Raw genomic sequence first — 72,089 nt, 5'->3', positions numbered from 1 at the left:
CCAGTAAAGAGTTTTTAAACCAGAATGTACACACTAACGAACAGATTAAACAACTAGCAAGTAAAGTAGATGCCCTGGATACCCATAACAAAATGCTGGAAACACAAATCTCGCAAGTAGCTTAACAACAAGCGCCTACTGCTGCCCCAACTGGTACATTTCCTGGACAGCCCCAACCTAACCCGAAAAGCCACGCTCATGCAATTATATTAAGAAGTGGAACAGAGGTAGAAGGACCATCTGACCAAAGGATTGAGAACCAAAACTCTAAAAAGACAACTGAGGAAGAAAGTAAACCTAAGGAAAAGGAAGAGTGTAATAAGGAAACCGTAGAAAAGAAAGAACCTTATGTACCTCCGCCACCTTACAAACCACCTATCCCTTATCCTCAAAGGCTTATTAAAACCAAAGACGCGAGCCAATTTAAAAAATTTGTTGACCTACTGAAACAATTAAACATCACCATTCCTTTTACAGAAGTTATTACACAGATACCCTCATATGCTAAGTTCTTAAAAGAAATTCTTTCTAATAAAAGGAAACTTGAAGATAGCGAAACCGTTACACTCACTGCTGAGTGCAGCGCGATAATCCAAAATATGCCTCCTAAACTTAAAGACCCTGGTAGTTTCTCTATACCCTGTCACATAGGAAAATTTGTCATAGACAAAGCTCTATGCGATTTAGGAGCCGGTATTAGTGTTATGCCCTTGTCCATATGCAAGAGACTGGAAATGGGAGAATTAAGACCAACTAAAATGTCTGTGCAATTAGCAGATCATTCCGTTAGATATCTTGTAGGAATTCTTGAAAACGTTCCCGTGCGCATAGGTCAATTCTACATCCCAACCGATTTTATAATTATGGACATAAGAGAAGATGAAGTTACCCCCATTATATTGGGAAGACCATTCTTAGCAACCGCCGGTGCCATCATAGACGTAAAACGAGGACGACTCACTTTCGAAGTAGGAGAAGAGAAAATTGAGTTTATTCTTTCTAAATTTTTGAAAGCACCTGCAATAGATGACACATGTTACTTCATGGATATCATTGATGAATGCATAAAAGAAACAGAATTAGAAAATGACAAATTGTCTGACTATCGTGTAGAAGACAGACTGAACCAATGTTTAGCAATAACATCGGATCCTACGCAATGCCTCAAGAAACCAACCCTCGACCTGAAAACACTTCCCAAAAATCTGAGATATGAATTCCTAGACTTAGAACTTGAACGACCAGTGATAGTCAATGCAGACCTAGGAAAACTCGAAACCGAAAAACTCCTACATATCTTAAGAAAATATTCAACCGCACTAGGATACAACATCACCGATCTTAAAGGGATAAGTCCTTCTATTTGTATGCACCGCATCATGCTAGAAGAAGACTGTAAAACTTCTAGGGAACATCAGAGGAGACTAAACCCGATCCTGAGTGAGGTAGTGAAGAAGGAAGTAACGAAGTTATTAGAGGCAGGTATCATGTATCCTATATCTGATAGCAAATGGGTTAGCTCTGTACACGTAGTACCAAAGAAAGGGGGTATAATCGTGATCGAAAATGAAAAAGGAGAAACTATAACCAAACAAATCAAATCGGGATGGAGAATATGCATTGACTATAGGAAGCTAAACAAAGCAACCCGAAAAGATCATTTTCCTTTACCATTCATAGACCAGATGTTAGAACGATTAGCCAAGCATTCTCATTTCTGCTATCTGGACGGTTACTCAGGCTTCTTTCAAATACCAATTCATCCTGATGACCAAGAAAAGACAACGTTCACATGTCCTTTTGGTACCTTCGCTTATCGACGAATGCCGTTTGGCTTGTGCAATGCTCCTGCAACCTTCCAAAGGTGCATGATGGCAATATTCGCCGATTTTCTCGAAAACATCATGGAAGTCTTTATGGATGACTTTTCCGTATGCGGGCAAAGTTTCGAAGAATGTCTTAAAAACCTAGAAAGAGTTCTAGAACGATGTGTAAAAGTAAACTTAGTATATAATTGGGAAAAATGTCACTTTATGGTACAAGAAGGAATTGTTTTAGGACACATCATATCAAATAGAGGAATTGAAGTAGACAAAACCAAAATAGAAGTAATCGAAAACCTTCAACCTTCAAAAACTGTGAGAGAAGTACGAAGCTTCTTAGGACATGCCGGTTTCTACCGACGATTCATTAAAGATTTCTCTAAAATAACTAAACCTTTAACCGGATTATTAATGAAAGACGCTGAATTCACCTTCGACAATAAATGTTTAGAAGCATTTCAAACACTTAAACAAGCATTGATCTCCGCGCCCATAATGCAGACTCTGGATTGGAATGAACCATTCGAAATAATGTGTGACGCAAGTGACTACGCCGTAGGCGCTGTTTTAGGACAAAGAAAGGATAAAAAACTTCACGTCATATATTATGCAAGTAGAACCCTAGATGAAGCGCAAATGAATTATGCCACGACCGAGAAAGAACTTTTAGCAGTAGTATTTGCACTAGATAAATTTCGTTCCTACTTGGTCGGAGCTAAAATAATCGTTTACACTGATCACGCTGCCATTAAGTACCTCTTAACAAAAAAGGACGCTAAACCTAGACTCCTAAGGTGGATCTTGTTGCTACAAGAATTTGATTTGGAAATCAAAGATAAAAAAGGAACTGAAAACGTAGTAGCATATCACCTTTCTAGACTTGAAAACCTGGAACCGGAAAGAACATCGATCAATGATGATTTCTCGTACGATAAACTTATAGCTAATTTGGAAGAAAATAGAGCTGATGAACAGGTAGAGACCACCTTGGCTATATGCGTTACACCATGGTACGCTGATTTTGTCAATTATTTAGCCGCCGGAGTAGTTCCAATTGATTTAGCCTACCAACAAAAGAAACGATTCTTCCATGACATAAAACATTATTACTGGGATGACCCTTTACTTTTCAAAAGAGGCCCCGATGGTATTTTCCGTCGTTGTATACCTGAAGAAGAGATAGAAAGTATAATCCAACATTGTCATTTCGCTCCTTATGGTGGACACGCAAGTACATCCAAGACCTGCTCTAAAATCCTACAAGCCGGTCTTTATTGGCCAAACATATGGAAGGATGTGCATGCCGCTGTCAAGAAATGCGATAGGTGTCAACGCACAGGAAACATATCTAGACGTGACGAGATGCCACAAAAAGGCATTTTGGAAGTAGAAATTTTCGACGTGTGGGGAATAGATTTCATGGGACCTTTTCCACCTTCTTTCTGTAACAAGTACATACTCGTAGCGGTTGACTACGTATCAAAATGGATTGAAGCTATAGCTTCTCCAACAAACGACACACGAGTAGTAATTAAACTCTTTAAGAATATAATCTTTCCAAGATTTGGTGTCCCAAGAATAGTAGTCAGTGACGGTGGATCGCATTTCATATCTAGGATACTCGAAAAATTATTGTTTAAGTATGGTGTAAAACATCGAGTAGCGACATCTTACCATCCTCAAACCAGTGGACAAGTGGAAGTGTCTAACAGAGAAATTAAACAGATATTGGAAAAAACAGTCGCCACCTCGAGGAAAGACTGGTCATCAAAATTACCCGAAGCTTTATGGGCATATCGAACCGCTTACAAAACTCCCATAGGAACAACCCCATTTAGGCTTATTTATGGTAAATCTTGCCACCTCCCGGTAGAGTTAGAACATAAGGCCTATTGGGATATTAAAAATTTAAATTTAAACTATAAGGCCGCCGATGAAAAGCGAATCCTTGATATAAACGAATTAGAGGAACTTAGACAAGACGCATACGAAAATGCCAGAATCTACAAAGAAAGAACGAAAAAATGGCATGATAAACGCATATCAAGGAAAACTTTCAAACAAGGCGATGTAGTCCTATTGTTTAACTCTAGACTTAAGTTATTCCCAGGAAAACTACCTCTAGATGGTCAGGCCCTTTCCAAGTCACTGATGTCTTTCCTAGTGGGGCTGTGGAAATTAAGGGAAAATCTATTGAAGCATTTATCGTAAACGGGCAGCGTCTGAAACATTATCACTATGATGAAAACAATGAAGACTCGCAAGTCCTGCACTTAGACGTATTGTCTCCTAAATTTATAGATTAACATTTAATAGTCTTATGTCGAGCTTGCGACATTAAACAAAGCGCTTCGTGGGAGACAACCCACAAATTTTTACTATTTTTTCTTTGATTATTCTTTTGATTTTATTCAGTATTCATTCTTCATTTATTTTATTTTATAAAACTTTTCTTCTTTTCTTCTTTCGGCATCTGGCCAAATCCTGACTAAATTCTTGTTTTTCTCTTTAGTTAACACTAACCTGATGGGACATATTGATCGTATGGGTATCAAATTCCGAGGGAGAGCTCAGAGACAAAAATTTGAAGAACTAGCGGAGAGAGAGATGCACCCAAGTTTTTATGCTGATGATTGGGTAATGACTGTCCTTGGACTAAGAGAGAGTGTCATATATCTGCTGAGTCAAATAGGGTGGGAAACCACTCCTATTCGAAGACAATTTGTTACTTACCGGAGGCTAACTCTAGAATTCCTTAGCTCCCTGATGTATTTACCAAACCATGGAAAAGGAATAAACTGAGGTTTCATTCAGTTCAGGATGTTCAACATGGAGTATCAGTATAACATTCAAGAATTTACTAACCTTTTAGGGTTCCCTACTTCTTTTGACACATTCACCATGAGCCAAGAAGACATTTTTGAATATAGAGAGCTTAAGCATTTTTGGGGAAGTTTGACGGGAAATGACGACCCCGAGGAACATGAGTTTCTTTCTGGAAACATACATAACCCGGCCTTTCGTTATTTCCACAAGATCCTAGCACACACTCTCTTTGGGAAAAGATCCAACATTACCATAGTATCACGTGATGAACTCTTCATAATATTTTGTGCTTCCTAGAACCGTCCAGTGAATGGTGCCACTTATATGTTGGCGAGTTTTGACCGCCTTATTCAAGATGACCGTGCACCGATCCTAATAGGAGGATTGATAACTATGATTGCTAATGCTATTGGATTGCGCCAACCCATGCTTGATTTGAACCCTTTCTGTGGCATTGAGCCTATGAATATACCTTTCCTCTTCAACACTATGTTTATAGGAAACCTTGGACCTGAAGAGTTTGAACTAATAATTAATAACCAAGTTCTTTACCTATTCACCATGCCTAGTCCGATGACTAGTGTCCATAACTGAAATAATTGGCTCTACAACCTGAATGGAATACCTTCTCCTGTTAGATCTGTTGAATCCATCCAAGATTATGAGATTTGTGACGACCAGATTCCTTATGCTGAGTCTGATCCACAAACACCAACTGGTTACCATGATGCTGCCTCTCCACCTCATTCTATCCCGTCCGCAGAATCGGCAATACCTGATCTTAGACATCATATGCCCGGAACTGATTATAACACCGCCATTCGAGCCTTGATGTCAGAACAAGATGCCATTAGAGAAGAGTTAACTAATATGGGACATGAATTCATGGAATACATGAGTAAAATGACAAATCAATTTCACGAGTTGCTACACCGTGTCAATTCCTTTGCTCCTCCGGCCAGAGATCCTACAAGTGGCTAGAAGAATTGTAGTTATTTAGTTTTAGTTTTAGGCAATTTATAGTTTCGTTTGACATTATTTTTATCTTAGTATTTACTTTTCGCATGTTTTATTTTATTTTCAAATATTACATTATGTTTATTTTATTGAAGCTATTGACATTATTGGTTAAATTTTATTTTATTTTGATTTATGCAATATCTACAATTATCAGTAATGATATTCACTGTATGCTACTTACATGGCCTATTAGAATATATATATATATATATATATACACTATGGTGTGTAGTAGAATAACATACATGGCAATTTAAAAATATAACAATAGCAAATATAATAAACAAAACAAAACAAAAAAATATATAATAATAAAAACAATTTATGAAGCACCCACGTAAGCAGTCACGAGCGCCAATGACCGTTGCAAGCTCACCGGTGTGACGAGCGTCACACAAGCCATCACGGTCGCCACGCAACCCATGACGCCCGTAGCACACCTTGTCACGAGCGTGACAGCTTCAGAACAGGTGAACATTGGTGACCGTTGGGGACATGACCATTGCTCCCCATCTTTTCACTTCTCCATTCATCTCACCTCTTTACTCCATTCCAATCACATTCATCCACATTTATTTCCCCCTCACCCACTCCTCTTCCCAATTCCAAAACTTTTCCTATAAATACCTACAATACCTTTCTTCCTACACCACATCATTCCAACAAACCATTCTATACAAATACATTTTCATCCCCCTTCCTTCTTTCAACCTACCTATCAATATGGCGGAGAACCAACAATTCGGAAATATTATCTTCCGATCTGAAGATGATAACTATCAACGGGAGCAGTTCGTTCGGTTCCAACAACGAGGTGTCGTATCTACCAGGTATCCTGATTTAAATTGCTTACAAGAATTAGGATTACTTCAAGGTGTGCAATGGATGCTTCGGCTTTCTGATTTAACCTTTCTTTGCACACAAAATCACCCTACTTACCCATCACTCACCTTAGAGTTTTGAAGTTCTTATTCTTACACCACTCCATCCGGTGAGGACGAATACTTAACCGGTACCGCAAATTTTCGCATGTTCAACACCGAGTACTCACTATCCCAGGACCAGTTGAGTGCCATGCTACACTTTCATGTAGGAGACCAAGTCCACCCAAGAATCCCTCCGAACTCATAGTGGCACATAAACGCCTTCGACCTCTTTGGAAAAATATTCGGTGTGGAAACCAATAACTGGGATGCACTACTTGCTTCGCACATACACAACCCCATTATCCGGTATTTTATCCGTATTCTACAAAACACCATTTTTGGAAGACCCAACAACAGTAAAGTCAACGCGAAGGAATTATTCTTCCTCCACTACATCTTTTCAATCGACACAAAGGTAAACGCCGCCTCTTTCTTATTTCACCATATCCGTACCCTATGTGCTCGAGGCCGTCAACCTTTTGTGATTGGAGGATTAATAACCACCATCACACTCGGCTTAAATCTAGGGGACCGACTTCAGAATTTACAATCTCTGCCACCCTTATTTATGGATATAAGCTATTGTCGCTCCAGCCGCTTAATCAAAAATAGGGTAGGCGGAAGGTATTATCTTATGGTGAATAACCAAGAAGTCCCAAGCGTTGTTTTGCCCAACATTACCCTCACAGATGTCACCAACCCCGACCGATTCATCTACGATCTGAATGCTCCCGAACCTACCGAGCCTACACAAGCAAACCCGCCCCCGGACGAGTTTGAGGAAATGGAGCAAGGTGATCAAGGTCCTGAACAACAGTCAGCCCCGCTTAATCCTTCCAATAATGTGGCTGGTCCATCCTCCCGACGTCGTCGAAGAAGAAGGCCTGCAACAAATGATGACATCATGGACGCTATTGAACATCAAGCCCAACGGCTTGATGCCATGCAGGCGCAGAATAACAAAGTGATGCAACTGATGCGCCAGATGCAACAACAACAAGAAGCGAGGAATGCAATAACCGACCAGCGGTTCGCTGACTTGCTCAATAGGTTTGATGACTTGGAAGTACGTCAACGATCATCGGGTCCGAGAACAAGAGGACGCAGGCAGATTTGAGCATATTTATTTATTTTTCCTTTCTTTTCGCTTTTCTTTAAAACATTGGGGACAATGTTTCATTTAAGTGTGGGGGGGAAAACTTTGTTTCAATTATGATTATTTCTCTTTCAACATTCCTCTTTCAAGTATGTTATTTCCCTTTCATTGTTATTTCCCTTTCATTCATATAAATTAATATATATATATATATATATATATATATATATATATATATATATATATATATATATATATATATATATATATATATATATATATATATATATATATATATATATATATATATATATATATATATATATATATATATATATATATATATATATATATATATATATATATATATATAATATATATATTTATTTTAAGTCGAGTCCCTAGTGTGAAAATTTTTATTATCTATTCCCCTCAATTTTCTCGAGCCATAACAAAAATTTAACACACTCGATAAGTATAAAGGTTGCTTATTTTATAAAACTTGAGGGAAATTAAGACAAAATTATTACCGCCTCAACACTCTAAAAACCTCAACATGTTAGATCAGGCTAAGTACCTATTATACCAATTCCTTGAACTTTTAGTTTTATAGTAACCCCGAGTAGTTTATACGAGAAGTCGGCACCATCTTAATAGCAAACTACGTGGAGAACCGATGAATATAAGTGAATGATTCCCAAAACAACATATTAAAAATCAGGAAATGCACTAATTAAGATAGGTGATCCTTACCCGATCATTTAATCCAAAGGTTGCGGGCCCTACAAAAACATTGTATGAACGATCCATTGTGAGTTGGTTCAGCGGTTTCTGGTGCTGAACTTGGTAGGGCGGACTACGGTCCGATCCCCCGCAATTTGCAATGGACTAAATAACGAAGTTATCCAACTTATGTACCAGAACTTCTAGCTAAAAGGGGATCAGAATCGCTAACCGGTTACTCCACTATGTGCGCGAAAAGATAAAGGGCTTAATGTGATTTCGCTAGAATGAAAACAGGTGAAATAAGAGTAAAAGAACTAGGCTAGCTATAATAGCACGACTCGAACTGGTTTGCATAAGGTGGGGTTATCTGATGTTGTAACGGTAGTTGTTGATGTTAAGATTAAGCTCAGGTTATTCCTAAACGAGATTTACTTGCAACCTAGTACGAATTGATGTGCGTTTAGAAATTTCATCTGGCTAATATTTTAAAACGACTTCTATATTGTATCTTGCTTGAGGACAAGCAAAAGTCTAAGTATGGGGGAGTTTGATAACATGAAATAATATCACATTTTTGGACTCGATTTAATTAAATTATATTATTATTTGATTCGATTTATTTTATATTATTCGATATTACTTGGTATTTTCCTTCTATTTATTTCAGGTAACATTATTTGAAGCATATGTGAAAAAGAAAGAAAAGGGGGTGCAAAAAGAGGATTCTCTAGGAAAAGCATTCCACGAAAGCCCAACCCACAACTACAAGGAGAAGCGTTGTGACGCTGTGACGACCGCCACACATGGTGTGACGAGCGTCACGCCCCTCTGCTTAGTGTTACGAGCGTAACACATGGTGTGACGGACGTCACACCCCCACTCCTATTTTTCTGCCTTTGACACGCGTAACAGAAGCACTTCTTCCCTATTTCTCCGCTTGACTCGTTGACACGTTAGAAACCATACTGAAGGAACTTTTGGGAAACGGTTACTTTATGGATGAATATAAATAGACCTCAAGGGATCCAATTGGGGGTTCTCCTCTCCTTTTCGCCGTGCAAGTTTTTACAGCAATACATTTTCCAGCATTCCATTTTCTCAGCATTTTTATTTCCTTAGCATTTTATTTTCTTTTCTTTGTTAGCTTAACTTTTTAGGCATTCAATTAATTTTCTCACAATAGTTTCTACACCGGAAACTATTGTGTAACTTTTACTGGATCTAACCTTACGTTAGATCATAGTATTTTACTTCTTTGTTTTTATTTTACTATCTGATCGAAGATTGTGAAGAACAAATCCAACCGGTTTGTGGTGGAGTGTTCAAGCATCGAAGCTAGGGAACAACCAAGATTCCTATTAATTTTACAGGTTCATTAATTTATTGTTTTAATTTATATATGCTCTGTACTGCTGTTTATCTATACTGTTTGTCTGATATGGCTGTATTTAAGCATAATTATTGTTTAGGCTTGTTTAGCATGTCCGGCTAAATAAATTTAGATATCAGTATGTAAAGTAAGCGGAATAAAGGAATCAAAACTGAGTTAGTTTAAATTTATTTCAAAATATAGTCACTCTTTTTCTAGTCTCAATTTACAGAGTTAACACCAAAGTTTTTGTACGAGAGTAAAAGACATAAAGAAGTTAAAATCAATAGAACGACGGTTTGAGCTTTTAACTGGACAGTGTAAATTGGACATTAACTTTAAATCAGGGCGAGAGCAATTTTTAAAGTTAATTAAATTCTAATCATTTTCAAAAATTATTTTTAAAAGTTAAATGTGACGACGAGAGTTAAGCGTTTAAGTTTAATCATATAATCTAAGTCAACAGAGCGAGAGTTTGAGACGAGGGTGTTTAAACGGTTAGTATTTTCTTAAAAAGAGTTTCTATAGATTCTATTGTTTTCAAAAAGTGATTTTAGATTTAACTAAATAGTGAGAGCGTACGTTAATATAAAGTCATAGTCTGATTCAATATAGCGAGAGTTGGAGAAAAGACTTTTAATCAATAGTGTCTACTGAAAAGACTTATTTTAAAACTAAGAAACCAACGAAGACTTGATTCCCTAATTACGACAAACTACATACCGATATCCGTGTTATTTGATATTTAATCTAGATCCAAATTTAGTTTTACTTTTCCCCATAATCATCAAAGTATCATCCGCCTTAGCTTTACGAAGTAACCTTAGAAAAACGGTATATCGATTCATTAAGTCCCTGTGGGATCGATATCTTTTAAAACTACGCGATTAGACTGTGCACTTGCAGTTAATACCCCAATAGACTCATAAAGTCGCGATCACAATGCCGAGATGCAAACCATGTGATCCACAAGTGCCAAGAACTAAGAATTAGGGTTTCATATCTTTGAATCCAAGATAAATGGTCACCACTAGCCAATGTATCTTCAAGATGCCCAAGATTTGGTTCTCAAGAAAACCTTATATCTATGTTGATCATAAAAACTAGAAATCCTTTGAATCCATGATGTTTACTTCAAAAAATGCAATGTTAAAATGAATGTAGTATGATGCTAATGAATATGCATATGAACCACAGACCAAAAGTCAGGTGAAAGTGCAAAAGAAGTAGGGCAAATTTTGGGGTGTGACATAACCCAGGTTGCTGAAAAAGCTAACAACCATTTTTCGGGTACAGATCTTTTGAAGTAAGGTCTTCCTCTTTATATACATACACATTTTCCCCATAAGAAAATGGGTCTAAGTCCAGTACTTGGGGAACAACTCAACGTATCTTCCCCCACTTTGTCCCCAATAGCACACAATGTAGCATGAGCTTTTTGGCAGATAAGACTGACTAGAAAATTTGATCTTGGAAAGATTGCAGCTTAGAAAGAGGGCAAATAAGGTCTTAGTTAGGGTACCTACCTTCTTTCTATGGAAGGAAAATATCTCTATGATCTTACTCCTTATGGTCCCCTTAGATAGGAGATTTTCCCTAGGTGTTCCTCTAGTGATGGCGACAATATACGAGTGTTTTCCTTTGTTGGCTTCCTTGCCCTTGCCAATGGTCCCAACATTTGCAGTCTTTGAGGGAGATTTACCCTTAGAGGACTCTTCCCTATCTCTTTTTCCCATTTTCATATACTCGATCAACCGACCCCTCATGATCAATCCTTCGATGGCATCCTTCAGTTGGATGTAGTCATCGATGTTATCATTGTGGCCTCTATGAAAGCCATAATACTTTGACTTTCAGTGTGAGGTGTATCTATAACGAGATAAAGGGTTCAAGTTCCGCCTTTCTGAAACTATGTGATGGCATAGTCCTGGTAGATCTTATCTTGAGAAATAGTCAGAGAAGTATACTTTTCATACCGGTCTTGCATGCTTCGAGCGAACTCGTCCTTCCTCCGGTGGGACTCCTTCACTGTCGTGCGACTATAGTTTATCTCAACGGAAGCGATATTATCAAAACACGTGCTTATTTTTTTCTTCCAGTATCATGTAAAGCTCAACCATTATCATCATCTCTTAAGTGGTATTCACCTTCTTCCTTTGTATCTTCAACCTAAAGGAATAACCCCTCAGAAGGCCATTTTCAAAGATCCAACACTTAAGGCCTTCTTCGGCTCCCTCGACTCTAACAAAAAATTGCGTAAATCGATTAATGTATGATCACATGATTTCCTTTTTTCCTTAGATAATCCCGGTTAGGCGACTTCGATCACTGACTGTCTTTTCCGAGCAATGAAATGTGTAGAGAACCGTTCATAGAAATTGGTCCATGATTTGATGCTCCCATCAAGCACACAACTGAACCATAATTTGGTCGATCTGGCCAAGGTCAAGGCAAATAATTTGCATTTGGATGCTTTGTCGGCACTTAAGTAGTTCAGACAATCATTAACGAGTTGTGCTCGTAAGGATCTCCCTTTCCATCATACTCACCTAGCTTGGGCGACTTTCCCATGGATTTCAGTATTTTTTTTCTAGAATTTAGGTGCATAACGGATGCCTCAAATGCACCTTCACCAGTCGGTATTCTACTTGATCCGAGGAAGGAGCGTGACTGCCCTAGTCTCCCTCGGGGCTTTGAGGAGGACTTTGCAGTTTTTGGCTCTTATGTTGATTCATTGATTTATGAGCATCGTCTTTCTTCATCGTGATCGGCTCAGGGACGACAATATGAGTTCTCCTTGATACGGACTCCTAAATAGTGTTTTCTCATGGAGGAGCATTGTGGAGACTTTCTTCAAGCCACAACAACCTTTCTATATTGCTTGATAATTCTACTACTGAATAATATTGTACATGTTTTTCAGTAGATCATTAGTGCCTTACACTCCAAGGTTTTCTTGTAGTAATTGAAAGTTAGGTAAAACTTTAAGACGTGCGGCTAGAGGTGGAATATGAGATCTAATCGTAGGAAATTGGACGAATTTGACTATCTGAGGAGTCTGAACTAGATTTGGATGCAACGAAACTTCATTTCTTGATTCACGATGTTTTGTTGAGGAGGTGGAGGTGGAGGTGGTTGACTAGTCGTTGCATGAGCTGCAACGGCAACAACAAAACGAGTAGCTTTTGATCTAACCATCACTTGGAATCGTAGGAACTACAGATCTAGAAATTTGAGGAATCGAAGATGAATTAATGCTCAATTGGATCAAACACGATGAGTTTTCGTGTTCGATTATGAAGGCTCTTGATTCAGTGATCTGAGAAGGTTACGAACTAACGAAACAGAGAGCGAACCTGAAATCGTCGAAAATGCAGGAATCATGGGTCATTTTTCACAGACGGTGCCAATGTTTCATTCTAGAATCAGAAATGGAGTGAGGATGGAAAGTGATAGTGGATATGAGCTTTCGACGTGGCAGAAATGGGGGGGGGGGGCAAAGTTAGCACTCCAACGCTCAAGTTAGTATGTGAGGAATAGAATAATGAATTGAAATTATGTTTAAAACTTGTTATATGGATTTGGTGTCTTTTATATATATATATATATATATATATATATATATATATATATATATATATATATATATATATATATATAGAGAGAGAGAGAGAGAGAGAGAGAGAGAGAGAGAGAGAGTAACAAACTCGTTATTTATTAGGAGTAAATTACGGAGAGAGTTATTGAATATGAATGCAGTTAGATCCTTTCCGATCATCAAGGGAAGAATTCTCGTGTAATGAGAAGATTCTAGAAAATTTGTGATTTCTTCATGGTGGTCGGCTGAAGTCAATCTGACCGGCCCAAAACAACATTTTATTTTAAAAGCTCCTTCCATTAAGTATTTTTTCATTCTAAAAAAAGTTCTTTTTTAGGAAGAGATTAATTTAAATTATGTCTAGCCAAACGATACCTAAAGCTTTAGTGATTTGATTTTTCTTGGAGGCCTTCGGTTGTGTAGGACTCCAAAATATTTTTTTTCTGAATTCTTGAGCCTAAGAAGAGGTAGAAAAAGCTTTTATATACCACCCAAATTGGATACAAATGTTTTTAACAAGTTAATATTTCCCAAAAGACTATACAACTTCTTCTTAGTGTTGGGAGGCCCAAAATCTAAAACAAATTTAACTTGATTTAAGTCTACCTAAATTTATCTTGTTAGGCACCAAAAAAACTAGGAACTTCCATTCGATACTCCAAATACACACTTGGTTGGTTTCATGTTTAAACATGCAACCCCCGTTCTTTTCAAGGCTTGACCTAGTTCCAACAAATGAAGTTAAACGTCTTTGGATTTTACAACCATATCATCAATGTGACAATTCACTCCTATTTTTCAATGATAACTCTTTGATATGTAGCCCCATAGTTCTTGAGACTAAACAATGTGACAATTCACTCCTATATTCCAAGTGCACCAAGACATCGAAAGTTGGTTTATGAGTATCTTTCTTGACTATAAATATCTTATTATAGTAGCCGCAGCATCAATTTACAAGTATGTTCAGCTATAAATATATAATGCTAGTTGCATACTTGTAAATATATTTAATGTCACCATATGTTCAGCTATAAATATATGAATATATCACTAACCATTCATATATTAATGAGGGTGTAGTCATAACCTAACAATTAATTGTTCTACTGCATTAACCCGAACATTTTCAAAACTATCGAAAAAACCATAAATATTGGCATTCCCATAAAATCTGATGCTATATAGTACACTTAGACCGTTAAGGGTCTTCGAGGTGCAATTTGGATCAATTTGTCATATGATCCAAAAGTTAAAATTGTTTGTAATTTGTTTTGATTTTGTATAACTAATTTAAAAAAATTGATCAATATTATAGGGTTTAATTTGAATCAATTTTTTAATATTCAAAATATAAATATAAATTTTCTTATTAATAGTATTATGAAAACACTATAAAATTATATTTTAATGTAATATATAATATTACAAAGTGATAACGTTGGGTCATGTGTGAAACAAATGAAATAGTAAATATAAATAAATTAAAGTTAGTTAATTAACAATATTAAAATAAAATAAAATATTATGAATAATAAATTAATGCTAACAAAAGTAATAAAATATATGCATGTGGTAGGTTACTTCACAAAAAAAATGCATGGGTTTGGGTTTGATTTGCATCGAAATTGATCTGAAATTCAATTCGATCTGAGTGATCTTTTTATAAGTAATAATGCATTAACGCGAGTATAAATGGTACTTAACTCTAATATAAGAAAATGACAGTACTTCCTCGTTACAATACAAAGGATTTGTCAACCAATCTACTTTAAAAAAAAAAGATCGACCTCCCTTAAATTTAGCCCCAAACCAATTCTAAGATAACAATTTCGCGACCAGAACAATGTCTCGGGCTTCTTTTGATCCACCATTGAACAGGGTATCATTTATTGTCAACCAAATAACCCTAACAATAGTTAATCAAATAAGAAATGTGAATTTTTTCTTGGTTATTCCTCTCAAGACAAAGTTGAAAATCAACAAGTGATCAATAATATCAACATCAACAATGTTTAGAATAAATAAGTCAATCCCAACTAAAATTACCAATCACACCTCTAAAGCAACAGGACAATCAATGAACATGTGTCGACGGGATTCTTCGGGACCACAGCACAACGGACACACAAGACTATGCACACCTACAATGACTCTCTACTTTGCAAGCTCGTCTCTAATTTAGAGTCTATTAAGAAAAAGATGTCAAGCAAACACTTGGATATTACTTGGAACATTAGCTCTCCAAATATAAACTAAATGTTATTACATTTGGATTAGTTTATTTTTATAAGTAAGATGCCGCGAAAGTTGTGGATCACATATTGACTCATTTGGTTATGTGTTTGTTTCTAGATGTTATTAAAAGAATCGGTTTAGGTTTGTTCAGTGTTCAAGTTTGTTCAGTTCAAATTTCTGGTGAAATTGATTTGAAAGAAAGATTTGGTTGTAAGAAATTTGTTGAGCAAAATGTATGGAACATATGTGATTGATTTCATAGGTGATTGGAAGATTTGGTTCAAATTTGTATAGTCTAAGCTTCTGTTGAAGTTGCATTGAAAGAAAGATTTGATTGACTAATGTTTGTAGACAACTTGTTGAACAAGATGTCCTGAACATATTATGTGACATCTGGGTGCGCGTGTTGCACATATTATTTTATGATTCTCTTCATATTTTATTCAAGATTCTTTCAATATTAATTCTTATAGAAGTATGTTTTAGTTGTGAACTATTTTAATGCAAATTAGTTTGGAAAATATTTGATTAAATCATATATTTATTTGGAGAAGCTTTAAATTGAACATGATTTAAACAAAAGATTTGAATTTGCGTTTATTAAAATATTCTGAGCTTATTTATTTAAAGGAGATTTGTTTTCTTTTATATTCAATCAAAGATTTGATTGAATATGTGTTTTTTGGTTTAAAGGAAACAAGATTGAATTTGATTTATTTTGTACCCTTTACTTGAGAAATTGGAATTCTAATTTATATCAAGTAAAGATTTTATTTTATTTGTTCAAAATTCAGAATTTTGTTACGTGGACAAATAATGTTCCACAGTCTGTGAGACATCTTATCTCTAACTGATTTCTTGGAGAACGAGATCAATTTAAGTATATTTTGTCCTTGTAAGTCCTTGTAAGATTTGTTTTGTTTTCTCTTATATCAGAAATATAAGTGTGTTGTCTTGAGTTTGAATTTGGAAAAGATCTTGTTTCAGCAAGACTATATTAGGAGTGTTTGTTTGTTCAAGATCAATCAAGGATCACAATCATCATAATAAATATTTGATTGATTGTGTGCATTGTTTGGAAGATATGGTCTAAATAAAATGCAACAAGATTAATTTCGTTATAATCAAGAGATTCATATTAAGTTTAAAAGTGATCAATCAAGATTGACAATCAACATTATTGAAGATTGATCTATTGTGCTTATTGGATTAATGATTTGTGTCCAACTGTGTATAATCATGAGATTGTTGAAACTCTATTTTTTGGAATAAGGAAGTTTTTATCATAATCAGTTTATTCATAATGATATTTGAAGATTTCTTATTTTATTCATTATAATGAGAGATTGGTTTGTGCACTTTTGAGATGACATCTGAATTCATGAAGAAACCTTGTTGGGCTTGTGGAGCTAGTTCATTGTTATTATAGATGGAATTCATCTCCTTTATGAAAACTCAAAACTTAAGAGAAATATCTACTTATTAGGAGAATTTTATTTTATTTGAGTATTTGTTTTTGTTTGTATTTTGTACACTATATTCATGTGTTTTAAATCTAAATTAGCATAATAGAGTATTGAGGTGTAAGATATCCATCTTACATTGTTGTAATTGTCCAAATATTTGGGAGAGTGCTTAAAAGAGTGAGAGGACTCTCATATTCAGGAAGAGTCATGAATAAAAATTCACGGGTAGTATTATAAAAAGAGACATTGAATTAGGAGGGTTCAACTAAGACCAATTTGTACTTCTGACTATTAAGAGTGAATTTTCTATCTTCGGGATAATAACCTTCATACTTAGGTGATTTTGCATCGAATTAGATTACCAATTCCATTGTTATTTATATTTTTCTTTAATTCTTTCCGCTACATAATTATATTGTCATACACATTGTTTCAGACATTGTGTTTAACATCTTTTCATCCGAATAACAGAATTTCACTAAAGTTAGCTTCAACGAAGAATCTAGTAGTGAATCAATGAAAAAACAAGGATTCAACTTAGAGTAAGTTGATTTGACATAGTAGCCATTAGGGTTGCCCCGCCAACCAAAGTTGTCAATAGTTTCAGGTTTGGAGAGATTTCATACAAAATGTTAAGCAAAAAATCAACTTCAGAAGAAGAAGTTTCTTGCAACTGCACATTGTTAGATCCCTTGAAGTTCCTTATACACACCTTCATTAAGCCAAAAGTCAATATTACAAATTTTCAAGTGAGACCTCTGCAAAGAGTCAAACAAAAGAGAAAATTGACTGTACAAAGGTTCTTGCCCAATCCAACAATGCCTCCAAAAGTCAATATTATTTTCACTCCCTAATTTACACGCAATAGAGCTTTCAAACTAGTTGACATCTACACCCGAATTTGTCAAAATAGTCTGCAAATTCCACCACCATAAGAAATATTTTGGCTTGTTAAGAGAACAGAAGAATCAAGAGATGGAGCCTTAATGTCACCATGTTTAAACGAAAGAACCTGATGTTAAGCTGAATACTTATCTATTAAAGTCTTCCAAATTCATTTACTCATAGCGCATAATTAAACATTTCGCATTGCTTTATCCCAAGACTCCCTCCTCTTTAGACTAGATTGTGGACCATGCCATCCAATTGAGACTCGTAGATTATAGACCACGCCATCAAATTGTTTCTCCTATAATTCTCTTTTGCGCTGGATTTTAATGATCTATATCAATCTTTAAAGCTGTGTAGATTTGGCTTACTTGATTTGAAATTCAATCATGTCTAACTATTTTTACGAAAGAATATTTAATAATATTTAAATTTTTACAATTTTTAATTTTTTAAATTGATTTTTGATTTATATTGATATCGATATTCAACAAAACTTGAGGGTTACCTATTTTTTTTCCTTCTTTAATCAAAACAACAAAAGTTATGTTCTTGGATTTTGCCGTTTATTGTCAGTATCATGCCGTGTATTAAGAGCGTGGACCATTTACAACGCTCATATCTCATAGCACCATATGACTCATCTAAATTCCATAATCCAAAATTCGATTTCCTTAATGGCAAAGTTAAATTAAAATCATATTATATATAATGCACATTTGTCCATAACTTGGTTTCTGTCTTAGCTATCTTAACCATCATGGAACAACCTCTTCTATCTGGTACAATTTCAATTCTCGCACATCACAATATTTTTCCATAAATTTCCAATTTTTAATATTGATCTTGAAAATTTATCACGATTTTGATTCTGGGTGTTTTTTTGTTTTTTTGTTTTGTTGAATTAGAACAAAGAGGTGAATTGACTGAGAATCAGAATGAAAAATGGAGCTCGTATCAGTATGTGGGTCGAACAGGTTCTGCAATTCCCACTGCTTCTTTGGCTGGAACTGATGTAAGTGTTGATGAAATCCGATCTGCTGCTGCTGTTTCTTCTGCTGCAGGTTACTATCCTCCTTCTCTTCATGGGGCTTTGGTTGGATCACCTGAGCCTGATCCCGCAGGTTGGTTCTTTTCTTGTTTCTGGTTATTTTTTGTCTCTCTTTTCAATTTTGATGATTGGTAGTGGTTCTGTGTTTCTAATTTTCATTTCCAAGACTAATTCCTGGAAATGTAGAGCTTCTGTGTATTTATCTTAATATTGTATAGATTGGTGAAATTATGGAGTACAAAGTACAAAATAACTTTTTTTTGTTAAACTACAATTTATGTAGTGTTGTCAAATTACGGCTATTGTGTCTATAGATTTAATACAAAGTGTGATATGGGATTGATAACACTGAATTTATGCTTGAGTATGTAGAATTTGTTTTGTTTTTCTTCAGCAATTATGAGGGAAATAGAGGGTTACTAGCTTTCTTGTTTAAGTTTTTGTTGTAGAAGGGTTTTTGCCTATGTATAAACCTCGGTGTTGATTGTGTTACTTGTTGCAGTGCAAGCTCTTGTTTATCAAGGCGGGTATGGAGGGGATTATGGAGGAACGAGGCCTGAATCCCAGAGGTATAATTACTCAGACTGTTAAACTGTGTCTATGAAAGATGTGTTTCAAGGCTATGCATGATGATATCTAGTTTGGTGGTTTTATTTTCAAAAAGAAGTATTAGTTGTGGTTTTATTCTACAACGATTTAGAGCATATTATCGCTGATGCTAGGAGCTGGAAATAAAATGTCTTTTTGTAAAGTGTTGCAATGTTGTCATCGATCAATATGTCTATTTTGCTAAATAATCTTGTCAAATGGATAATCCACTTATAGGGAAACCTTGGATGAAGTAGAGATACGAGAGTTGCTGATTGATCATGTTGGTCATCGTTGTTGTTGGGGTAGTCGTCCTGCTCGAACATGGAAGATTCATGCAGTTGAAGACTGTAACGTTTATGTTGGAACTCTCGATACTTTTATAGAAGAAAGAGAGATCGTAAAAGAGACAGAGCCATACCTTGGTGGTAGTATTGATGGAAAGGATAATGGACCAGCACTTAGTATTTGGGAATTGGATCTAAGATCTCAGTTCCCTGTTCTATTTGTACCACACAAAGAAGTCCGTGAAAAGATTCCCCATTCTGAAATTATTGAGAAATGCTCAGGTAAATTGTTTCGCAAATCATATTTTGATGTATATACACTGCAATTTTCTTAATATTTCTTTTTACCTTCCCATTAAAACCTTGGAAATTATTTTCAGGTTGTGCCGGACGAGGCGGGATAGTCTGCAGTACATGCAATGCTGACCAAGAACCTGGACATTATAAAGAAAATCAGATGACTCAGTGTCCTAGTTGTTATGGAAGGGGTTTGATTGCTCATAAAGATGGTTCTGACACACTGTGAGTTAGTTAGTTTGCTTATATGTAGTGTGTAAATTAGGTGGAGCTATTGTAAACATGGCTTAAGCCTCGTGTGAAGATGGAAGTTTATACTCATAATTGACTTATTCAATTTACATGTTCTTGCAGATGTGTGAAATGTAATGGTAAAGGGAAGCTTCCTTGTACAACTTGTGGATCTCGTGGATTACTTAAATGTGAAACGTGTAATGGTAGTGGCTCTCTTTTAGCACGCAGTGTAGCCATTATTAAGTGGTATGTTAATCCGTTCACGTCTAACCTTCTTTTAATAAGCTCCTAGTCCTACAATTTCAGGTTGTTATTCTTAATATCGACTTCTTTTACAGGAAGACACTTTCAACTCGGAAAGTAAATGCAACAAGAGGAGCAGCATCAGTACCGGATGAGGTTTTCCACAGATCCCAAGGGGTTCAATTATGCAACACACAGGCTTACCAATGCACTCCTGCCTTTTTTGCTGATTCTTTTTTTCTCAACAAGTTCTCTTCGGAAGTCATTGCTGAGAGAGCTCAAGTGCCGACCACTGCAAGGGTCATCTGCGAGAGACATACAATCTCAGTTGTTCCGGTAACTCGCGTCACCATGTCTCATCGCCGGCAATCCTTCAGTTTCTATATTGTAGGATATAACAGAGACGTTTACTTAAAGGATTATTACCCCTCTAGATATTGCTGGGGCCTGTGTCCATGTTTGGAATGGTTGAAGTTGTAATGTTTTAAGGTCGTATAAGATTTTATCTACATATATTTGCATGTTCTCTTTTGTTTTGTTCTGAATAATAACAGAAACATGTTTGTGGTTTGAGGGGTTTGTATATTACGTTTGTTGTATTATCCATAAATTTGTAAGAACCACAAGTATGAATTATATATATTTTATGAACTAAAGCTAAATTCAATTGGGTTCAGTGAAACTGGTGAATATTTTGGATCCTGTTCGTATGTTGGTCGTTTAATTATTCATGGCTTTGTTTGGATCGCTTAATACTTGCTGTAACTTCTGTTCTTTCGATTTTTTGTGTGGCTTAATTGAACTACTTTTCTGGTAAGAGCTAAGAGTTGCAAGACGAACATAAATTTTTTGCAAGAAATATTATAATCACTAGGTAGCATCTAGTAGGTCGCACCATCGTGTGCAGGAGTGAATGAGAAGAAAAGGTGAAATCAAGGTACATACATTTTTACATATAAAATATTTCTTGCCACCAATATAAACTAACTTGAATGTTAGTGTTTGTTGGTACCGTCTGACCTCATCGTGCAAGTCCACGTTTCAAGTTCACAGTCTTCTTCGAAAAATCACCTAAAACTGACCAATTTCACACTCCTGTGAGCATCTTTTGAGAATGATCAATCTCAAAAAAAAGTTAAACACTCCTATGAGTAACTCCTTTTGAAAATGACTCATCTTCAAAAAAAAAGTTTATCACTCCCTCATGGTAACTCAAGCTACCATCCTTTGGACACATGCTCGCTCTTCCTTGATCCTTGGTAAGATCAATTCCCGCTCTAGCTCTCGAACAATTGTTTGACCTACTTCCATAATGTTTGGGTAGGAATAAATAGATGATGAGGTGTAATTAGTGATTATTGTGCATTACAAATATCATTATTATAAACATATCTCGGTCTATGAATGTCTAAATATACTTGATTTCTCCAACAATCACCTAGATCTCCTAGATTTACTCAAGCGATTAAACTGTCTCTTTATTAAGACCTTCTTGATAGTTAACTTAAATTGATATTTTCTTTCTTTACTCTATAATATTTAGTTAGAATTTTCTATTATTTCTTGGATAATGAGATCGGCTCTAGGTTTCTCTTCCTTTTATGTTTTGTTTACCAAAATAGATACACCCTCTTTGGGTGACGTCTTATTTAGATTCTGACAACTATTAAGGTGATGGTTCACTAGACTCTTCGGCCTCAGCCAGCCCCCCCCCCTGCAAGTCCACGTTTTAAGTTCACAGTCTTCTTCGAAAAATCACCTAAAACTGACCAATTTCACACTCCTGTGAGCATCTTTTGAGAATGATCAATCTCAAAAAAAAGTTAAACACTCCTATGAGCAACTCCTTTTGAAAATGACTCATCTTCAAAAAAAAAGTTTATCACTCCCTCATGGTAACTCAAGCTACCATCCTTTGGACACATGCTCGCTCTTCCTTGATCCTTGGTAAGATCAATTCCCGCTCTAGCTCTCGAACAATTGTTTGACCTACTTCCATAATGTTTGGGTAGGAATAAATAGATGATGAGGTGTAATTAGTGATTATTGTGCATTACAAATGTCATTATTATAAACATATCTCGGTCTATGAATGTCTAAATATACTTGATTTCTCCAACAATCACCTAGATCTCCTAGATTTACTCAAGCGATTAAACTGTCTCTTTATTAAGACCTTCTTGATAGTTAACTTAAATTGATATTTTCTTTCTTTACTCTATAATATTTAGTTAGAATTTTCTATTATTTCTTGGATAATGAGATCGGCTCTAGGTTTCTCTTCCTTTTATGTTTTGTTTACCAAAATAGATACACCCTCTTTGGGTGACGTCTTATTTAGATTCTGACAACTATTAAGGTGATGGTTCACTAGACTCTTCGGCCTCAGCCAGCCCCCCCCCCCCCCCCGCTGATGTTCAAGAGTTAGTTTTCCATTAAGGGAAGATTGAGAGGCTTCAAAATCTTTTTTCTTAGGAGTTGCTAGTTTAATATAGTAATATTTAAGCTGTATTTTTTCTTCAATTAAAGCAAAATAAAATCCTAGATATTTGACCGTTAAAAAAACATAAAGGTTTAAATTCACTTTTGGTCCCCTTAATTTGGGCGTTTTAAATAATTTGTCACCCTATTACAAACCCAACTATTTTGATCCCCTAATTTTGATGACATTTGGATTTGTATGGTCCCCTATCCAATTTTACTTATGTGTCAACTTCATTAATGAGGTACCAAATTTTATTTGGACTATGTCATCAATTAATAATATTTTAATTTTCAAATGGATATTTTAATTAAGAAAATACTAAAAATATTTTTTAAATAAAAAAAATTATAATTGTTATAAAATGCTGAAAACGAAAAAATCTAAATTGTGCTTCATCTTCTTCACTCCTCCATCGTCTGCGTGCCTGCTTCACTCCTCTAGGTCAAAATCAAAATTGTGTTTCATCATCTTCTCCAGGTCAAAATCAAAATTGTGTTACTCGTGAAAAACCCAAATCGCTGTTTCTATTGAAGATGTCAGAACAATTTGTTTTTAGCCATGGAAGCATATCTTCAAATCGTTTGAGGTACGTATGCAAGTGTGGTCTGGATACTCCATTGATGACAACATGGACGGATGCGAACTCAAGTAATCATTTTGTGGGATGTATAAGATATGTATAGGTTTCTCCATTGATGTTTACAAATTCAAAGTTAATGTTATGGATATGGTTCGATATTTGTTCATCTTCATCTGAATTGATGCTTACAGATTCAATGTTACAAGAAATGCAGTCATTTTGTTTGGTTGGATGAAGAGATGAATTCTAGGATAAAATAATTAATCTCTGCATTATTAAAGAACTTAAATGAAGAGAAGGTGATGGTTAAATAGTACAAAGAAAAAGAGGAAAATTGAAGATGAAAGTGATGGTGTTGAAGAAACAGTTGAAGATAAATTGGACGTTGTTGTTTGTTATGTTGTTTGCATTTGTTGGGACAACATTGATGAAATATATTGTAGGTGATTAGGTTTTAGGTTATGTTTCTATGTTGTTCGATTTAATGGTGTGAGGTGATTAAGTTAGCATTGTGGATTGTAATACTTTTTGAATGAAGTTAATGTTATTTTTCAAGTTGTTGGTATTGCTCATAATTTGGACATGTAATTTTTACTACATATTGCTATTGTTCAAGTTGTTGTTATTGCTCATAATTTGGACCTGTCATTTTTACTACATGTTACATGTTGTTCAAGTTGTTTGCATTTGTTCATAATTTGGACTTGTAATTCTTACTGCATATTGCATATTATGCATAACTTGCACCTATAATTTTGATTGCATTATGCATAATTTGAACTGCATAATGCATAATTTGTACCTATAATTTGGACAACAATTCGCACAAGGTATTAAAAAAAACTCAACACAAGGCATGTAACAGCCAAAATACTTAACATTAACCTTGTTTGAACATTAATATTCCAACAACCAAAATAAAATTCAAGACACTACTTAAGTCAGAATGAAACTACATAAGTCATAGACTACAGTCACGAACTACTTAAGTCATAAATACAACCATACAATACAACCAAAATAAGTCATAAATTACTTAAGTCAAAATGAAACTACTTAAGTCATCCATACAACCAAAGTCACAATTCTTGAGTAGGTTGAGGAACTTGTGATTTTTGAGATTTTTGTTTGGTTTTCTTTGGATTTTTTGGTTCCCTTTCCGCCCTTCACTTTCTTAGATTTCTTTGGCTTATTACCATCCATTGGATTTGCCTTATCAACTGCCATTTTTCCTTTACAGCTCCTTTTATTATGTCCCATAACACCACATTTTGCACACGTGGCAGTTGAAAATCTCTTTGGTAATATGTCAGGATTTTTAGGTTCATCATTTGTCTTGTTCCTCTATTTTTTTGGCCGACCTCGCTCTCCTATCCTCATCACTGGTGGTGCCAATGTATTCTGATCTTCTATAAGCTACAATTATGTTCCATTTGTTGGATACACAATGTTTGAGCAAGTGTCCATAAATGTTGATTTCCTAAACAAAATAGAGCAAGTGTCAATAAATAAAACATAGTAAGTCCCCATAAACAAAATATAGTAAGTTTACATGCAATTCAGTCATACCTATAACATGCAGCAAAATAATCCTCATGCTTTTTCTTGATGTTCTATATACAGGAAATTATATGACAACAAGGTATCCCAGACAAGTCTCAGTTTCTACATGAGCACATTTCTTTTTTCAGATCCGTACAATAAGTTTCAAAGCCATTGATGACACAAAATATTGATAGGTCATCATCACCATGTCATGTATGACTCCACCATTGTGCTTGCTTCTTATTCTTCTCAATAACCAACTGAATTTTAGGATATTTTCTTGTCAACAACCAACATTTTATAAGAATTATAAATAATTTTTTTAATTTAAAAAATATTTTAAATATTTTTTTAATTAAAATATATATTTATAAATTAAAATATTATGAATTGATGACATAAATCCAAATAAAATTTATCACCTCATCAATGAAGATGACACACAAAAAAATTAAAAAGGGATCACCTAAATTCAAATACCATCAAAATTAAGGAATAAAAATTTGTGTTAGGAGAACTAACAATTTAAAACTCCAAAGTAGAGGACCAAAGTGCTTTTAAGACAAACATAAATATTGCATGGAAGGGAATTAAGAAAGTTGGGCTTATATCTCGTCCAAAAAAAAGAGTTGGGCTAATCGGGCAATACCGAATACAAATTTGAGGGTCCGAATACCACCTAGGGTTTTACACGGTTCTATAAATACCAAAAATTCACCATCATTCCACACGCAGCTGATAATTGAATACACCGTTTCCTTCATCCGCCTCCACGATCCATCTGCAATTCGAAATACCATATCCAAGGTATGAACCTATTATCCTTATTTCTTTTTTCACAATCTTCGAATATTGAAGTTTCGTATACACTATTCTAAGCATCAGTGATGAGCAATTATAATTCGTTATCCTTGCACTTTGATTGTTAGTGAAGAAACTTATGGGGAATTATTACTCTGAGATGCTCTTATTACATATTTCTCATAATCATCTATTCTAAAGTTGTAAATCTTTTCAATTTTTTAATTCTTAATTTTTTATTTGTTCGATTAATGGATCTATGATGTTATTTTAAACTGCGTTATCTATCTGAAACCTCAATAGAGGAACTGAGGATGAAGTATTACGCTGAGATCCATTTTGATATATAATTAGGGTTTAAAATTAGGGTTTAACATCGATTTTATTGAAATTGCTGTTTGTTGATATTCTTCAACTAGAGGAAGATGAAGATGATGAAAAGAATAATTAAAAATGTCTGATCATCAAATATTGTGTTTGATATGATCGAATTAATTATCGCTACGTTCTTTCTGATTCATTTTCCGTTGTTTATTACTTATGGTAAAGTACTGTGCTGTTTTTTCTGTAAGTATTGTTTGAGTTGTTATTATACTGATTTTGTTAGCAATTTGTTGAATTTTTCAAATCAGACATGGATCCTATGCCTGAGCCAGTCAGTTACCTATGCGGTGATTGTGGAATTGAGAATACTTTGAAGACTGGTGATGTTATTCAGTGCCGTGATTGTGGTTATAGAATCCTTTACAAGAAGCGCACCAGACGTATTGTGCAGTATGAGGCTCGTTAAGGAACTTTTTTGTTCCATGTTATAACTAATATTGGTGTGTACAAACTGTTATGAACATTTTTTTTGTGATAGGTTTTATTGATGGGTTAGCCTCACTATCCGTTTCCTTCCATGTGGTTTCTCCTATCGTGGACTATATACTAAAAATTGTAAAATGAAGAATTTGGGATCATTTCTTGTCGGTTTTAATCCTGATTTGTTTGTGTTTGATGTTATTTTCTTTTACTTCTATAGAATTTTAGAACCAATATATGTGGAAAAGTCAAAATAAGAAATAGGAAAAGTTAAAATAAGAAACATTTATGATATACTATTTACTATCTTTTAATCAGATGGTGATGCATTCTATTGTGTAGTTTGTCATTTTGAATATTAAAATTATTAAAGTTGAGATTGTAACATTGTATCTCAACTTTGCTTTTTCTCTTAAGTGTAATATTTAGGTATCTATAGTTTTTCTATTTTGAGATGAAGTAAATGGAAAAATGGAAGTTTTAAGTCACAAAACCACTCTGAAATGGAAAAGTAAAAAATGGCCATCGGCATATTGCTTCATATTCATTCATTACTACTAAGAGACACATTGCTTCATTTTCATACATGACTTAAAAAGTAGTTAGTTATATTATTGTATAATCCGGGTTATAATATTAAAGTCTTGTTTTGTGCATTGAAAATTTCAAAGACCACTTTAATGAAAATAACAATTCCATAGATCACGTTCATGTCCGATTATTATAATTTGCCTACTTTTACATTAGTGTCTTCGTAGTATAGATTTTCTGAGTTTTTGAAAAAGCCTGATAGAAGAAGGGTACGGCTAAGAGATCAAAGCCCCATAATAAATTACACCCCGTGACAAAGAGGTTGCAACATCTACTTAGGATCAACTTCATAAGTTCATACAATAACATGTAAAATTTATAGTTCAATTAATTCATTATCGAAAGTCTTCTAAATATTGTGGTTGTTAAATAGCATATCCCATTGATGCTTATGTCAAAGTAGGACACTTAATATCTTAAGTGTGAGTAAGAGTTTCACACTAAATAAAATAGTGGATGTGAGCACCATATAACTGAGATGATTTATATAACTCAACTTCTCCTAACTTAACAAATATTTGGTGCTTTCCGGATGGTCTCATAAATTGGCAAAATTTCTGAGAGATATATGAAGCTTGAAAGCAAGATTTACCTTAATTTTATAATTTAGCTTTCTTAACTGTCTATCAAGATTTTAAATCTATAATTGTTATTTGTATTAGTTTAAGACTTCTTTGTACATTTATGAAGCTAATAAAAGTTTCGAACCTAGTTCTGGAATTAATGTGGATGGATAAACTTCTATTCTGAACTAGGTTTAACCGCAGGATTCTGGATAGAATTATGAACTACTGTCTAAGTTGTTGAATGTGATCCATGTTCCTTTCTCATCAAGCTTGAACATATGCAAAGAAAAGTGAATGTGGAGATGAATTGCTGGATTCTATACATGATCTAATGAAAAACAAATGCGGGCAAAAAAGTGATTCTAAAGATTTAAAATTAATTATAGTATGTCTAAATATTCTTAGGCAAAATTAATTTTGCTTCTAAATGGTCGCAACTTATAGCTAAAATTTGTTGTTTTTGCTTCGAAACATAATTTATACACTTTACTTTATAGTCCAACTTATTTTTATGTTAACTTACTCAAATATAAATTATTTTACTTAAATTAAAATCAATTTTTACAATCAATTCTATCAAGATCCAAACAATACTAAACTTAACTCTGCTCCAGGACATACATCACTTACACACAAGTCTTCCGAGTAACATTTGAAAATTTTAACCTCCAAAATCAAAACCAGCAACTAAAAGTTAAAGATAAAACACTCTTGTTCAGCAATGAATGATGTGTGATATTTCTCATTCAAATAAGTTCCAGTTAAATAAAGCCAACAAAGAAAAACATCTTAAAAAACCAGAAAAAAGAAAATACCTAAATGATCATATCATAGGTGAGCAACATATAGTTTTTCAAGCAATAATGATCAAAATAAATTTCCACCACCTACAAGACTATATCATGCAAAGTCACATGACTAGTTTATTACTATTTGAGAAAACATTCACAGAACATACACATTTTAGAGAGGCTATTTAATAACAATATGCCAAACTGTTATAAATGCTTGACAATAGAAAACTTCAATATTTAAAACTAACATTAACAAAACTCAAAGTTTTATACAAGCAATTTAAGGTAATAATATTATAGGATGCAATGTAATCTGTAGAGGACAAATGCTTGATAAATCATGAATAAACTCGGCGAGCAAACATCATATCATATAATATACATAGATAGCATAAAAATTTGCCATGTAACAGTTAAAGCAGATGGTGATCTCAATCTTAATTTTCTCAAAAATAGACAACAACATCAGAAAAAGTAACTTAATTAGTTCTTACCGAACTACAACACAGCATAACCTGAATACAAGGAACACTGATTTACAAAACATGAATCCAACTAGTTCCAACTTCCATCCTGTAGATCTTACTCCTTAGCATCTTTAAGGGGTTTATCTACAACAATGTTCACTTTCTTGTACTCGTAATCTACCGGCTGAATAACACACTCCTCTGGAACAACGGGACGTCTATTACCAAACATCGTCCACAAATAAAGCGCGGTGAATGCAGCCAATGATCCACATCCAACACCAAATATCATTGCAGCAAGAATTCCCAAAAGACAATCACCCTTTGGTTTCACTTCTGGTTCTGGAGGATGATCATACGCGTCATGGGCGGTAAAGACCATATCACGGAGCGGTTTGGAATGCATCCAACGTTGATAATGCCTTACATTAAAGCTCCATGAGTAGAGAAAACATGCTTGAGAAGTTTTCCCTTTCATAGAACTAAATCCCACAAACATCTCTTCAGTCTTCCACAAATTCGTGAAATCAATAGGTTGCCATAGCAACGGATTCACCGGCTTCGAATGACCATATTGACTCAACCTAACTTCCAAACACCTCGAACCGGCTTGGTAATCAATCCAAGCATGCAACTTTCCACCATTTCTTATAACCATATTAACAGAAGAAACATTGATTTTCTTAACAGGAACAGAACTACCAACATTAATAGCGACACTACAACTAGCAGAGGAATTCTCATTTCCATTTCCAACATCTCTTGAAGCAATAAACTCAACAGCAACAACTTTAGATTCCTTTTCCTTCAACCCAAAAGGAAAACCAGAAGAACTATTATAAAAAAACTCACCTTGAAAACCACTTGGAACCATAACAAAAGCCAAACCATTCCCATCACCCAAAGACATCGAAAATGAAAAGTAAGTTGAAAATGAAACCAATGTCTTCGGTTCATCACCAACATCAACAAGCTTAACACCCTTCTTGTACACGACTTTCCCATTTCCTGAATTCCCATACCCAGAAAGAAGAACTCCAGAGCCTCCATTGACAACTTTTGCATTACCATAAAGTCCTACAACAGACTCAAAACTCGGATCTTTTCCAAAATCCGTGAAGGAAAAAGATGAAACAGGATCAAAAGCTTGAGTTTTGAGGAACAATATGAGGAAGGTAAATGCAGTGAAGTGGTGGAATGTTGACATAATTGAATTGGGTGTGAGGTTAATTTTGGTGGGTATGGGTCTAGAGTGCCATTAGCATGAAAAGGTGAAATGGTTGATTCTAGGGTTTGTGAGAGAATGAAGAAAACTGAGTAAGAAAGTTAGGAATAATGGGGAAAAAGTTGTTGGGGTTGGAGGTTGTGAAAATTAAATACGTTTTAACTGTTTTTGGTGCATCTCTCTCTGCATTATGCACTTTACTTTCACTTTCTCAGTGCTAGACAGTGATGGAATGCAATAAAATAGTGTACTACTAATAAGTAATATACTAGTATAAATTTTATAATTAAAGAATTTGTATTTTATTATTTAGAATGTAATTAAAAAAAATGACTTGAATAGTAAGAAAATTATTTAGCTGATACTGTTTCCTTATTCAACTAGTGTTTATCAAGATATAAATATTATAAATATTATTAAAAGGATCAAATATTATATTTAATTATTTAGGTTTATTGTTATGAAAAAAACATGTATTTTTTTTTTAAAAATTAATGATTTATGGGTATGGTATAGGGCGTAAAAATTTTGTTATACCTTAGGATGGGGGCGAGGTGGTGGTCAATTATTACTTTTTCAATTGGGGACGGAGATAGAGGCCGACTAAAAAATATAATAATTGATAATGTTTAAATATGCCTACATCTTGTCCCGTTGTCTTACCTAATAATTAAAAAGGTTAATTCGTTATTTTTAATGACGCTTTATTTTATTTAACATTATATTAAATTAAAAGTTGTATATATAATTATTATAACTTTTTATCTTGATAGTATTAATAAAAATATTAACTTTAATTGATTATTTTCCTATGTAACTTTTATAATAAAATTACATTTATAAATTATTATTATATTCTTTTTATTTAAAAAAAATAAAAAAATAAAAAATAAAAAATTGATGTACCATAAAGCAGTAAAACAACATTAAATAAATAATGCTTAAAAATATTATAATAAATATATTATAATTATTCTCATTAATATTATTAAAAACACATTAACCATTTCTTAATTTTGATTGGAAAATATTTGTGTTTTTTTTTAAATATTATGGATTGAAATAGTTTATTAATAAACATCAGAATTGTCACATTATTACAATAAAGTCATAACAAAAAAAAACCTTCAATTTTTTCTTCTTCTTCATAATTAGATTAAAAAAAGTATAAATATAATTTATTAAAAATATAGAGATTTAAACATATTAGAATTTTAGATGAATATATATGATATGTGACTATATTGTGTCTTTATAATATTCAATACTTTCTATTAAAAAACTCCTCCATCAATTAAAACTATAACAGCATACTTTAATTTTCATCATTACAACTCAGTGTATTTGGTCATATGATTTTTATCTTTTAAATGAAGGAATTTTTAATATATAAGAAAATTTTGATATTTTGAAGTTCTACATAAATAGATTCACATGATACACGTCTGATGTCCTTTTCAAGTGTACGAAATACTCTTCTTGATACTTCTCTTTCATATTTAATGCCACAACAATAATAAAATTATTATCTTTTGATATTCGTCTTTTTTAATGATATTTCTTTGTGATTTTATTTAGTTGTACTTCACATCTTTTTAATATTATTTTGCTGTAGCATATCTGTAATTTTTATTTTTCTTTCTCTCTATTTATATCATCATCTTTTAAAATATGTACAAGTTAATTCATATTTTTTAAATTCATATTTATTAAAGTTCAAATTTTCTGAAACATATCATAACACTCTCATAATTAAGATGAGTGACTTCTCTTTAAGAATTAGAACATCCTTAATAATATTTTGACCGACTTTATCAATCTTCATACTCTTGTCTCCAATATTCATATTCCTGATAGGAAGATTGATGATTTGTTGGTTTGGACTGATTCTGATCCTTTTTAGTTTGAAGCAAGCCTACAATTTCCTTGACAAGCCTAATCCTTGGGCCTTTTGGTCTATTTTCCCATGAAATGACAACATTCCACACTCTAAATCTTAAATCTCAATTTGTCTGAAGATTCTTGCACAACAAGATTCGCACAGATGAAAACCTATCCATTAGAAGCTTTGCTTTTTCTTCCATCTATGATCTCTGCAGGACTCATGTTTAATTTTTCAACTTTTATTCCTTGATTGTCCTTTTGTCAGAAATATTTGGGCCTAGTTTAAAGCTACTTTTGACATTCATGCTAACATTATGAATTTTTTGGACTGCAAGGCGGTTATTCTTAGAAACTAGTCTTCTTAAGCTATGATTATGGTTATAGCTTGCATTGCCAATATATTTCATCAAGTTTGGAGGGATTGAAACTTATTAAGGTTTGGAGACAAGAAGACTCATTGAAAAATATGCATTTTTAACATCTCTATTCAGGCCAAGCTTGTGGGGAAATCTTATTTCCAATTTAACAAACTCTTTCATCTCAAACTTCACCATATTGAAGAAATTTGACATTTATATTCATCCTAATAAGCCATTAGTAATCAAGGATGTTGTTTGGGCTTCTCCTCCTGCAGGGTGGATTAAGTACAACATAGATAGTTTAGCAAGAGATTTGCCTACTGTAAGTTCTTATGGAGAAATGACAAAGTTTGTCATGTTGGAAGCTTTTGCGTCAAGGTAAGAGAGAGAGAGAGAGAGAGAGAGAGAGAGAGAGAGAGAGAGCACATAAGAATTTGTTTAGGTAGTTCACCAATCGTCCTTGTTATGGTTACGTCTGCCCCTTATTACAAATGGAACTGAGATACCAATCTTATTTTGTAAAAGATTGTTTACAAGATAAAAATAGCAATCCAATCCTACAAACCCTATGTTTTATGTTGATCCTAACTTATTCTCTTCCCTTGATTTGAGCTTGATCAAGTCACCCAACAATACCAATTTGATTCAATGTCTCATGTTACTCCTTTGCAAGAAACCCCGTTCTTCAAAACTTTCAGACGATCGAATCCAAATTGCGAATTATTATCACCCAAGATTTACCAAGATGATCCTCCGGTTACCGTTACTCCTTTTACCGAACCCACCATTCTTCGAAGCTTTCACTCAACTGAATCTAACTTGCGTAACCTTGTCCAAAACCTTCAAATCACCAATTGATATTGAAGGAAAATCCCAACTTGGTTTTCTTATTTGAAACCCCCAAAGATTCTTAACCCAATTTACAATTCAACAACCTAAATTGGATGTTATCAACTCTGATTCTAGATGGCACCCAAACAAAAAATAATCATGTGTAATTTTTGTGTTTGTATGCATAGAATATATGTTGAAGATGAAGAGAACTCTTTGTATATTTATGGTTTCATATGTTTTTAATGATGCATGTTGTCATACGGTGAACTGGACCTTATTGGATTTGTAATCGCAATGTCGCGGTTAGCAAGAGTCGCCACCGACTTTTCTTTTATCCCTTAAGGAAAGGTGGAAAAGAACAGGAAAGACCTTAACTTTAAATTCTTAGGTTCGGGAGGTACTTTATACAAAGGGAAGGGGTTAGCACCCTTTGTATCCATGGTTATCCATGGGCTCTTAATTGCTCAATCATTTATGTTTTCTAGTTTGAAAAAGGTGGTTGAGAATTGTGTGAAAAATGTTTTGAAAATGAGAATTTAACTTTTGTAATGATTCTTGCATGAATGTATACAAAGTGGTTATCTCGTTGGATTTTTTGAAAATAGTTTAGAAAAATGTAACTCGGCAATGATCCTAGTACGGATGTATGCTAAGTGGTGATTTTCCAAAAGATATTTGAAAGGTGTGGGGTGTGAAAAGCATTTTTTGTTATGAATGAGCAATTAAGGTTATACCTGTCCGAGGTCTTTCTGGGCATTTCCTATCCTTATGAGGGTAAAACTGTCCTTACTATTGAGAAGTAAGTAGTTTATCCTTGGGATGTAGAAGGGTCATCGCAGGGTCATCGGTAGGTCATTGAAGGCAACAGTTGTGAGGATACCTTAGCATTCGAAGGGACTATCATCATTTAACCGTAGGCTACACCGGAGGGTCATCGAGGGACAAAATCGCATTTTCGAAAGCAACATCCGAGGGACTATGATGATTTTACCGAAGGGTCTTTGCTAAAGGTATCCCCACGTTCGCGGGACATGACCGTATTATGTAATCGTGGGGTAATAAAGAGAGATCCGATATCATTTATTTAAAGTCCATGTTTTAAGTCCATTAGGTAATTATGGTGATACCGCATTAAATCGATACATTAAAGTCAACATTACATTAAAAGTTAACATAGTAAAATTAATTAGGCAATCAATATGAATCTTCACATTAAAGTGAAATAATTTAGAATCCCTCTCCATGAAGGCTTCCCATGCGTAAAGCGGAGTACCTAGCCGGCTATTTCTTCGGAAGTATGCTAGCCTTTACACCATGAACACACGGATTAAAGCATAAAATACAATTGGAAATTGCATCATAAGATAAATATAGCAGCCAAGAATTTAGGCCAAATAATGCAAAATCATCATTAGGTAAACATGAAATAGGCAGCAAAAAGCAAAGCAGCCTCTGGCCCGGTCGCCTCTGCTTCGCCTAGCGAAGACTCAGCGAATGCTCGCTGCGGGCTCGCCTAGCGATGAGCTAGCGAGCGGCCACGGGTTTGAAATTTGAGAACATTATGACCTCAACCTGCAGCATGGCTTATGGCATCCAACACATAATTATCTGGTTCAGTTTCACAATATTCAAGCACATTTAAATTCTCATGCAAAACTTCAAAATGTTTATGAATTCAATTATAATATCCTCCACAAATTAAGAACATGAAGTGGTACCATATGCCAAATGAGAGTACAAAACAATATCACATGCAAATGAAAATACTAAAGTGGTACCACATGCAAAATAAGGACACAAAGTGATAATCATATATAGATTAAGACCCTAAAGTGATATCATATGCCAATTAAGAAACTAAAGCGATAATAATGATGCAAACCTGTTTGCAAATCGAGTTGCAACCTTGAATTGGCGAGCCGGGTTGAGTTGGGCGGCGGTAGCTTCGGAGCGGGTAAGCGGCCTTCAGGATTTCCACCTTCTGAATTCTTTGGATCAGCAGGGTTTCTGTGTTTCTCCCTCTGGATGCGTGTTTCCGTCCGTCTTCGTCCGTCTGTGTGTGTTTTTTCCGTAGCAGAGGAGCAGGTATTTATAGTAGAGGTAGTGGTGACCTAATGGGCTTAAAATGAGGTCCAAAAATCTCAAACTTCGCAAGCTTCGCTAGGCGAAGGAATTGCTCGCCTAGCGAGCAAACTAGGTCTGGGCTTTTTTCTGGATCTGGTGCTTCGCTGGGCGAGTGTCATGACGAAGCATTCGCTAGGCGAAGGGATTGCTCGCCTAGCGAGCAAGCTATTTTGGGCCGCCTGTGGATTGGGCCTGTTGTGAATGGGCTTTTGTCCATTTGATGTTAGTGCCTTGCAGAACAAGTCAGAGGGTCTTGGAAAATGCTTGGTAATGCCAACGGGCAAATTTGGGGGTATGACACATGTATGAGGTATATATATATATATATATATATATATATATATATATATATATATATATATATATATATATGTGTGTGTGTGTGTGTGTGTGTGTGTGTGTGTGTGTGTGTGTGTGTGTGTGTGTGTGTGTGTGTGTGTGTGTGTGTGTGTGTGTGTGTGTGTGTGTGTGTGTGTGTGTGTGTGTGTGTGTGTGTGTGTGTGTGTGTGTGTGTGTAAGTTGGAGGCAAAAAGGAATGCAAAAGATTTGAAAAAATCATGAATTTTTGGAAAAATACATCGTATGTGTCGACATATATACGTCCTCTGTCGACACATTCGAAGCATATACTGACCTATATAGGTCATGTGTCGACTCATATAAGAAAATTTACTTCTATGTGTCAACCTGAAATCCCTCAACAATCGGCACATCAAACAGACGCTACAGGCTTTAAAACTCATCAACATGTGTCGACTCATAGAAGAAATTTTTCTTCTATGTTCAACCTGTATGCTGCATGTGTCGACACATGCATAAACAAAAGCTGCAGACTTAAAAACTCAATAACATGTGTCGACTTATACAACATATGTGTTGACACATAAGCCCGTGTCTTGCATAAAAACACACTTTTGCCATATAGAATCATTTCTAACCTTTTCTAAATCATTTCAAAAAAAAAGTATGCTTCATAATGCTAAGATGGACATTAATACTTAGAGGATACCGTCAAATATACATAAACGCTAAAGTATCATAGTTTTGAAATCATACAAAATACATCTAACATAAAGTTGCACTCACATATTCCCCATTTTTTATGATGGCAAAACTTGAGGCTATGTGTTTCGTGTCTTCATGAAGATTCCCCCTGAATGTATGCATCCCAACTTTATCTTGCAGATGCTTATCCCCCTTTGACAATATCAAAAAGAGACAAAGCAATCCATAAAAACTATCTTATATCACACATATACTAATATAATACACATAGGCATTTGCAAAGATAAAATCATCAATAAAACAACACTGATATAAAATGATGTAAATATTGAAAATGCCTAAACATAAATAGAAGCAATTTAAGAAACAATATAACATAGTTTCCACAAATCATGCCAAATAACATATACAATAAAAATTAAATATGAAGGATACAATGCAATCAAAAACTCATGAGTTGCTTCAAAAGTGACACGTTTACGTGACATATACTTTTGGTGCTCCCGAATGCTGCACATGCATGTGCTCAAGTAAGGCGATTATTTAGATTTATCACCACTCAAACCAAAAACATAAATGTTATCATAACGATGACACACTACAAGAATTTTGTTGACATTATAACATGTTCAACATATTTCATGCCGGAATAGTTTAACAACAACCTCACATATATCATGCAATAACTAATAATAGATAACATGCTTATACACAAAGAACATATTTCAAGTATGGATGAAGAATAACATGAAGTCACTATAAGCATATAAATTGAAATACATCAATTGAAATCTTTGGAAGTTAACATTCATGAAATATTTCATACATCAACCATATCAAGCATTTGGGACATAGACAACATGTAAAAGTAAAATGCTTACTTTCAAAGAGAGAAAATGGAACAATATTACCTCGCATATGAATTGATGAAGGATGCACTCGTATGTGATTGAAGTTCCAAGAAAAGTTAGAGAAAAGTATATAAAGTGCATGCAACAAATTATATTTAGGCAAGATTTGAGTTATCAAAAATTCCGAATTCCCTTCGAATGTTGAAAAATGGTTCAGTCGCAAGAGGTTTTGTAAAGATATTTGCAAGTTCATTTTTTCTATCAACATGCTTAAGTACAACATCTCATTTTTCAACATGGTCACATAGGAAGTGGTGATGTATCTCTACATGTTTAGTGAGAAAGTGTAACACCATATTTTTGGTTAGATTAATACCACTAGTGTTGTCGCACATAATAGGCATATGTTGTTGTTTAATTTCAAAATCAAGTAGTTGTTATTTGAGCCACAATATTTGAGCACAACAACTATCGTCTACGATGTATTCCTCCTCGACGGTTGACAAAGCAACAAAAACCTGTGTCTTGCTATGCCAACTTCATAAGGAGTTTGAAAACACGTGGTAAGTTCCAATAGTACTTTTTGTTAGAACAAGATTTGGTTCTGCATCTATACCTTGAGTTTTGATGATAACAATGTTGTATTTGTGTGAGAACAATTTTGGTACCCTAATGGTTTGTTATTGTGTAGCTTTAACAACCAGTTTCGATTCTGAGTATATGACGTGCAACGTCATCAGTTTCTGAGCGATGAGTTCCAAATCCATTTCTGCGCCAGTCATAAGAAGTTCTGAAAGATATTTAAAGTTGCTGGTGCACTGTTCTTTCTACTTCAGTGCTGATTCACTCCTGAGAAGCTTCTGAGGAGATGCTATGTTGCTACTACAACGTTCTCTCAGTTCGTGCTTCTGGATATGAATCTGATCATCAAGCTTCTGAAGAATGACAAGCTTATGAAGTTGTGTTACTTAGCTGGAGATTCTGAAGATATCAAGCTAGATGAGTGAGGTTATCAAGGTTCTGACTATAGATTTTGAAGACTCTAAAGATTCTGAAGATCTTAAGCCAGACTACTGACGTTGTCAAGGTTCTGACCAAAGATTCTGAAGTTTATGAATCCAACTTTATGTTTATTCATTTCATGTTTCATCAACTTTCATCAGAAGCCAATGAACTTGAAGATAAGATCAAATGGGTACGTGATCAAATATTACATAGTAAAAATTGAATATCCTTTCCACTACCTGATTTCACGGTCAATGACAGTACTACACATCACACCTGTCACTGGTTTTATGGGCGAAGGACGGTATGCAATATCACTCCTTTCACCATTCAACAACGGACAGTCGCTCTATGAGCTTTCCCCATTTTCCCTCAAATAACCTTCTTCTTATGCTATATAAGTAGGACTTAGAGACTTGAATAAAAAGAACGAAGAAATATACAAAAGTGTCGGTGTTACAATAACTCGACAAGTCTGTTTCTTTGTGAAAATCTATCAATCTTTTGTACACAATTTTTCTTTAAGTATTTGTTTATCATTTGTGTAAAATCTGCTTGTATAGAAGCAACTTGTAACACACAAAATATTATTCAAACTGTTTGTTTGATTCCTTAAGGAGACTAAGGTATAGTCATATCCTTGAGAAGACAAAGAAGGTTATTCTTTGTGAGTCCTTAAGGAGACTAAGGTGTAGTCGGATCCTTGAGAATACAAAGAAGGTTATCTTGATAATGGGTGTTCCAAGCATATGAGGGAAGACATTAAATTTTTTTCAAATCTAGCATTGAAGGCCAAGGGTTATGTCACATATGGTGATAACAAAAAAGGGAGAATTCTTGGCATAGGTAAAGTTGGAGCACCACCTTTCACATCCATTGAAGATGTCCTTTATATCGAAGGACTAAAGCACAATCTTCTAAGTATTATCCAACTTTGTGACAAGGGCTTCAAAATCAAGTTCACCAAGGATGAATGCTTGATTGAAGATGAAGTCTCTCATGAGGTAAAACTCAAAGGTACGAGAATTAATAATATATTTATGATTTCCCTTGATGATTTTTCTTTGAAGGTAAAATGTCTTATGGTAAACAATAATGAGTCATGGCTTTGGCATAAAAGGTTCACACATATTCATATGGAACATTTGAATAAACTTATAAAGCATGATCTTGTTATTGGATTGCCTAAGATAAAATTCGTCAAAGATAGGCTATGTGATGCATGTCAAAAGGGAAAACAAACCAAATGAACTTTCACATCAAAGAATGTGATGTCCACTACAAGGCCACTACAATTATTGCATATGGACTTATTTGGTCCATCAAGAACAAGAAACTTCAGAGGTAATGTATATGATTTAGTTATTGTTGATGATTTATCTAGATACACTTGGAGTTTCTTCTAAGTTCAAAAAAGTGATGCATTCAAGGCGTTCAATAAATATGCAAAGCAAATTCAAAATGAGAAATCTCTATTTATTGCCTCCATAAGAAGCGACCATGGTGGAGAATTCCAAAATGCCTCCTTCGAAGATTTTTACAAAGAACACGAAATATTTCATAATTTCTCGGCACCAAGGACTCCTCAATAAAATGGAGTGGTGGAAAGAAAGAATAGGTCACTTGTGGAACTTGCAAGGACAATGCTTAGCGACTCAAATCTTCCAAAGTATTTTTGGGCGGATGCGGTAAGCACGACATGCTATGTAAGTAATAAAATTATTATTAGACCTATATTGAAAAAGACCCCTTATGAACTCTTCAAAGGAAGGAAACCAAAACATCTCTTACTTTCACATTTTTGGATGCAAATGCTTTGTCCTCAACAATGACAAAGACAATCTAGGTAATTTCGACGAGAAGTCCGACGAAGATATATTTCTTGGATATTCTCTTTCTAGTAAAGTGTATAGAATATATAATAAAAGAACTTTAAAAATTGAAGAATCTATGCATGTTACTTTTGATGAATCTAACCCCTCCAAGGAGGATATTGTTTTGTGTGATGATGATGATGATGATGATGATATTGTAGAAGTTCCTAAAAAAGATACTTCAAGTGGAAACAATGATAATCAACCAAAACATAATGATGAGCAAGATCAACAAAATACAAATGACAATGATCTACCTAAGGAATGGATAACTCATTGAGATCATCCAATTGACAAAGTCATTGGTGATATTAGTCAAGGCATTGCAACAAGATTAAATCTCAAAGATTGAATATGGCGTTTGTTTCACAAATTGAACCTTCCAAAGTTGATGAAGCTTTAGGTGACGACCAATGGATAATTGCTATGTAATAAGAGTTAAACCAATTCGAAAGGAATCAAGTTTGGGAACTTGTACCTAGGCCAAGTGATAAACACATCATAGGTACCAGATGAGTGTTTAAGAATAAGCTTGATGAGAATGGTATAATTGTTCGAAACAAAGCAAGGTTGGTGGCCCAAGGATACAATCAAGAGGAAGGCATTGATTTTGAAGAAACATTCGCTCCGGTTGCAAGGTTAGAAGCTATCCGTTTATTACTTGCTTATGCATGTTCATTAATTTTTCAGTTATTCCAAATGGATGTCAAGAGCGCATTCTTGAATGGCTACATAAATAAAGAAGTCCATGTCAAATAACCCCCGAGCTTTGAAGACTTCAAGAATCCTTCACATGTCTTCAAGTTGAAGAAAACTCTTTATGGCCTAAAGCAAGCACCTAGAGCATGGTATGATCGTCTCAACAACTTTCTTTGTGAAAATGGATTTGAAAAAGGTAAATTTGACAAGACCTTGTTTATTAAGAAAATAAAAGGTAACACTTTATTGGTTCAAGTCTATGTTAACGACATCATATTCAACTCAACAAACAAAGAAATGTGTGAAGAATTTTCATCGATGATGCAAGGAGAATTTGAGATGTCCATGATGGGTAAGATGAACTATTTTCTTGGACTTAAAAAGAAACTGAAGGATGGCATCTTCATTAACCAATCAAAGTACTGCAAAGAGTTGTTGAAAAGATTCGACATGGATAGTTGCAAGGCAATATCTACACCAATGGGATTCGGATCTTATGTTGATCAAGATGAATCAGGTGTTTCGGTTGACATCACAAAGTATCGAGGTATGATTGGTTCCTGTCATACCCCAAAATTTGCCCATTAATATTTCAAGACATTTTGCAAGGCATTCCGACTCATATATAACACTGATCTTGAAGAAACAATGGCCCAGCTCACGGATGGCCCAATCCAGAAAATTGCCCAAACTGGCCTGTTCGCTACGCGCTCGCCTAGCGAAGCTGACAGACAACAAAAATTTCGGGCTTCATTCTGAGCCCAAAAAAAAAAAAAAAAAAAAAAAAAAAAAAACGAGAAACGAAAAAAAAAAAAAAAAAAAAAGAGAAATTTTTTTAATTAATTAATTAATTAATTAATTAATTAATTAAATAATTAAAATAAATAAATAAATAAAATATAACAAATTATTTTGGACTTGGGTCTCCCTCATTCCAAGCCCATTACCCACGAAATTAGTCTATAAATACTGAAGTTTCAGTAGAGGAGTTACACTTGGAGTTTACACTGGGAAATTCACTGGAGAAAGAAGGAAGAGAAGCAAAACACTCTGAGGTTTCCTTGGAACAAAACCTTGAGGAAAAAGAAAGAGAGAGAACAGAGAAGGACGGATAGAAACTTTGGCATAGGAACCCTGCCTACCCGGAGAATTCAGAGTAAAGAAACCCTGAAGGCAGCCCATCTGCACCGAAGCCATCGCCGTCCAATTCCCGCTGCCTAACTTATTCCGATACTACAAGTGGTCAATCCCTTCAACCTTGAATTGGCAAACAGGTTTGCGTATCTCTATTGTTTATACTTTCAATTGGCCATATCTACATATATAATGTATCATGATTAAATGTTGATATATAATTTGCTTTCGTATGGGAATCTAAATATGCCTGAATACCCTGAATGTTTGATCATGTTATTCCTGTGATAAAATGCCATAAAATTCAAAGTTCCTAACGTGGGGATGTTTTCAAATTCAAAATCCGTGGCCTATTCTGTTTTTTTTTATGTTTTTATCATAGCCATGCATTATTCATCCTATCCTATTTATTGTTGTGATATTTCTCCGGTGTAATCTTCGATTGCACCCTGATTTGGTGTTCTGACATGTTTCTTTTTTTTGAGTTTCGTAAAGGTTCACATATCCCAGGAAAAGGTTATTGGCTAGGTATTCCACTTTATTTGTGGGATACCCTTGTGGAGTTTCACCCTAAATTAATTTTTTAATGTATTAATCTCTAATGTATTAATTTTTTAATATATTATTTTTAATAATTTTAATGTGGAGTTTCATCCTAATTATATAATTAATTGTAAAACTTTGCCTTTGAATAAGTGATCTTGGACCTCTCTTTGTTGCCTTACGATTACGATATTACGGTCATGTCCCGCGAACGTGGGGATACCCTTAGCAAAGACCCTTCGGTTAAATCATCATAAAATAAATTATAGTCCCTCGGATGTTGCCTTCGAATATACAACTTTGTCCCTCGATGACCCTCCGATGCTGCCTACGGTTAAATGATGATAGTCCCTTCGAATGCTAAGGTATCCTCATAACTGTTGCCTTCAATGACCAATCGATGACCCTACGATGACCCTTTTACATCCAAAGGATAAAACTACTTATTTCTCAATAATAAGGACAGTTTTACCCTCATAAGGATAGGAAATGCCCGTAAAGACCTTGGGTCGGTATAACTCTTAATTGCTGGCTCACAACTTAAAACATTTTTTTTGCACCTCACACCTTTCAAAATGCCTTTAGAAAATCACCACTTGGTATACATTCATACTAGAATCATTACCGAGTTATATTTTTCTAAACAATTTTCAAAACTAAAACGGGATAACCACTTTGTATACATTCATACAAGAATCATTACAAAGTTAAATTCTCTTTTCAAAACAATTTTCCAAACAATTCACAAACACTTTTTTAGACAAAAATAATATAAGTGATCGAGCAATTAAGAGCCCATGGATAACCATGGATACAAAGGGTGCTAACACCTTCCCTTTGTATAATGTACCTCCCGAACCCAAAATCTAAATTAAGGTCTTTCCTGTTCTTTTCCACCTTTCCTTATTGGATAAAAGAAAAGTCGGTGGCGACTCTTGCTAACCGCGACATTGCGATTAAAACCACAAAAAAGTCCAGTTCACCGTATGACAGAACTGGCGACTCTGCTGGGGACCTTAAAAAGAGAGGTTACCTTAAAAACAAGATCACTTATTCAATTTGTCTGATTTATTTTTAAGGGATTGCTTGGGTATGTTATGCTTGAGTGAAAGATCCTACACCCGGATCTAGTGTACCTTAGGTAAGTAGCAAGAGATCATCGCGACTGTCCGGCGTATACTGGAATGGTCAAAATGATGGCTACGGTTAATGTGGCACTTTGGATGTCCTGATGTTCCTCATGTTAGTTGAGGAAATATTTGGCATTCGCGTGGTGTCATAAAAGCATTAACCAGACCTTTAGAACCCTAATTGACTCATCCTGGCCATTAGAAAGTAGTGAGATAACTGGCTTCGGTTCCGACTGGAGTTGGTTGAGACTCGATACTACACTCTTTGAGATTGGACTTTAGGGAAGCTTCGGTCAACCACTTGGTGTTGCACTGAAGTGGACTTAAGGAAAGGTCAATGATTTGAGATCCTTCTAGAACCCGGTTACTATTCTAAGACAGGTTGAACCAACCAAACTTCAGTGGGGAGGGTATTTACCTATGGAACTCACGCAAGCCTTAAAACCTAGGAATGATTGTTGTGTGACTTGCTTGTGCTTGTTATTTATCTAACAACATAACATCATAACATCATAACATCATGGCATTGTACTAACCATTTCAAGGATTTAGGGATTTAACTCTGCTAAAAAAAAACAAAAACAAAAGCAAAAACAAAAGAGAAAAGAAAAAAAAAGCTCTTTTTGTTAGTTTATGCAAAGTTAAATCCCGAAAGTCCTTGAAAACATTTCATACATTGCATTGCATCGCATAACAGGTATTCTAAAGGATCAGTGTTCTCACGATTTTCCTATCAAACAGATTCCAGCAGATTCAAACAGATTGAACAATGGCTCTCGAACAAACTGTCAAAGATCTCCAGGCCCAGAATGCTCAATTCCAGGAAATGATGCTGAGCTTATCTAAGGGGCAGGAAGAACTGAAAGCTCTTTTGATGGAGAAGAAGAAGGACCAGAAACCTGTGGGTTACATCAACCCGGGGAGAAGGCTTAAGGGACAGGTTACAGGAGTCAAGATTAGAATTCCGAAGGATTCAGAAGAAGAGACCGAGAATGATTCGGAAGATGAGAATCCTAATCTCGTCAATTCTGAGGACGACGATGAAGATTATGAACATGAACAGTACTCTCCGAAGGATGATAAGTACAAGTTGCTGGAAGAACGTATGCTAGCTATGGAGGGGCAGAAAGTGCCCGGTCTGGATTTCGAAAACTTGGGTCTGGTCTCTGATGTGGTCATTCCCCGCAAATTCAAAGTTCCCATTTTCACTAAGTATGATGGTGCCTCTTGTCCTCAGATGCATCTAAGGGCTTATGTGAGAAAGATTCAGCCGCACACTACTGATAAGAAACTGTGGATCCATTTCTTCCAAGAGAGTCTGTCTGGCACACAGTTAGAGTGGTATTATCAGCTTGAGAGCTCTAACATCCGCACATGGACTGATTTAGCAACAGCTTTCTACAAGCACTACCAGTATAATTCTGAGTTAGCGCCTACTCGGCTACAGCTACAAAATATGACTATGGGCTCTAAAGAAAGTTTCAAAGAATATGCTCAAAAGTGGAGAGATTTGGCTGGCAGAGTCAAACCCCCTATGACTGATCGAGAGTTAGTGGACATGTTCATGGGTACACTGACTGGCCCATTCTACAGCCATCTACTGGGAAGTTCCTCGTCAGGTTTCACTGAACTTATCTTGACAGGTGAACGGGTTGAAAGCGGCATTCGAAGTGCAAAGATACAGGCAGCTACTTCTGCAAGCACCAAAAAGTCCTATCAGGGAAAGAATGAATCAAATGCTGTGTACAGTGAGAGGAAGCATAACAAGAAGAATCGTGACCATACTGTTGGGGCAGTTACAATTGCCGCACCGCCATCTCAGAACTTCCAACACAGACAAGACAGGTCGAGAAGACAGTTTACCAAGATCAATATGACTTTAACCCAAGCACTGCAGAGTATGTTAAAGGCCAATTTGATTACCCTCAGAGGCCCTCCTGCAAATCCCAACACTACTTCTCCTCGTTATAATCCCAACGCCAGGTGTGCCTATCACTCCGATAGCCCCGGGCATGATACGAATGATTGCTGGTTGTTGAAGAACAAGATTCAGGATATGATCGACGCTGGAGAAATTGAATTTGATCCTCCGGCGACCCCCAATGTCATCACAGCACCTATGCCTAATCATGACCAGAATGTTAATGTTGTGGACGACAATTCTCACGTTACTGACGTTGCTGATTTAGCATCTCCTCTCCTGATCGTTAAGAAGAATTTATTGCAAGCTGGTTTATTTCCAGGTTGTGCTGAAGATTGCGATCTCTGTGTACTCCGACCCAATGATTGTTTGAAGTTGAAGAACGGCATTCAACGGCTGATGGATGATCGTACAATTCTATTTGAAAGGGTTCCTAAGGTGGACAACTCTATTGAAGAGGTATCTGTGATTGCTAGGTCCAAAGCTCCAGTGAAGATTACCGCTACTAGAGTGCCTGTGAAGATTACCGCTGAGCCCAAAGTGGCTCCCCTGATTATTACCGCACCTGGCCCCGTGCCATATTCCTCCAACAAAGCTATTCCGTGGAACTATGGAGGCGACGTTTACATCCATGGCATAAAGCAAGTTGGTAGTTCTGCTAATCCTAATGATATTGTGGGGACTAGTAAAATTACTCGAAGTGGAAGGGTCTTCTCTCCAGAAATCTCACCTCCCGCTCCCGAAATTCGAGGAAAAAGACCAGTCAATCCTCCTCAGTCAGAGACATCGGTCGAAGTTACTTCTGAAGATGTTGCCAAACAGGAAATGGAAGAGATGCTGAAAATCATCCGTAAGAGCGATTTTGATGTAGTGGAACAATTGGGGCATACTCCGTCTAAAATCTCAATGTTGTCCTTGTTATTATCCTCTGAATCCCATGCCAATGCATTGATGAAATTCTTGAAGACCGCTCATGTGCCTCAAGAAACATCCGTCGATCAATTCGAACATTATGTTGCTAATTTGACTGTTGACAATGGCCTAGGCTTTTCCGATGCTGACCTGACACCAGCGGGAAAGAATCACAATAAAGCTCTGCATATCTCCATCGAGTGCGAGGGGATCACCTTGGCTCACGTGTTGATCGACAACGGCTCTTCCTTGAATGTGCTCCCGAAAGCTGTACTCGATAAATTTGACTACAAAGGCATTGAACTGAAACCTAGTGATGTTGTGGTGCGTGCTTACGATGGTGCGAAGAGTGTTGTCTATGGTGAAGTGGTTCTCCCTATCAAGATAGGACCTCAAGTCTTCAACACTACCTTTCACGTGATGGACATTCGTCCCGCCTACTCCTGCTTGTTGGGGCGCCCTTGGATCCATGGGGCAGGTGCGGTAGCTTCGTCGCTTCATCAAAAGCTGAAGTATCCAATAGCAGGCATGGTTGTCACTGTATGTGGAGAAGAAGAGTATATTGTCAGTAGTGTGCAAGCCTTCAAATACGTTGAGATGGATGGTGAATTCTTTGAGACTCCTTCTCAGTCATTTGAAGTGGTTCCTCCACCCAGTCCTGTCCTTAAGCCAACTCCCCTTGTGCCCAAGGTTGTTCGTGCTCCCCCTGTCATGATCTCTCTGAAAGATGCTCAAGCCGCGATTGAAAATGGTGATCGTGCTGGTTGGGGTCAACTGATCAATGTACCGTACAAGTCTGATAAAGCTGGCCTGGGGTTTAACTCTGGAAAGATAGTCAAAAATCAGATTAATGCTATGGATGATGCTGATAGTGATTGCGACTTGGATAGCTGGATTTTCCCAACAATTGGTGACGGACTCAACAATTGGAAGACTGAAGACATTATCCCGATTTCCTTTAGTCAGGAGTAATTGTTATTGTTTATTCTAGAATTGCAAATTTTAATTTTCTTTTACAATCAAACTTCTTAAAGCATTGTGTCTATGCCCGAGGCACAATGGCTAATTTGTTAGGGGTTTGTCATTTTCATAAGCATATTCATATTCAATAGATCAATGGACTTTTTGCATTCAAATATTGCGCTCTTTATCTTTCCTGTCATTTTTCAAACAAGCTATGTTTCTTGCACACACTCACGTAACAATTTGCCGATCCATATCCACTCTGGATCCTGTTGGTAATGACTCTGCTACTGTTCATTATGACTTTGAAAATCCGATCTACCAAGCCGAGGATGGAAGCGAGGAAGATTGTGAAGTCCCTGGAGAACTTGCCCGACTACTGCAAGAAGAAAAGACTATACAGCCGCATGAGGAATCAATTGAAATTGTAAATCTGGGTACTGAAATAAACAAGAAAGAAGTCAGAGGTTTCTTGGGGCACTCGAATTACATTGCCCGATTCATTCCACACTTGACTGCTACCTGCAAACCCATCTTCAAATTACTGAGACAAAATCAAGAGATGGTATGGAATGATGAATGCCAAGAAGCTTATGACAAAATCAGGAAATATCGCCAAGAACCTCCAGTTCCGATGCCACCAGTTGAAGGAAGACCTTTAATTACGTATTTGACCGTGTTAGAAAATTCAATGAGGTGTGTTGGGGCAACATGACGAGTCTGGTCGAAAAGAGCATGCCATATACTGCCTTAGCAAAAGGTACCGACTGTGAAACAAGATACTCACAGTCCGAGAAAGCTTGCTGTGCTTTGGCCTGGGCTGCTCGCCGACTAAGACAGTATATGTTGAATCATACCACCTTATTGACTTCTAAGATGGATTCTATCAAATACCTATTTGAGAAACCTGCTGTCTCCTGAAAGAGTTATCACTGACAATGGTACTAATTTGAACAACAAGATGATTACTGAACTCTGCACGCAGTTCAAAATAAAACACCATAACTCTTCTCCGTACCGGCCAAAGATGAACGGCGCCGTGGGGACTGCTAACAATATCAAGAAGGTCATGCAAGAAATGACAGTAACATACAAAGACTGGCATGAGATGTTACCCTTTACTCTTTACGGTTATCGCACTTCAGTGCACACTACGACAGGGGCAACTCCGTTCTCTTTAGTCTATGGAATGGAAGCCATCTTACTAGTGGAAGTTCAGATTCCCTCTCTAAGAATCATGAAAGAGGCGGGCTTAGATGAAGATGAATGGATTCAGACTCGACTCGATCAGATAAATCTGATTGATGAGAAGAGACTTGCGGCTGTATGTCACGGGCAGATATATCAGAAGCGCATGACCAGGGCATTCAACAAAAAGGTCAAGAGACAAGTGTATCAAATTGGCGACTTGGTAATCAAACGCATCATCCTACCACAAACTGACCCCAGAGGCAAATGGACTCCCACATACGAAGGGCCATTTGTAGTTAAGAAGGTATTCTCAGGTGGAGCCATGATACTCGCTACAATGGATGGTGAAGACTTCCCACATCCCGTGAACGCGGACATAGTTAAAAAATACTACGCATAAAAGAGACCCGCTAGATCGACGTATCTAGGCAAAAGTAAGGGCATCCCGGCGAACCAAAAGGGTTCGGGCAAAAATTAGGGATATATAAAAAAAAATGTACACCCGGCAAGTCGAAAACCTGAAAAGGCGGCTTGGGCAAAAAAGGGTATCCTGGTGGACTGAAAACCTGAAAAGGCGGTCCAGGCAAAAATTAGGGATTAAAGCGTATGACTATGTCCCGTTCTTAGTCAACTTCATCCAAGTTCAAGGGACTGAACAAGACAATCACTTCCATCCGACAGCAGGGGATGAGATGCTTGAAGACATAATGACAGTAGTAGACTTAAAATCAATAGGACTTCTTCCACATAGCTTTCTCTTTGTTTTCGACAATTTCCTCTTACTAGGATTTCTGTCTCCTTGTACACAAATTGCCTGTTTATAGGCCTTCTTTCAAAATCAATACAACCCTCTTTCAAAAAAAAGATGCTTTTGTTTTTACTTTTCTGTTTTGGTTGCGTAAATGTCCATTGATTTAATTTGAATTAATATGTGCATTTGAATATGATAGATGTTTACCAAAAATACATGCATAGAATAGCAATAGCAATTACTACCCGACTTCAGGATCAAGGAAAAGGTCTAATCATGCTTCCAATGAATCCGCTACCAATTCTCTTCCCCAGCAAGCCTTTTTTTTTCCTCAGAAAATGGCAGTATCCCCAGGCACAGCCAGTTACTCCCCAACAGAGGTCGGCGTCACCAGACAGATTGATCATCTCATCCATCCCCAGCCAGGCTCTGTTGAATATTTCCACCATCAGACAGAAATCAAGCATCCCCAGCCGAGAAAGGGTCATCGACACAAATGTCTCAAATCAGTAGATGGGGATTTATTTTCCCCAGTAGAGTCCCCAAGCAGAACTTCTCATACGCATAACTCATTCATTACATCCTTTCACAGCATACGCATGCATACAACATTCACATTTATTTTAGCATAACACGAAACATCTCATGCATCATGACATAGCATGAAGCTAACTTTTTCTTTGCAGGTTAATTATCCTCCTGATATAGTCAAAGTAGAAGGTTCATTCAGACAGACACCTTTATCAATCACATTCAAGATTCAGATACATATTTCAAATACAGTTCATGGGAACATTCATTCTGACAACACTTCGATATCCTCCTAACGATGGCATCTCTAAGCCCATCCCAGACATTTATTGCAAGTACAACATATACAGGTTATCAGATACAGCCTAACGTACGGTTCATTCTGATTCAGCCCAACATATGACTTCTTCAGCAACTCCAATGCGGTCTAACGTACGACCCATTTGGACCTTCAAATCCTCGGATACTGCCTAGCGTACGGTACGTTCAGGGGTGTAGTCTAGCGTACGACTACTTTCTTCTTCGGATACAGCCTAACGTACGGCTCATTCTGCAACTCAGATACGATCTAGCGTACGATCCATTCTGAACTCCAGCAACTCCAACGCGGTCTAACGTACGACCCGTTTGGATCTTACAACCCTCAGATGCTACCTAACGTACGGTACATTTCTGAAGTGTAGTCTGGCGTACGACTACCGCTTTCATCATCAGATGCGGCCTAACAGACGACTCATTCTGCGACGGTCTAACGTACGACCCGTTCGGATGTCCATCCCCTCAGATGCTACCTAACATACGGTACATTTCTGACGTGTAGTCTAACGTACGACTACCCCTTTCGTCATCAGATTCAGCCTAACGTACGGCTCATTCTGCAACTCAGATACGATCTAGCGTATGGTCCATTCTGATCCTTTATCCCCAACCGCATATGACACACTCCGACTCCCCAACGAAGTCGGCAGCCTAATGGATGACTCATTATACGGTCTATCGTACGACCCAGTGTGGCACCCATGTCTTCAAATTGGCCTAATATACGGCGCGATCTGAAGCTTTCGTCATCAAACCTCCCGGATGGCACCTTTAAGCCCATCTCCATCAAGACCAACTGTCGATTCTCAAGTGCAAATTTTTGGGGCATTCTAGTGTTCAATAATCTTCCACCTCCAGACCACGAATGGCGTATACACCATTCTAACTCTCTCGGTCCAAGAATATTGAACAGGGGCAGCTGTCATACCCCAAAATTTGCCCATTAATATTTCAAGACATTTTGCAAGGCATTCCGACTCATATATAACACTGATCTTGAAGAAACAAAGGCCCAGCTCACGGATGGCCCAATCCAGAAAATTGCCCAAACTGGCCTGTTCGCTACGCGCTCGCCTAGCGAAGCTGACAGACAACAAAAATTTCGGGCTTCATTCTGAGCCCAAAAAAAAAAAAAAAAAAAAAAAAGAGAATTTTTTTTTAATTAATTAATTAATTAATTAATTAAATAATTAAAATAAATAAATAAATAAAATATAACAAATTATTTTGGACTTGGGTCTCCCTCATTCCAAGCCCATTACCCACGAAATTAGTCTATAAATACTGAAGTTTCAGTAGAGGAGTTACACTTGGAGTTTACACTGGGAGATTCACTGGAGAAAGAAGGAAGAGAAGCAAAACACTCTGAGGTTTCCTTGGAACAAAACCTTGAGGAAAAAGAAAGAGAGAGAACAGAGAAGGACGGATAGAAACTTTGGCATAGGAACCCTGCCTACCCGGAGAATTCAGAGTAAAGAAACCCTGAAGGCAGCCCATCTGCACCGAAGCCATCGCCGTCCAATTCCCGCTGCCTAACTTATTCCGATACTACAAGTGGTCAATCCCTTCAACCTTGAATTGGCAAACAGGTTTGCGTATCTCTATTGTTTATACTTTCAATTGGCCATATCTACATATATAATGTATCATGATTAAATGTTGATATATAATTTGCTTTCGTATGAGAATCTAAATATGCCTGAATACCCTGAATGTTTGATCATGTTATTCCTGTGATAAAATGCCATAAAATTCAAAGTTCCTAACGTGGGGATGTTTTCAAATTCAAAATCCGTGGCCTATTCTGTTTTTTTTTATGTTTTTATCATAGCCATGCATTATTCATCCTATCCTATTTATTGTTGTGATATTTCTCCGGTGTAATCTTCGATTGCACCCTGATTTGGTGTTCTGACATGTTTCTTTTTTTGAGTTTCGTAAAGGTTCACATATCCCAGGAAAAGGTTATTGGCTAGGTATTCCACTTTATTTGTGGGATACCCTTGTGGAGTTTCACCCTAAATTAATTTTTTAATGTATTAATCTCTAATGTATTAATTTTTTAATATATTATTTTTAATAATTTTAATGTGGAGTTTCATCCTAATTATATAATTAATTGTAAAACTTTGCCTTTGAATAAGTGATCTTGGACCTCTCTTTGTTGCCTTACGATTACGATATTACGGTCATGTCCCGCGAACGTGGGGATACCCTTAGCAAAGACCCTTCGGTTAAATCATCATAAAATAAATTATAGTCCCTCGGATGTTGCCTTCGAATATACAACTTTGTCCCTCGATGACCCTCCGATGCTGCCTACGGTTAAATGATGATAGTCCCTTCGAATGCTAAGGTATCCTCATAACTGTTGCCTTCAATGACCAATCGATGACCCTACGATGACCCTTTTACATCCAAAGGATAAAACTACTTATTTCTCAATAATAAGGACAGTTTTACCCTCATAAGGATAGGAAATGCCCGTAAAGACCTTGGGTCGGTATAACTCTTAATTGCTGGCTCACAACTTAAAACATTTTTTTTGCACCTCACACCTTTCAAAATGCCTTTAGAAAATCACCACTTGGTATACATTCATACTAGAATCATTACCGAGTTATATTTTTCTAAACAATTTTCAAAACTAAAACGGGATAACCACTTTGTATACATTCATACAAGAATCATTACAAAGTTAAATTCTCTTTTCAAAACAATTTTCCAAACAATTCACAAACACTTTTTTAGACAAAAATAATATAAGTGATCGAGCAATTAAGAGCCCATGGATAACCATGGATACAAAGGGTGCTAACACCTTCCCTTTGTATAATGTACCTCCCGAACCCAAAATCTAAATTAAGGTCTTTCCTGTTCTTTTCCACCTTTCCTTATTGGATAAAAGAAAAGTCGGTGGCGACTCTTGCTAACCGCGACATTGCGATTAAAACCACAAAAAAGTCCAGTTCACCGTATGACAGTTCCTTACTCTATTTGACGGCAAGTCATCCTGATATTATGTTCAGTGTGTGTCTTTGTGCGTGTTTTCAAGCCAATCCAAAGGAATCACATCTCACCGCTATTAAGAAGATCATGAAGTATATCAAGGGAACAACAAATTTCGGCCTATGGTATCCTAAAGGTGGTATTTGCAATTTAGTTGGTTATTCTGACGCTGATTATGCAGGAAGTAAAACTGATCGAAAAATCACTAGTGGTACATGTCATATTCTTGGAAATGCATTAGTATCATGGGCTTGCAAGAAACAAGCATGTGTTGCTCTTAGCACTGCTGAAGCGGAATACATAGCAGCAGGTAGTTGCTGTGCTCAAATACTTTGGCTTAAGCAACAACTTCGTGACTACAAACTCGATCTTTGATGCGTTCCTCTTCGCTGTGATAACGCAAGTTCGATAAAAATTACAAAGAATTCGGTCATGCACTCAAGAACCAAACATATTGACATTCGGCATCACTTTCTTCGTGATCACGTGTTTCAAGGAGATGTCGAAGTCACATTTATGGATACTCATAATCAACTCGCCGACATCTTCACAAAACCATTGACACGAGAACCGTTTTACAAAATTCGAAGGTAACTTGGAATTCTAGATGATTGTGACATTTAATTCTTCAAAAACACATCAATTCAAATACAAAGGTACACTTTCTTTTTACCCAATAGTTTTTACTTTGAAGTATCTATGTGTTTTCTGATCGCTCGACTGTGCGAGTCGAGAATGGGATACAAACTGCAAGTGCACAGTTCTATCGCGTAGTTTTAAAAGATATCGATCCCACAGGGACTTATGAATCGATGTACCGTTATCTAAGGTTACTACGTAAATCTAAGGTGAAAATGTTTGATTGTTTGGGGAAAAGGGAGCTAAGAGCTAAACTAATATCTAGATTAAATATTAATAAAACGGATATCGGTATGTGGTTCGTCAAAACTAGGGAATCAATTCCTTGTCGGTCTCTCGGTTTTAAAATAAATCGTTTCGACTAACTTTATTGGTTAAAGGTTTTATCTCAAACTCTCGCTCTGTTGAAGAAACCATGATCTTATGTTAATGTTGCTGTCACTTATAATTAAGTCAAAAATCATATTTTGAAAACAATAAAGTTGCAGAAACTCTTTTTAAGAAAATACTGACCGTTTTAAACACCCTTATCTCAAACTTTCGCTCTGTTGACTTAGGTTATACAATTAAATCTAAATGCTTAACTCTCGTCCTCACATTCAATCTTTAAAAATACTTTTTGGAAAAAGGTCAGAATTTAATTAATTCTAAAACTTGCTCTCGCCCTGAGATAGATTTAATGACTAACTTACACTGTCCAGTTAAAACCTCAAACTCTCGCTCTGTTGGTTTCAACTTCTTTATGTCTTTTACCTTTGTAAAAAATCTTGTTATTAAACCTGTAAGTTAAGACCGTAAAAAGATTGATTCTAATTTTAAGTTTGAATAGACCGACTTAGTTTTGATCCCTCTTTCTGCTTACTTTACATACCGATACCTAGGCAAATTAGCCAGACATGCTTACTAAATAATAATTAATATCATGCATACACAGACTCATTTCAGGCAGGCAATGCAAATAAACAATAGAATAAAGCATAAAAATTAAATAACAATTAAAGAACCTGAATGCGTAATACAATGGTCTTGAACACTCCACCACAAGCCGGTAGGATTTGTTCTTCGATTCTTCAATTAAACAGTAAATTAAATCAAGGAAATAAAAAAACTCGAATATAACGTAAGGTTAAATCCGGTATAAAGTTGCCCAGTAGTTTCCGGTGTAGAAACTACTACGCGAAAAATATCTAAAAGCTAAGAACGGGGGAAAATAAATTGCAAGGGAAAAAAGAAAACAAAGCTTGCAAAATAAAATAAATAAAATGGACGATGCTGGAAAGGAAGAAAAATAAGCAAAGGCGTGAAAAAAAATAAATTTGGCAGAGCTTCCGCAAAACTGAGCGTGCAAAAACTGTGTAACTTTTGGTTTGTGAGACGGCTATTTATAATAGCCTTGGTAGCAGCATTCCGTTTCTCTCCTTCTTCAGCGTGGCTATATCCACGGCGTGCATATAGGAGACCAATTCCTTAACGTTATTCTTCAAGTCCTTCTGAGGGCGATACTTGCGCCACAAAGGTAGTGGGGTTGCGTGACGCTCGTCACGCTATGTGTGACGTCCGTCACAAGGCTCCTTCGCGTGACGCTCGTCACGCGTCCTGTGACGTCCGTCACAGGCACAGCATTGGTGACTTGTGCGCTTTGGGCTGGGCTTTGGCCTTTGGTTCCTTTTCTCTCCTTTTTGTTGCTTTTTACACCTCCTTTTCTTCCCTTTTTCACTTTTGCTTCAAAATGGGTACCTGATATAAATAGAAGAGAAATACTGCATAATATCTGATAAAATGGGATAAATTAGTGTAAATGATAAAATAATTTAATTGAATTAAGTCTTAAAAAGCGATATAATTTCGTGTTATCAAACTCCCCCATACTTAAATCTTTGCTTGTCCTCAAGCAAAATTCAGTATAGAACTTGTTAAAAGTTTTAGCCGGATGAAATTTTAAAGCACACATCAATTCGTACTAGGTTGCCAATGGGTTTTTGTTTAGGAGGATTTGAGTTAAATCTTGACATCAACAACTACCGTTACAACTTAGATAACCCTACCTTATGCCAATTAGTTCAAGTACCCTATGATAGCTATCCTGGTTCCTTTAGTCTTATTTTGCCCGTTTTCATTCTAGCGAAATCACATTAAGCCCTTTATCCTTTCGCGCACATAGTGGAGTAACCGGTTAGTGTCTATGATCCGCTTTTAGCTAGAAGTTCTGGTACATAAGTCGGATAACTTCATTATTCAGTCCATTGCAAATTGCGGGGGATCGAACCGTAGTCCGCCCTACCAAGTTCAGTACCAGATTCCTACTGAACCAATTCATAATGGATCTTTCGTATTGTGCTTTTGCATGATTTGCAACCTTTAGATTAAATGATCCGGTAAGGGTCACCTAATTTAATTATCTTAGGTTACTTTGGGGATCATTCACTTATATTCATCGGCTCTCCACGTAGTTTGCTATTAAGATGGTGCTGACTTCTGTATAAACTACTTGGGGTTGCCATAGAACTAAAAGTTCGAGGAATCGGTATGATAGGTACTTATCCTGATCTAACATATTGAGGTTCTCAGAGCGTTGTTATGGTAATGATTTTGTTTTGATTTCACTCAAATTTTATAAAGTAGGCGACCTTTATACTTATTGGGTGTGTTAAAATTTTTGTTATGGCTCAAGAAAGTTGAGGGAAATAGATAATAGAAACTTTTTCACATTCAGGACTTAACTTAAAAAAAAATTTTGTTTTTATAAGGAAATAACAATGAAAAGGGAGAGTACAAACTTGAAACAAAGATGGGAATGGAAAGAATAATTTCCCCCCATACTTGAACTAAACATAGTCCTCGATGTTTGAAGGGAAAGAAATACAAAATGGAAAGGAAAAAGAAAAAATACAACTAAGGCTGCCTTCCACCTCTGGTTCTTGGTCCTGGTGATCTTTGACGTATGTCTAAGCTGTCGAATCTGCTAAACAACTCAGTAAACCGCTGGTCGGTTATGGCATTCCGAGCATCCTGTTGCTGTTGCATTTGACGCATCATCTGCATCATCTCTGTATTCTGTGCCTGCATTCCATCGATAGCATCCATAATGTCATCGTTGGTCGCAGGCCTTCGTCGTCGACGACGTTGGGAGGATGGGCCGGCTGCATTACTGGAAGGGTTGAGCGGGACTGACGGTTGTGTTGGCGGATGATCGCCTTGTTCCATTTCTTCAAACTCATCTGTTTGTTGGTTTGTTTGTGAAGGCTCGGTGGTTTCAGGAGCGCTAAGATCGTAGAGGTGGCGGTTCGGGTTTGTGACATCGGTTAGGGTGGTATTGGGTAGCACAACACTTGGGACTGCTTGGTTGTTCACCATCAGATAATAGCCTCCGCCTACTCTGTTTTTAATCAGGCGGCTGGAGCGACAATAGCCGATATCCATAGACAGGGGTGGAAGGGATTCTAAAGTTTGGAGTTTATCCCCTAGGTTCAGGCCAAGTGCTATGGAGGTTATTAATCCGCCAATTATGAATGGTTGCCGGCCTCTAGCACATAAGGTGCGGATATGATGAAGGAGAAAAGAGGCGGCGTTTACCGTAGTATCCGATTCGAAAACGCACTGGAGGAAAAAGAGTTCTTTTGAGTTGACCTTACTGTTGTTTGGTCTTCCAAAGAGTGTGTTTTGCAGGATACGGAGAAAATAACGGATGGTGGGGTTATGGATGTGGGAGAGAAGGAGTTCTTCCCAGTTGTTGGTATTTATACCGGAAATTTTCTTAAAAAGGTCGAAAACTAGAACTGTGTTCCAGTTTGAGGTTGGGGGAATTCTGGCATGGAGCAGACCTTCTGTGGGAAATTGTAGCATGGCACTCAATTGGCGTTGGGTTAGAGAGTACTCGGTGTTAAACATACGGAAGGTTGCTGTACCGGTTAGGAATTCACCTTCACCGGCGGGAGTGGTGTAGTCGTAAGAGCTTAGGAATTCTAAGGTTAGGGAAGGATAGGTGGGTTGGTTATGGGTGCAAAGGAAGGTTAAATCGGCTCTACGGAGCATCCACTCGATACCGTGGAGTAAGCCCAATTGTTGTAAACAAGTTAAATCGGGGTACCTGGTGGGAGCGACGCCTCGCTGTTGGAAGCGCTCGAATTGCTCTTGCTGATAGTTGTCATCTCCGGATCGGAAGATGATATTTCCGAAGTTTTGACTTCCCGCCATTGTGATGGATTTTTGAATGAGTGATTTGGAAAGGAAAAGAAGTGTATATTTGATATGAGAGAGTTGTTTGTGGTGAAAGAAGGAAGTTTGGAGGGTATTTATAGGTAAAATGTGGGAGGTGAAAAGAAAGAGTGGTTGAAAAGTAATTAATTGTGGTAAATGAAAAATGAATGGGGAATGTAAAAAGGTGGGGGTGTAACGTTCGTCTCCAACGGCTCCCTAACGTTCACATATCTGAGAGGCGTTACGCTCGTCACAAGGCTGTGACGCTCGTAACAGGCACTAAGTGTGCCGCCCGTCACGGGTGGTGTGACGCTCGTCACACTTCCTTTTGGAAAGGCTTAGTAGCGCTTCACAGAATCACTTGGTAGCGTAATTAAATATTTTATTCTGCTTATGAACGTTTTAGTCTGTAGCTTAATTTAGTATGCATGCTTACTTGCTTTGTATAATAATAATAATAAGTAATAACAGTAGAGCATAATAGGCATTGCAAAATAAATTAACTAAACAGCTTCAATAAAAAGGATCATAATGTATTACAGGAAGGGAAAATAATAAAATGAAATAGAAATAAACATGAATTCAAATAACATTAATGAAAAAATCTAGCCTAAAACTAAATAACTTAGAATGAAGAAATAACTAAATTCCATCTATCTTCGGATCTCTGGCCGGAGGAGTAAAAGAGTTAACATGATGCCGTAACATACGTAACTGACTTGCCGTGCTGCTCATGTGTTCTAGGACTGCAAGTCTCAAGCTGTGGAAATCTTCCCTGAGGGCGTTTTGTTCTGACATCAAGGCTTCAATGACGGTTTTAATATCTGTTCCTGGCATATGATGTCGGAGATCAGGCATGGCTGATTCTTCGGTCAGGACAGGCTGAGGAGGAGGATCAATATCATGGTAGCCGGATGGAGTCTGAGGGTCAGATTCAGCAAGAGAGGTATGGTCAATATAGTGCTCATAGTCATCACAAATCTCATAATCCTGGATGGATTCAGTGGATCCAGCAGGAGTTGGGGTTTCATTCAGGTTATAGAGCCAGTTCCTTTGGTTATGAACACTAGTCCTAGGATCGGGCAGGGTGAATAGGCAGAGAACCTGGTTATCAATAACAAGCTCAAACTCATCAGACCCTATGTTTGCTATAAACATAGTGTTGAAGAGGAAAGGTATACTCATAGTGGTAATGCCACAAAAAGGGTTCAGGTCAAGCATAGGCTGACGTAGTCCAATAGCATTACCTATCATAGTTATCAGGCCGCCTATTCTAATGGGTGCTCTCTCATCCTGGATAAGGTGGTCCAAATTAGCTAACATAAAAGTAGCACCGTTTACTGGACGGTTCTGGGAAGCACAAAATATGATGAAGAGTTCATCACGTGAAACTGAAGTACTATTTGGCTTCTTCCCAAATAAAGTGTGGGTCAGGATCTTATGGAAATAGCGAAAAGCCGGGTTATGTATGTTTCCAGAGAGAAACTCATGTTCTTCGGGCTCATCATTTCCAGTCAGCTTACCCCAAAAGTGTTCAAGCTCTCTATATTCAAGAAGTTCTTCCTGGCTTATAGTGAATGTATCAAAGGAGGTAGGAAAACCCAAAAGGTTGGTGAAGTCTCTAGTATTAAATTGGTACTCCATATTGAACATTCTGAACTGGATAAAACCTCTGGTAATTCCTTTTCCATGGCTAGGTAGATAGATTAATGAACTAAGGAATTCTAGTGTGAGCCTCCGGTAGGTGGTGAAAGGTCTCAGGATAGGGGAGGTCTCCCATCCTATCTGATTCAGCAAAAACAGGACACTCTGTCTCAGTCCAAGGGCAGTCATAGCCCAATCATCAGCATATAAACTAGGTAGCATCTCCCTAGTGGCTAGTTCTTCAAACCTTCGTTTCTGAGCCATTCCTCTGAACTTGATACCCATACGGTCAGAATGTCCCATCTGGTTAGTGTTAACTAGAGAAAAGAAAACATGAGTTTAAGTCAGGATTTGGCCAAATGCCGAAAGAAGAATAGAATTATTATTATAATATATAGATATATATTTTTTTTCTTTTTGAATAAATCAATAATGAATACTAAATAGAAATTAAAAGAATAATTAAGAGAAAAATAGAGAAATGATAATAATAATAAAATAATAAAATAACAGATTAATTTGTGGGTTGTCTCCCACTAAGCGCTTTGTTTAAATGTCGCAAGCTCGACAAAGAAACTGTTAAATATAGTCTATGAGTCCTGGGGGCGTTTCGTCTAAGTGTAGAATTTGCGAATCCTCGTTGGTTTCCGCATAGTGATAATGTTTCAGACGTTGCCCGTTTACGGTGAACGGTTCTGCAGATTGTCCTTTAATTTCTACCGCTCCACTGGGAAAGATTTTAGTGATATGGAAAGGTCCTGACCATCTGGATCGTAGTTTTCCCGGGAATAATTTTAGTCTGGAGTTAAATAAGAGTACTGCGTCGCCTTGCTTGAAGATTTTCCTTGATATACGCTTATCATGCCATTGTTTTGTTCTTTCTTTATAGATTTTGGCATTTTCATAGGCGTCTCTTCTGAGTTCCTCTAGTTCGTTTATGTCAAGGATTCTCTTTTCACCGGCGGTTTTATAATTCAAATTTAAATTTCTAATGGCCCAATAGGCTTTGTGTTCTAATTCTACCGGGAGGTGACAGGATTTTCCATAAATGAGCTTAAATGGGGTCGTCCCTATGGGAGTTTTATAAGCAGTTCGGTATGCCCATAAAGCTTCTGGTAATTTCAATGACCAATCTTTCCTTGAAGTGGCGACCGTTTTTTCTAATATTTGCTTGATTTCTCTGTTAGATACTTCCACTTGTCCACTGGTTTGAGGGTGGTAAGGTGTTGCTATCCTATGTCTCACTCCATATTTAAGTAGTAGTTTTTCGAGTATCTTGGATATAAAGTGCGATCCACCATCACTGACTACTATCCTTGGGATGCCAAATCTCGGAAATATTATATTTTTAAAGAGTCTAGTTACTACTCGGGTGTCATTAGTTGGAGAAGCTATAGCTTCGATCCACTTTGATACGTAGTCAACCGCCACGAGTATGTACTTGTTACCGAAGGAGGATGGAAACGGTCCCATGAAGTCTATTCCCCACACGTCAAAAATCTCTACTTCCAAAATACCTTTTTGTGGCATCTCGTCACGTCTAGATATGTTTCCCGTGCGTTGACATCTGTCACACTCCTTAATAGCCGCATGTACGTCCTTCCATATAGTTGGCCAATAAAAGCCAGCTTGTAGGATTTTAGAACAGGTCTTGGATGTACTTGTGTGTCCACCATAAGGCGCGGAGTGACAGTGTTGGATTATATTTTCTACCTCTTCTTCGGGTACACATCGACGGAAAATACCATCGGGACCTCTTTTGAAAAGTAAGGGATCATCCCAGTAATAGTGTTTTATGTCATGGAAGAATCTTTTCTTCTGCTGGTAAGATAAAGTAGGTGGAACTATTCCGGCAGCTAAATAATTGACTAGATCAGCGTACCATGGTATGGCAGATATAGCTAAGGTGGTTTCTACTTGCATGTCGGAGTTGTTCTCTTCCAAAGTAGCTATGAGTTTGTCATACGAGAAATCATCATTAATGGATGTTCTTTCTGGTTCAAGGTTCTCAAGTCTAGAGAGGTGGTCTGCTACTACGTTCTCAGTTCCTTTCTTGTCCTTGATTTCTAAGTCGAATTCTTGTAGTAACAAGATCCATCTTAGGAGTCTAGGTTTAGCATCCTTTTTTGTTAGAAGGTACCTGATAGCAGCGTGATCAGTGTAAACTATTATTTTGGCTCCTACCAAGTAAGAACGAAATTTATCTAGCGCAAATACTACTGCTAGGAGTTCTTTCTCGGTTGTGGCATAATTCATCTGTGCTTCATCCAGGGTTCTGCTAGCGTAATATATAACATGAAGCTTTTTATCCTTTCTTTGTCCTAAAACAGCACCTACAGCATAGTCACTGGCATCGCACATTATTTCGAATGGTTCATTCCAGTCTGGTGTCTGCATAATGGGTGCGGAGATCAATGCTTGTTTAAGAGTTTGAAATGCTTTTAAACAGTTATCGTCGAATATGAATTCAGCATCTTTCATTAATAGTCCGGTTAAAGGTTTAGTTATCTTAGAGAAGTCTTTGATGAATCGTCGGTAGAAACCGGCGTGTCCTAAAAAGCTTCGTACTTCTCTCACGGTTCTTGGGGGTTGAAGATTTTCGATTACCTCTATTTTGGCTTTGTCTACTTCAATTCCTCTGTTCGAGATGATGTGTCCTAAAACAATTCCTTCTTGTACCATAAAGTGGCACTTTTCCCAATTAAGTACTAAGTTTACTTTTACACATCGTTCAAGAACTCTTTCCAGGTTTTCAAGGCATTCTTCGAAACTTTGTCCGTATACAGAAAAGTCATCCATGAATACTTCCATGATGTTTTCGAGAAAGTCGGCGAAAATTGCCATCATGCATCTTTGAAAAGTTGCAGGGGCATTACACAGACCAAACGGCATTCGTCTATACGCGAAGGTACCAAAAGGGCATGTGAATGTTGTCTTTTCTTGGTCATCAGGGTGAATTGGTATTTGAAAGAAGCCTGAATAACCGTCCAAATAACAGAAATGTGAATGTTTAGCTAGTCGTTCTAACATTTGGTCAATGAATGGTAAAGGGAAATGATCTTTTCGGGTTGCTTTGTTTAGTTTCCTATAATCAATGCACATTCTCCATCCCGATTCGATTCGTTTAGTTATAGTTTCTCCTTTTTCGTTTTCAATAACGGTTATGCCTCCTTTCTTTGGTACAACATGTACGGGACTGACCCATTTGCTATCAGATATAGGATATATAATACCTGCTTCTAATAACTTGGTTATTTCTTTCTTTACTACCTCACTTAGGATCGGATTTAGTCTTCTCTGGTGTTCCCTAGAGGTTTTACCGTCTTCTTCTAACATGATGCGATGCATACAAATAGAAGGGCTTATTCCTTTAAGATCGGTTATGTGGTATCCTAGTGCGGTTGGATATTTTCTTAAGATATGTAGGAGTTTTTCTGTTTCGAGTCTTCCTAGATCTGCATTGACTATCACAGGTCGTTCAAGTTCTAAGTCTAGGAATTCATATCTCAGATTTTTGGGAAGTGTTTTCAAATCAGGGGTTGGTTTGTTAAGACACTGCGTAGGATCTGGTGTTATTGCTAAGCATTGTTTAGATTTGTCTTCTAAAAGATAGTCTGATGATTTGTCTTCTCCTGACTCTGCTTCTTTTATGCATTCATCGATGATATCCATGAAGTAACATGTATCTTCTATTGCAGGTGCTTTCAAGAATTTGGAAAGAATGAATTCAATTTTCTCTTCACCTACTTCGAAGGTGAGTCTTCCTCGTTTTACGTCTATGATTGCACCGGCAGTTGCTAAGAATGGTCTTCCTAGTATAATAGGTGTAGTATCATCTTCTCTAATATCCATAATTGTGAAGTCAGTGGGAATGTAAAACTGACCTATGCGTACGGGAACGTTCTCAAGGATTCCTACAGGATATTTGATGGAACGATCTGCTAGTTGTACAGACATCTTGGTCGGTCTTAATTCTCCCATTTCCAGTCTCTTACATATGGATAAAGGCATAACGCTAATTCCGGCTCCTAAATCGCATAAGGCTTTGTCGATGACAAATTTTCCTATGTGACAGGGTATAGAGAAGCTACCTGGATCCTTGAGTTTAGGGGGCATGTTTTGGATTATAGCGCTACATTCGGCAGGGAGTGTAACGGTTTCACTATCCTCAAGTTTCCTTTTATTAGAAAGAATTTCTTTTAAGAATTTAGCATATGAGGGCATCTGCGTAATAGCTTCGGTAAATGGAATTGTAACGTTTAATTGCTTAAGGAGATCAACAAATTTTCTAAATTGACCTACATCTTTGGTTTTAACAAGCCTTTGAGGGTAAGGTATAGGTGGTTTGTAAGGTGGTGGAGGTACATAAGGTTCCTTCTTTTCTAGGGTATCCTTATTACTCTCTTCCTTTTCCTTAGGTTCACTTTCCTCAGTAGATTTCTTAGGGCTTTGGTTTTCTATCCTTGGATCAGACGGTCCTTCCACTTCCGTTCCACTTCTTAATATAATTGCATGAGCTTGGCTTCTCGGATTAGGTTGGGGCTGTCCAGGGAATGTACCAGTTGGTGCAGCAGTAGGTGCTTGTTGTTGAGCTACTTGAGATATTTGGGTTTCTAACATTTTGTTATGGGTAGCCAAGGCATCTACTTTGCTTGCTAGTTGTTTAAGTTGTTCGCCAGTGTGTATGTTCTGGTTTAAGAAATCTTTATTGGTTTGTTGTTGGGAAGCTATAAAGTTTTCCATCATGATTTCCAAGTTGGATTTTCTAGGGGTATTATTGTTAGGATTTGGTTTCTGGTACCCCGGAGGTATAGATGGGGTTTGATTCGGAGACTGTCCAGGTGCGTATAAAGCATTATTACTCTTATATGAAAAGTTTGGATGATTCTTCCAATTTGGGTTATAGGTATTCGAATAGGGGCTTCCTTGAGCATAGTTTACTTGCTCTGTTTGGATTCCAGTCAAGAGTTGACATTCCGCAGGAGTGTGGCCTTGGATTCCACAGACCTCGCAATTCTGAGCTATAGCAACCACGGCGGTTGGTGGTGATACATTTAAACTTTCAATCTTCTGGACCAAAGCATCCACTTTTGCATTGACGTGATCAAGGTTACTTATCTCGTACATGCCAGTTTTCGGTTGAGGTTTTTCCACTGTTGTTCGTTCGGTTCCCCACTGATAGTGGTTTTGGGCCATGCTCTCGATAAGCTGGTAAGCATCAGCATAAGGTTTGTTCATTAATGCACCACCTGCAGCGGCGTCTATTGTTAACCTTGTATTGTATAAGAGACCATTATAAAATGTGTGAATTACTAACCAGTCTTCCAAACCATGGTGTGGGCAAAGTCTCATCATGTCTTTGTATCTTTCCCATGCTTCGAAAAGAGACTCGTTGTCTTTCTGTTTAAATCCGTTTATCTGGGCTCTTAACATAGCTGTTTTGCTTGGCGGAAAATATCGGGCAAGGAAAACTTTCTTCAACTCGTTCCATGTGGTGACTGAGTTGGAAGGTAGAGATTGAAGCCATCTTCTAGCGCTATCTCTTAATGAGAAAGGAAAAAGACGAAGTCGAATTGCCTCTGAAGTGACACCATTAGCTTTAACAGTATCAGCATATTGAACAAATACGGATAAATGAAGGTTTGGATCTTCGGTAAGATTTCCAGAGAATTGGTTCTGTTGCACAGCCTGCAGCAGTGAAGGTTTAAGTTCAAAGTTGTTTGCTTCGATTGCGGGCGGAGCAATACTTGAATGCGGTTCATCTTGCGATGGAGCGGCGTAATCTCTAAGAGCACGAGCTGGTTCTGCCATCTCGGTTAAAGAAGGAAAAATGTTTTTGATATCAGGAAGGTTTATAGGAGGGAGATTGTTTTCAGCACGATATTCCCGAATTCGTCGTAAGACTCGGAGATATAGTTCGATATCGTTGATTCGTAAATAGAGCGGTTCGCCTTGAGAGCGAGTGCGTGGCATACAAATCAACGAAAGAAAGAATAGAAGGAAAAAGAAACCTTAGTCTCTACAGCGTAACGGAAGAGTTACGATATCGATTGAATAAAAGTCCCCGGCAACGGCGCCAAAAACTTGATCGCTCGACTGTGCGAGTCGAGAATGGGATACAAACTGCAAGTGCACAGTTCTATCGCGTAGTTTTAAAAGATATCGATCCCACAGGGACTTATGAATCGATGTACCGTTATCTAAGGTTACTACGTAAATCTAAGGTGAAAATGTTTGATTGTTTGGGGAAAAGGGAGCTAAGAGCTAAACTAATATCTAGATTAAATATTAATAAAACGGATATCGGTATGTGGTTCGTCAAAACTAGGGAATCAATTCCTTGTCGGTCTCTCGGTTTTAAAATAAATCGTTTCGACTAACTTTATTGGTTAAAGGTTTTATCTCAAACTCTCGCTCTGTTGAAGAAACCATGATCTTATGTTAATGTTGCTGTCACTTATAATTAAGTCAAAAATCATATTTTGAAAACAATAAAGTTGCAGAAACTCTTTTTAAGAAAATACTGACCGTTTTAAACACCCTTATCTCAAACTTTCGCTCTGTTGACTTAGGTTATACAATTAAATCTAAATGCTTAACTCTCGTCCTCACATTCAATCTTTAAAAATACTTTTTGGAAAAAGGTCAGAATTTAATTAATTCTAAAACTTGCTCTCGCCCTGAGATAGATTTAATGACTAACTTACACTGTCCAGTTAAAACCTCAAACTCTCGCTCTGTTGGTTTCAACTTCTTTATGTCTTTTACCTTTGTAAAAAATCTTGTTATTAAACCTGTAAGTTAAGACCGTAAAAAGATTGATTCTAATTTTAAGTTTGAATAGACCGACTTAGTTTTGATCCCTCTTTCTGCTTACTTTACATACCGATACCTAGGCAAATTAGCCAGACATGCTTACTAAATAATAATTAATATCATGCATACACAGACTCATTTCAGGCAGGCAATGCAAATAAACAATAGAATAAAGCATAAAAATTAAATAACAATTAAAGAACCTGAATGCGTAATACAATGGTCTTGAACACTCCACCACAAGCCGGTAGGATTTGTTCTTCGATTCTTCAATTAAACAGTAAATTAAATCAAGGAAATAAAAAAACTCGAATATAACGTAAGGTTAAATCCGGTATAAAGTTGCCCAGTAGTTTCCGGTGTAGAAACTACTACGCGAAAAATATCTAAAAGCTAAGAACGGGGGAAAATAAATTGCAAGGGAAAAAAGAAAACAAAGCTTGCAAAATAAAATAAATAAAATGGACGATGCTGGAAAGGAAGAAAAATAAGCAAAGGCGTGAAAAAAAAATAAATTTGGCAGAGCTTCCGCAAAACTGAGCGTGCAAAAACTGTGTAACTTTTGGTTTGTGAGACGGCTATTTATAATAGCCTTGGTAGCAGCATTCCGTTTCTCTCCTTCTTCAGCGTGGCTATATCCACGGCGTGCATATAGGAGACCAATTCCTTAACGTTATTCTTCAAGTCCTTCTGAGGGCGATACTTGCGCCACAAAGGTAGTGGGGTTGCGTGACGCTCGTCACGCTATGTGTGACGTCCGTCACAAGGCTCCTTCGCGTGACGCTCGTCACGCGTCCTGTGACGTCCGTCACAGGCACAGCATTGGTGACTTGTGCGCTTTGGGCTGGGCTTTGGCCTTTGGTTCCTTTTCTCTCCTTTTTGTTGCTTTTTACACCTCCTTTTCTTCCCTTTTTCACTTTTGCTTCAAAATGGGTACCTGATATAAATAGAAGAGAAATACTGCATAATATCTGATAAAATGGGATAAATTAGTGTAAATGATAAAATAATTTAATTGAATTAAGTCTTAAAAAGCGATATAATTTCGTGTTATCATTTTCTTACTTAAGTTTGAAGAAAAAGTCAATTTTGTGTGTCCTTACAATGTTTGTATTACGTGTTTGCCGCGCATAAAGTTGCCTAAGGATATGTTAGAGCATGTGTAATTATTGTTTTGATAAATTTCATTGCATGGTGATCATGGTGAAGGTACTATTTTTTTCCTGGAGGTAATCGATTACCACCTTTGGTGTAATCGGTTACATCCCTGATTGTATGACTTATTTCTGCTTTATTTGTGATGTAATCGATTACCACTTTGGGTGTAATCGATTACACCCCTGTTTCGTGACCTCTTTTTGCCTCTGTTTTATGGTGTAACCAATTACACCTCCCCGGGTAATCGATTACACCTGAGTGTTCCAGAATTGTTTTTAAATAAATAGATGTTTTTTTTATAAGTGTATTTTATACTCAGTTTTTCTTTTCTCTTTTTCACCTGCCTTATCACTTTCTATCTCACTCTTCATCTACCCTAAATCTTCAAAGTTCTTCTCTCTCACTTATCACCATAACCTAAACCCCACTTACAATACTCTCCATTTTTCCACTCTCTCTTCCCCAAACTCCATTAAACCTCAAAAACCCCAACTTTTCATCTCTCATGGATCCATCAAGGAAAGATAAAGGCAAGACCCAAATTGATGAAGGTAGCTCAGAACATCAAGAATCTGCTCAACATGCTCCATCCCTCAAATTCAGGAGACTTACATTTGATTTCCGAAATCGATCCCTTATGCCGGTAAAATACGGTAACCTTTCCTTTTTTCCTTCTCGTAGTTTTGATTTTCCGAAACTCTTGATATGTCAAGGAGTGTACTCTATGGTCTCCGATTGTGGAAATTATTACCCGGATTTGGTTAAAGATTTCTATGTAAATTTGGTTATTGTTCCTGGTGTTAAGGATGTCCTAACTTCTAGGGATAAGAATACTGATATTGTTATGGATATAGAAGCTTTTGGGAGTTTTTTGGGACTACCATATAAGGGTCAATCTTTTCTTCATGGATTTACCCCGGAATGGGAAGGTTATAGTAAAATGGATTATTTTTTTCACATCTGCCGTGTCTCACAGCAAGCTATCCTGGGTAAGAAGAATCGTGCCTCCTCCCGAGTACTTTTGTTTTCAAAGAATTTGACTGTAAGCGATAGGATGCTTCATTATCTGATTCCTATGTTTTGATGCCTAAACACTCAAATCACTATCAAATTGGTGATACGGAGTTGCAACTTATGTATGCCATCAAAAACAAGATTGTAGTTTATTGGGCATATACCATCATGCATCACATGAATCATCAATAATCCCTAACTGGAGGATTACCTTATGCTAGGCTAATCTTCAAAATCTTGGAAGCATGTGGTATTGATCTAGAAAGGGAACCTAAGAAGAAGATGACCGCAAGAGAATGTGAAATCAATGCTTCAACATCAGTTCGTAATACCGGTATCTTCTTAGACATTGATGGACGTATAAGTACAAGGATGAATCCTCAACCTCTTCAAATGCTCCTCCACCTCCTCCACTGGCTCCGGAAGACGGATATTCGAATGAAGCTCTCTACAACAAAATCTGCTCAGTTGAGACGACTATGATGAAGAATTATCGTGAGCAAAAATTTGAGATGGCTTCGATCAAAAGACTTTTGGAGAACCTTTCAAAATCCCAAAACCTGGAGATAAGTGATGAAGAAGAAAGTGAATAGGAAGACGATGAGGATATGGGAATGTCGGATAATGACTAAGGCGTTTGTTCTAAAATAATCATGTTTTGTTTCATGTTTTTCCTTTGTTATGCTAAATTTCTCCTCTTTATAATTATGTCTTTTTGAACAAATTGGTGTTGTATTAAACTATGTGTGTTATGGTTATTGCTTTATCTATGTATGTGTTCATGTTATTTACCTTATCATCCTACAACATATATGTGTATTTTATTGTTTTCGTCTTTCCCATCCTTTTTGCTAATGACAAAGGGGGAGAAGATGTATTTTTGGTTGTTGTATTTTGTCTCTAACAATGCAACTAGCAAATCACTTCAAAAATCCCAATCTTGAATCAAGATGGAGCTTCGATCAAGGGGGAGTTTTTCATTTGTTAGAGAAATCAAAATTTGATCAAATTGTCAAATATAGAGTTGTCATCATCAAAAAGGGGGAGAATGTGAAGACAAGCTTCTCAAAGTGTTTTGATGAAGACATGTTCAACATATATACATTGCAAAAAGAATGATTCAATACTCAAGCTCAAGCGTTTCCTTTCAAAGCATTTCAAAGTCTTGAAGATTGCTATTGATTCGATCTAAGTGCTAAGGTATTAGGTTCTCATTCTCTCTATGATAAGTCAAGTTCTCTAATTTTTTTTATCATTCATTCATGTGTTGACTACTTAGGTCTCTTAGATTTTTATCTTGTAGCAGTCACCTTCATTTATAATTGCATTATGCCATTTTGTTATGTGGTAATCGGTTACCAGCATTAAGTAATCGATTACCAACTATGCGTGTTTCTGTGCAAGACAAGTTTTATAGCAAGTAATCAATCACACACCTTTTGGTAATCGATTACACAGTGTAGTTTTTCAAATATTGTAACGTTAGCTCAGGTGTAACCGATTATACCATATTGGGTAATCGATTACCAATGAACCAGTGGCAGAAAACATTGCATTTTTTCATGGAAATGTTCTATGGAGTGTGTTCTTGAACCATGGCATCCTTTCATATATCATAACCATTTAGAGAGGTATCTAAGGATTATATATAACACTTTTTCTGCAGATTTTGAACACACCTCCTTTCTCACAAATATTTTCAAACAATCTTCTTCATTCATATTTTCAAATTTATTTCAAGTGTTCTTGATCAAAATTTTCTAGTGAAACTATTTACAGAACTTTCATAAATATTCATATAGTTTCATCCATATCATTAGAGCACTTGTTTGTCATAAAGAAGTTTGATTACTTTAAAGGAGAAGATCAATCAATAGATTGATAGATTACTTTCACTTGTCAAAAACTTATAAAAATTCATATTGTTGTTTTATCCTTGTTGTCTAGGATTGTTGGAAACAAGAGGTTCATTAAAAGGGAGGATTGTTATCTTTTTGAACTTAGTGAAAAATCCAAGAACTTTGTTCTTGGTGTGATTGTTAGTGTCTTCATTGAAAGACTAGGAAGAGTCTTGTAAAAGTCCTAACAATAGTAAAATATATTTCATGTTGAAGGGGGACTGGAGTACTCTCGATCTATAAGGGGAACCGGGATATCTCTTAGTGTTCTTTACCTTTCCGCACTTTACCGTTCATCGCTTAACATAACCAGAAAAGAAAGAACAAAGTTTTTTATAAACCGGAAAAAGTTCCAAAGAACCTAATTCATCCCCTCTTAAGCACTACTCAACTAACAATTATTCTTTGTGATTATTATAATTTGTTGATCATAATGGATTAAGTCCTTTTGTATAAGGCAAAATCACATTGGCGGGTGGACTGGAGTAGCTTTGAGTTTCAAGCGAACCAGGATAAAAACACTTGTGTTTTATCTCTTTGTTATTAACTTTTAAGTGGTGTTATTAAGTTGGTAAAAATATTTTGTTTTGTAAAACCCAATTCAAATCCCCCTTTCTTGTGTTTTTCATGTTTTCACTTTTCCTATCTGATTTGCAACCGGAAAAATCGGAATCGTTATAACCAACCAAATTACAACCGCTTCCCTTGCAATACCAAAGCCTATACTTAGATGTACGATGAAGGTATCTAAGGATTCTTTTTACGATTTTTAAATTCGATTCCTTAGGAGTCGGTTCATAACGAGCGCACATACACACACTAAACATAATGTCCGGCCTAGATGCAGTAAGATATATAAGCGATCCAACCACATCTCTATACTTCTTGACATCACATCCTTATCATTTTCATATTTGTCCAAGTTTCCATTTGTGAGCATTGGAGTGTCAATTGATTTTGCATCTTCCATACCAAATATATTTAGAAATTTGTTTCATTATTTTGCTTGACATACAAATGTCCCTTCCTTGAGTTTCTTGATTTGAAGACCGAGATAGTCATTCAACTCCCCCATGAGACTCATCTGAAACTCACCCTACATTATCTTAAAAAACTCTTTGACTAATTACATGTTAGTGGAACCAAAGATG

At 36.5% G+C, this 72,089-nt stretch overlaps 4 protein-coding genes, 3 non-coding genes and 1 pseudogene across 7 annotated transcripts; 7 read left to right on the top strand and 1 right to left on the bottom strand.

The window, feature by feature from the left end:
• The first annotated feature begins 18,590 nt into the window (after positions 1-18,590).
• Positions 18,591-21,352, top strand: LOC127127568 (uncharacterized). The gene is made up of 7 exons (XM_051056778.1): positions 18,591-18,758; positions 18,885-19,100; positions 19,530-19,596; positions 19,853-20,184; positions 20,283-20,424; positions 20,554-20,679; positions 20,772-21,352. The coding sequence occupies exons 1-7, from the start codon at positions 18,737-18,739 to the stop codon at positions 21,154-21,156; spliced, it is 1,290 nt and encodes a 429-aa protein (XP_050912735.1). The 5' UTR covers positions 18,591-18,736; the 3' UTR covers positions 21,157-21,352.
• Positions 21,353-26,031: 4,679 nt separating this feature from the next.
• Positions 26,032-27,092, top strand: LOC127127567 (DNA-directed RNA polymerases II, IV and V subunit 12). The gene is made up of 2 exons (XM_051056777.1): positions 26,032-26,093; positions 26,720-27,092. The coding sequence occupies exon 2, from the start codon at positions 26,722-26,724 to the stop codon at positions 26,875-26,877; it is 156 nt and encodes a 51-aa protein (XP_050912734.1). The 5' UTR covers positions 26,032-26,093; positions 26,720-26,721; the 3' UTR covers positions 26,878-27,092.
• LOC127134270 (small nucleolar RNA snoR26) lies at positions 26,162-26,253 on the top strand. Its single transcript, XR_007808022.1, has one exon. It is a non-coding gene; the product is annotated as a small nucleolar RNA snoR26 (small nucleolar RNA).
• Positions 26,338-26,426, top strand: LOC127134271 (small nucleolar RNA snoR27). Its single transcript, XR_007808023.1, has one exon. It is a non-coding gene; the product is annotated as a small nucleolar RNA snoR27 (small nucleolar RNA).
• LOC127134247 (small nucleolar RNA R32/R81/Z41) lies at positions 26,511-26,610 on the top strand. The gene has a single exon (XR_007808000.1). It is a non-coding gene; the product is annotated as a small nucleolar RNA R32/R81/Z41 (small nucleolar RNA).
• Positions 27,093-29,249: 2,157 nt separating the features above from the next.
• On the bottom strand, positions 29,250-30,764 carry LOC127127566 (L-type lectin-domain containing receptor kinase VIII.2). The gene has a single exon (XM_051056776.1). The coding sequence runs from the start codon at positions 30,514-30,516 to the stop codon at positions 29,425-29,427; it is 1,092 nt and encodes a 363-aa protein (XP_050912733.1). The 5' UTR covers positions 30,517-30,764; the 3' UTR covers positions 29,250-29,424.
• Positions 30,765-41,526: 10,762 nt separating this feature from the next.
• On the top strand, positions 41,527-53,947 carry LOC127131212 (secreted RxLR effector protein 161-like). The gene is made up of 2 exons (XM_051060145.1): positions 41,527-41,716; positions 53,619-53,947. Exons 1-2 carry the CDS (start codon positions 41,527-41,529, stop codon positions 53,945-53,947), a joined length of 519 nt encoding a protein of 172 aa, XP_050916102.1.
• An 11,431-nt stretch (positions 53,948-65,378) lies between these two features.
• LOC127133830 (uncharacterized) lies at positions 65,379-65,478 on the top strand (annotated as a pseudogene).
• Positions 65,479-72,089: the final 6,611 nt, after the last annotated feature.

Source organism: Lathyrus oleraceus, chromosome 3 (assembly GCF_024323335.1).
Source record: "Lathyrus oleraceus cultivar Zhongwan6 chromosome 3, CAAS_Psat_ZW6_1.0, whole genome shotgun sequence".
Lineage (NCBI taxonomy): Eukaryota > Viridiplantae > Streptophyta > Magnoliopsida > Fabales > Fabaceae > Lathyrus > Lathyrus oleraceus.
This window is presented reverse-complemented; position numbering and strand designations above follow the sequence as displayed.

Excerpts from the sequence above, each read along its gene's own strand:
- LOC127131212 (XM_051060145.1), top strand. The coding sequence starts at position 41,527 with ATGAACTATTTTCTTGGACTTAAAAAGAAACTGAAGGATGGCATCTTC. Across the intron at positions 41,717-53,618 it reads TGACATCACAAAGTATCGAG|CCAATCCAAAGGAATCACAT; the intron begins GTATGATTGGTT and ends CGTGTTTTCAAG.
- LOC127127566 (XM_051056776.1), bottom strand. The coding sequence starts at position 30,516 with ATGTCAACATTCCACCACTTCACTGCATTTACCTTCCTCATATTGTTC.
- LOC127127567 (XM_051056777.1), top strand. The coding sequence starts at position 26,722 with ATGGATCCTATGCCTGAGCCAGTCAGTTACCTATGCGGTGATTGTGGA.
- LOC127127568 (XM_051056778.1), top strand. The coding sequence starts at position 18,737 with ATGGAACAACCTCTTCTATCTG. Across the intron at positions 18,759-18,884 it reads GGAACAACCTCTTCTATCTG|AACAAAGAGGTGAATTGACT; the intron begins GTACAATTTCAA and ends TTGTTGAATTAG. Across the intron at positions 20,680-20,771 it reads AGTGTAGCCATTATTAAGTG|GAAGACACTTTCAACTCGGA; the intron begins GTATGTTAATCC and ends CTTCTTTTACAG.